The 72,089-nt window shown below is 35.0% G+C and overlaps 1 protein-coding gene across 1 annotated transcript; it reads right to left on the reverse strand.

The window, feature by feature from the left end:
* Positions 1 to 31,368: 31,368 nt before the first annotated feature.
* On the reverse strand, positions 31,369 to 37,525 carry LOC138712052 (uncharacterized). Its single transcript, XM_069843443.1, has 3 exons — positions 37,131 to 37,525; positions 36,867 to 37,046; positions 31,369 to 32,006 (listed from the first exon to the last, which is right to left on the reverse strand). Exons 1-3 carry the CDS (start codon positions 37,284 to 37,286, stop codon positions 31,497 to 31,499), a joined length of 846 nt encoding a protein of 281 aa, XP_069699544.1. The 5' UTR covers positions 37,287 to 37,525; the 3' UTR covers positions 31,369 to 31,496.
* Positions 37,526 to 72,089: the final 34,564 nt, after the last annotated feature.

Raw genomic sequence — 72,089 nt, forward strand, 5'->3', positions numbered from 1 at the left:
TTTGACATTTCATCGGTTAACAAATCTTTGTGATAACGATTACCTAGCCCATGTTTCATTTCATTCTGCAAAGCTTTATATCTAGAGAAACTAGTGTTATTGCCAACGTGCTCATTGGATTTTGCGGTGGAATTGTTATCCGCTGGATTCAAGGTTCGAGGTTCAGAGCCGTTCAAGGACGTTCGGTTTTGAAGAGCGATAGAATCGTAAGCACCACTTTCTCCGGGGAGGAATTAAAGCTGGGAGGTCCATGTCATAGATCTGTCATAGGCTGAAGAACTACATGTCTCTGATAGAGGGCTCCAGACAAATTTTCTTGACAATTTCTAGATCAATTAGAATTTGAAGACAGACCAATACGCCTTACAATTTGCGTAAGCGCTTATGGTTTGTCTCATTTTTTACTCCTAATTCATACTATTTCAAAGTATACATTTAATTTTAGGTTTATTTAAAACCACTTAAACTTAAAGGTCATAACACAACTATCGATGCTGTGTTTTGAATGATAAATAGTTGATGCATTGGATTACTGCCTAAACATAAGCAATTGTTCACATATTACATAACCTGCCGTGTGAAAATTTGTTCACCCATTCACCTAACCAACCAGCTAATACCTGTAAAATCCTACCTCAACACCTGTTCATTCATTCAATTGACAACCTAAATACCTTTTCATCCATTCAGGCAACATTTTAAATAGCTGTCCATCCTTTCAAACAACCATGTAAACATCTGCCCATCCATTCAAATAACCATATAAACGTCTAAGCGGTCCACTTGCTCTATTGCCTCATTTAGAATTCGCAAATTTACCTTCTTTATTTTTCTTCCTATGACCATGGTCTTTGTCTTGTTTCCATTTATCTTCATCTAATACTGCTCATAGCTGTCATTTAGTTCCAGTAGCATATCCCTTATTATCGTCTCCTCTTCTGCTAACAACGCCATATCATCAGCAAATCTTATGCATTTTATTCTTCTTCCTCCTACTATCACTCCTCCCATGTTCTGAAAACAATTCTTTACTAAATCCTCCAAGTATATTTTGAAAAGATTAGGTGATAAAGGACAGCCTTGACGTACTTCTTTCCCAATTTCACTTCTTCTGACATTTCTTTTCCTATCCTGACTGATTCGTTGTTTCATATAAAGATTACTGTACAGTCTTCCCTCTTTCCAATCCACAACAATTTTCTTTAGGATCCGCATCAGTTTATTCCAATCCACTCTGTCAAAAGACTTTTCCAAGTCCATAAATACTACATACACTTCTTTATAACATAGTCATAAACTATATTAATTATATAAAGACTGTTCATTTAATTTAAGACAAATTAAAAATAATGTAAGGTCGTGTGTTCTATTTAACACAGCAAATTGATGTTATAAGTTTTTACTTCGTTCTTTTTTTGCTTTTAAATGGGTTATTTTATAATATGTTTATCAACATTTAATATTATTTAGCGTCTGAGTGAGATGAAGGTGATAATGCCAGCGAAATGAGTGTAGGATCTAGCGCCGAAAGTTACCCGGCATTTGCTCTTAAAGTGTTGAGAGAAATCTCCGCAAAAAACTTCAACTAGGATTTGAATCCGGATCCTCTCGTTTCACGGTCAAATATGCTAACCGTTACTCCACAGCGGTGGTCTTCTTTCTATGTGATTATAAGTAGAAAGAGATAGGTCAATGTTGCAGTTGTTGTTCCTTGTAACACGGAATTATTTTATTGCGATTTAAAGTTTCAATGCTGGGCAGATTATTACGAATCAACCTGTGGACACACTTCATTGTGTCGCCTATATTCAGAAGTTCTCGAACCTTTCTACTTTATTGCATTGAAATGGGTTTTAATTTGCATCAAACACTCCATCATCAAATGTTTGTAACTAATCTACGTTCATATGCATAAAAGAGAACAGATCTCTTTCAAATGAGAAGTAGTACAACTCCGTTCTCGTATGCGAATAATTATTTTTATGAAATGTTGAACATGTAACTGTTGATATTGAGCAAACATCAATTCGTTTTCATTAATTTAATTATAAAATTCCGGGTACTAGCACTCGTAGTTATCAGTTGCAAGTGAACAATTATATTGAATTTCAATCAGCAACACAGGAAAAACATTATTTTCATTCGGTTAGATATAGTACAGATCTCGGATTATATATCTTCCGGTTAGTGACCGTTAAATTTCAAGTGGCTTTTCTTACAAAGTAAGTGTCAGCGTATTGAAAAGCATTACAACTTTCCTCCCATGTCCTTGCGTCCCCACTGCAATGTGATGTTGCGCAAAGGAAGAGATAAAATACGAGATCTGTACAATAATTCCCAGGAATTATCTAACTCTGAATATGTAGCATAACGGTACTCGAAGTGAAGTATACATAAGAATTAATTGCATAGTCTAAGGCATCATGCGTTAGACTAATGTGACGGACTAGCATTGATTTATTTTTAGTTGGTTATTTAACGACGCTATATCAACTACTAGGTTATTTAGCGTAGATGAGATTGGTGATAGTGAGATGGTATTTGGCGAGATGAGACCGAGGATTCGCCACAAATTATCTGGCATTCACCTTACGGTTGGGGGAAACCTCGGAAAAAACCCAACCAGGTAATCAGCCCAAGCGGGGATCGAACCCGCGCCCGAGCGCAACTTCAGACCGGCAGGCGAGCGCCTTAACCGACTGAGCCACGCAGGTGACTACTAGTATTGATTCGAGTCTTCATGGTGAATAAAATTTTCTGTGTAGTTTCTGCCACTGTATAGGATAGATTCCTATCCTGCATCGTGATGAATTTGGGAGTAAGTAGCAAACTCCAATTCCACGAGCCAGCTGTAACGACTGAGGGATCATAGTACTGAACATACGTGACCCCAGTACTGGTTGGGTGGTCATTCACCTTTGTTGAGGACTGTGAAGTCTAAGGTCAGCAGTCGGGCAGTAGAACTTAGCCGTCCATGAACAACCATAGAACGGCTATTATCAAATATCTGTAAATTGTTATGTAAATACTTCTACATATAAAAGTTTCACACGAGAAATCCTGATGACGGAATCGGTAATGGAATCAGAAAACGAAACATTTAAGTAAATGTATTTAAACTTATAATAACTCAGAAAAACAAAAGGCTTATGTTATTGAAACCTACATCTAAAATGATAACAAAATGAAGGGGTTTTAAAATGGTATATCTATTTCTTTACTTACTTACTTACAAATGGCTTTTAAGGAACCCGAAGGTTCATTGCCGCCCTCACATACGCTCGCCAGCGGCCCCTATCCTGTGCAAGATTAATCCAGTCTCTATCATCATATCCCACCTCCCTCAAATCCATTTTAATATTATCCTCCCATCTACGTCTCGGCCCCCCTAAAGGTCTTTTTTCCTCCGGTCTCCCAACTAACACTCTATATGCATTTCTGGATTCGCCCATACGTGCTACATGCCCTGCCCATCTCAAACGTCTGGATTTAATGTTCCTAATTATGTCAGGTGAAGAATACAATGCGTGCAGTTCTGTGTTATGTGGTGGTAATCTATTTCTTTACATTCACAATACTGTATTATTATTATTATTATTATTATTATTATTATTATTATTATTACTATTATTATTATTATTATTATTATTATTATTATTATTATTATTATTACTAGGGGCGGATGTTGATGAAAAAACATTTTTATTTTCCACATTAGGACGATTCTTATTGAAATAGAAATCCTTTCTATGTTAATATCAACGTAAGAAAGTAATTTCTTATATTGCACTTTTTGCATTTCTTGACGTTTTTGAACTAATAGGTCATTTTTATACATTTTCGGCATTTTTTTGGCCATGTTTAATACTTTAGAATGCATTTTACTTTCTTCTTTACCGATAGATCTGTTAAATCATTTTCTAACCAAATAGATTAGTAGTAATTACCTACTGAATAAATGAATAACAGTTTGAGTTTTACAGTTTGTAACAGACTCTAGCACATCTGTGGAGTAACGGTCAGCGCGTCTGGCCGCGAAACCAGGTGGCCCAGGTTCGAATCTCGGTCAGGGCAAGTTACCTGGTTGAGTTTTTCCGGGGTTTTCCCTCAACCCAATACGAGCAAATGCTGGGCAACTTGCGGTGCTGGACCCCGGACTCATTTCACCGGCATTATCACCTTCATTTCATTCAGACGCTAAATAACCTAGATGTTGATACAGCGTCGTAAAATAACCCAATAAAAAAACAGACTCTAAGTCCATCGCTTATTCCACTGAAGGCTTCACTTCACATAACGGAAGTGATATAAAATTTTTAACAGTAGCTTAGTTTAAGTGAGGACTGTGCCCGCTACTGTTTTTGTCGGTACGAGGGAGTCTTTAGAATTTATGTTTGGAAGGGAGGAAACTTTCACCATGTCCTGGACAGCACGTTGTATCCTCAATATAGTTCGGAAGGGATGTCTACTGTAGTAGATAGCATTTTAACACAAAGATTGCAAGAATGCACGCTGCGCCCACAATTTGTTTTGTCTTTCACAGCCCCTCATCTGGAAGATCTGGTAGCAAAAGTGAAGCGCGAAAAGAGGAGACGGAGAATGAAGGCAATACCATGGGCCACCCCTGATTGAAACACATTGTAAATCCTTATTAAAATCTACAGTTTTCCATTAAAACCTTAATTTTGTTGTATGTTCTTTTCCTTTATCTTAGCTAAATTCCAGGAAAATGCCTCCTCTCTCAGAGATTTGCAGGCAGTCATTGAAACAAGGTGACTAATTTTTTAGGAGTTGTGGTGCGAATATGGTGAATAATATTTAAATGTCATTTTATTTCAATTTTGTGTCATTTTTCAATTAGTTTAAGGGCATTTAATGATCATTTTATGTAGATTTTTAGGTCATCAACATCCGCCTCTTAATTATTACAAATGTTTTATGTAGTACAGAAAATGTATACATATATGAAATCAAAATTTGGAGGAAGTATTGGTAGGAATCCACCTGTATATAGCAACAATTTCGCGCGACTGTCCACAAGTAGGTAATACACAGGAGCTCTTGTTGACTGCACTTATACAATAAGGGAGCTCTAAATTTATTTTCATATCTGTACAATATGTTAACGTCTGGATAAGGAGGAGTAGTTTCTATAATACTGAACACAGGTCTACATATATACATACTACTGTACCTATGAAATATGTAAAAATGTTCAAATTTCCTAAATGTGGTTTTTTGAACTAAAACCAATGTTTTGAAAATTATAAGCACTTTATTACATACAATAAAAACGTGCGTCAATACTTTACAAACTAAATTTATAATATTTTTATGGTAAAAATTATCTACTTCAGAGCTATTTCAAGTACAATTAATTAAAATTAAAGTGATATTTTCTCTTGAGAAGGGTAAGTTATAATTAGAAGTCAAATTTTATTTTAGGGTACGTACCAAGAATTTCCCTGCCGGACAATCCTTAAAGAAGAAATACGAGTACTTATATGTAGGTCTACTTCCCTACGAGCAATATTCACTTACTTCAAAACTGATATATTTATCTGAAACTGTTTAAAAATTTAAATACGGTATATACAATCGATTAAGACATTTATCGCCAGATATCAGGTCACTACTGTAAAACATTCTTTTCCACGACAAAAAAACTTTCACTTTTACTTATACTGGAGATTCAAGGATAACTGTATACGGGTTAACATCAATATAATTTAATTTTTGCTCGTACATGTACACAGCAGTAATTTATCCCTGAGAGTATTTTATTCTAAATAATATACATTATTCCACTGTTCACCATAAATTTAAGAAAAGTAATTTCCATTCGTTATTTATAATGTGAAGAATTTTAACGAACTAAACATGTAATGGTCTTTGAGCGGGTTTTGAAGCAAAGAACCTTTCGAGTATCTCGGGGTGCTATGCGTAGACATTTCGCTATCCCGCGATACGAGCGTGCTAAACTAGTCCCGGCTATCGAGTGATTACTTGTACAGGATTCATATTATATCATATCATATCGCTAACACTGGTTTATGAATACGAAAAACGTTAGTTCGCTGATCATCCACCGGAAGCCCGCGCTAAGAATGTCTATGAATATGGCCCTAGGGTTGTAACTACTGTACATAGAGGAGGACTATAGTTCCAGTTTAATACAGCTGTAATTATAGTGATGGGAATTTAATAGCATGTAAATATTAGCTCATGAATCAATCCATTAGTTTCTCCGTTAATTTCATTACTATAGAAAGGATAATAACAAAATGCATTATTACTTAACAAATAAACAACTAATATAATTATAACTCGATAAATTAATAAACTATAATCTAGTATTACGTTATAAAATTGGTTTCTACAAATTTTAGTACAAGGGCACGTGTCTTGTGGTAAAGTTCTGAATAGTTTGCCGTTAATTTCTTTGTCGGAGAGCCTTTAATATGAGTACAAACAAAGATATTTATTTGGCAATGTTTCCTCTTTTCTTGTTTACGAAACTTCTAGGGTTATCTCCAATTTCACTCAAAATCAAATCAAGAAACTGTCAGTAGGAACTTTCATTAATGGGTCTAGCATATTCATTCCTATTAATCGTGATATATTTTACATGCTTGCTGATATTTTACTTCTCTGGTTTCTACGTTATTCACTACACAATCTTACCAATTGCCATATTAATCCATAAAATCGAAATTTACGCAGTTGGCTTTGAAACCGCGTCACTGATTTTTATGGCTTGCTTCAATCACCGAAAAATAATTTCGGCTGTTGAGAGTATCCATCACGTAGATCGACAACTATTGTCTCTTGGTGTTCAACCATCATTTAAATTACCAATCTGTCAGTTCCATACAGAATTATTTTCAGCTAATCTCCTGATATTACTATCTGTTTTATCACATTGCATTGTTTGGACTATAACCGGTGAAAATTATATAACATATATGGGATCTATAACTTTTATCTTTCCAGAAATTTTATCGTGTTGGACAAGACTACAATTTGTCTACTTCCTAACCGTATATCGACAACGATATAATACCCTAAATTCCCAACTATGTGCTTTAAAATTAAGTAACACCACCCGATGCTGTTCGAGATTTTCTGCATCGTTCACACATTCGATAAAGGTATCCCTTTCATCCATACGACAGCATACAAATATACCGCATAGATCATTTAGTGTCAAGGTTTCTTCTTCCATTCGAAACAGCTTTTCTTGCCATGTGGAAGGTGGTTCTCTAAAACATTCGAGGTCGTTCCAAACTCGAGAAGTATCATCTGAGATTCTCCGTAACAGAGTACTGGAGTTTACAGAATTACAGAGATTGAAATCACTTATCTGTCTCTATGATTACTTGTGTGACTCAGCGGAAAGTCTCAATAATTGTTTCTCATTTCAAAATCTAGTCAGCACAGCGGTTTCTCTCGTCAAACTTACAGTGAATTTGTACACTATTATATATTTGATGCTGGCAGTTTCTAATTGGAACTATTTCCAATTGCTCCATTTCTCTAACGCAACATACTGGTTTCTGATAATCATAACGCAGATGACAATATTGGTAACCGCATGTGAATGTACAGCTCAGGAGGTAAGTGACTTTAATTTTCCATATTTTGTACAGATTATTTACTTCAGAAGTCGTCATCTCAGTGCACTATGGTGCAGGCACAGTTTGCTCAGTTCTATCCCTGAAGCCTAGGTTTTTGTGAACCGACGCATGCGAGTTGCGAGGCCTATCTCGCACAAATCCGGAATATAAGTACGAGAGATAGTGAGTGGTTTCTATAAGTGTGAGGTACGCAGGCCTCGCATCTCGCAGTTGTAGAAACCACTCACTATCTTTCGTGTTGTCCGGATTTGTGCCAGGCGGGCCTCGCACATCGCAACTCGCATGCGTCGATTCAGAAAAACCAAGGCTTTAGATATCAACTATGCAACAGGAGTTGGGGGAAAGGAATCAGGTGATGGCAGTGGCGTCTGTTCACTTGTTCAACCCTTTTAATCAGTCTCTAATAATTATAATCAAAATAAAGACGGAAGAAGCATGTACTTGATTTATTGTAAGAGGAACTGTGTAATAAGTAAATCACTTTTCAGTTTAAGACAAGAAACAAGTTGTATTTTTCCAGTTATGTATTGTAACGGTTTTGAAAGTAAATATATTTTTTTCCATATTAAAATAATTGAGAACTTACAGAACTATAATGCATTTTCACTGTTACAAAATATTAAACAAATCGAATCCATTAGTAATATTTAAATCATGCCATTCCTACTACTTTGTTCAAGTGTCGTCAATAAAATAAAATAAATTATCCATTTTTATCTGACACTATATATCACAAAACCAATTATTTGTTATTATATTATGTATAACGTATGAAACATATTGTCGTTTCTGTTACAAGACTGAAGTAGGCCTAGATTATTTTATTACAATGCAAATAACAAATGATAAAAATTATTTTCGCTGATCATTAGCATTGGTTTTCCTGGATTTTTAATTCGTTTTTCCCTCACTAACTGGGCAATATTAGATGCCAATGCTCGTGTAGAACACAATCGAAGAAGACATTGTAAATTATGTCAGAAAGTTGGCTTCTGTGATGGGTTGGCTCGACACACTGCACACTACTCTCAGCCAGCGTGTCGGCGCTCCGAACTAGTATGCAGGCCAGTTGACGGTCTTACTTGATACAAATATAAATTGTTTCAATAAATGCAATGTACATAACAGAACGGGACTCTAAAAGAACAATTTAAAAGAATTTAATCTGTGAAGAAGTCCTACGTAAATAAATATTCACCATCATACCTATTATTATTATTATTATTATTATTATTATTATTATTATTATAACTTTCTGCAAATAGTCTGTAGATAAGCTTCGGGGTTTCTACCGCGTTGTCTTGGTGTTGGTGGTTGACGTTTCGACCGCTGTGTTGTGGTCATCTTCAGAGCAGTTGGATAAAGAAAGAAGCCCCGAAGCTTATCTACAGACCATGTACACCAGCCGCGGAAGCCTACGCGAACATCTTTTTAAATAGTTTTATTCTAAATAACTGTTTAGCATCAGTAGGCCTACACCTGATAAACGATGATATATTGTATTCTATCCAACATAATGTTTACGTTTTTCCATTAAACGGAGGTGTATTTATTTTTACTTGCTGGGCCTGTATTACGTATTACAACAGCTCCATTTGTCTAACATAGTATGTGTTGGTGGCTGACGTTTCGACCGCTGTGTTGTGGTCATCTTCAGAGCAGTTGGATAAAGAAAGAAGCCCCGAAGCTTATCTACAGGCCATGTACACGAGCCGCGGAAACCTACGCGAACATATTTGTAAATAGTTTTGTTCTAAATAACTGTTTAGTATCAGTACACCTGATAAACGATAATACATTATATTCTATCCAACATAATGTTTACGTTTTTCCATTAAGCGGAGGTGTATTTATTTTTCCTTGCTGGGCCTGTATTACGTATTACAACAGCTCCATTTGTCTAACTAGTATGTGTATGAGGGCAGAGGAATACCTCACCAGTTCCTTTGTAATCACTTCCGTCCTGTGTACACATAACTTAACAGATAATGTGCTTTAACTGCTAAGTCTAGTGATAATTTATGAAAAGTAGACAACGATACGGCGGAAACCATTTGTTATAGGACTTAAAATGAGATATTGAAATAGAACCATTTGAAATTGTCGTAGGTTATCGGCTATCGGTTTGCCGGGCAATGGTTTCAAAGTCAAATATAAATGATCGTGAATCATTTTCTTAAAAAATAATTTTATTATTATTATTATTATTAATATTATTATTATTATTATTGTTGTTGTTATTATTATTATTATTATTATTATTATTACTACTACTATTATTATTATAGCGGATACTTAACTTTTCGTAATTCAACTATACGAAGCCAGTTGTGTAGACCAATTTACCGACATAGTCGTAGCCCAGAGTGCGCAATAGGAGGCTGGTCTACGCTATGAGATGAGATGATGATGTAGATTTGTTAGGATGCTACAGAGAAACTGGAGCTCCCGGAGAAAACCGCTGTGTTACTTGGACCAAGGGGTATGCCCGACATAAGTTATAAATCGGTAATAAACCGGGGATTGAATCCGGGTCCACAGGATTATAAGTCCAGCGTTCTAGCCACTAGAACACCGTGGCGGTATACTTACGTACTTCAGGGGGCACTTGGCAACATACAATATGTTAAATAACTTTAAATTTTGTGACAGTGTGGGAAAATTTATGGCAAAAGTTCGACAGTTGAGGGTGGAACTGGCCGAGGGGGAGGGAGCCGAGAAAATAAGGGAAAGAGTTATTAATTAGTGTTGGAATGATGAAGTAATTAGTGAATAATGTTATTTTTGTATTTATTGTGTCTTTTTTCTCTATTTGTATTTTATCGCGTGTGTATGTTTTTTTTTTATGTATTACCTTTATATTTATTAGTTGGGTAATTTTGTGCAGTCTCGATAAGGAATTGAATTGTATATATATATATATATATATATATATATATATATATATATATATATATATATATGTTTCATTGTGTTTTTTTTTTCTCTCTCTCTCTCTTTTCATATCTTACATTTATTTTATTTTTATTATTTTTGTGAAATTTGGTTTGAAGTTAGATTAGTTGTAATTGTGATAATTAATGGTAACGGTAGTAATAATAATAATAACTGTTGTTTTACTATTTTATTATTAGTAGTATTATTTTTGTTTTCTTTGAAGATTCAAACTGTGCATAGTTACAGCACGAATGGCCGTACGGGCTCGTGCGAAGGATCTTGTGTACATGAGTTTGTATAATTTATCATGCATCAATAAATGCACTTATCTGTCTGTCTGCCTGCCTGCCTGCCTGCCTGCCTGCCTGCCTGCCTGCCTGCCTGCCTGCCTGCCTGCCTGCCTACCTGCCTGCCTACCTACCTACCTACCTACCTACCTACCTACCTACCTACCTACCTACCTACCTACCTACCTACCTACCTACCTACCTATCTATCTATCTATCTATCTATCTATCTATCTATCTATCTATCTATCTATCTATCTATCTATCTATCTATCTATCTATCTATCTATCTATCTATCTATCTATCTATCTATCTATCTATCTATCTATCTATCTATCTATCTACCTACCTACCTATCTATCTACTTACTTACTGTCTTTTAAGGAACCCGGGGGTTCATTGCCGCCTTCACATAAGCCCGCCATTGGTCCCTATCCTGAGCAAGATTAATCCAGTCTCTACCATCATATCCCACCTCCCTCAAATCATTTTAATATTATCTTCCCATCTACGTCTCGGCCTCTCAAAAGGTCTTTTTCCCTCCGGCCTCCCAACTAAAGCTCTATATGCATTTCTGGATTCGCCCATATGTGCTACATGCCCTGCCCTTCTCAAACGTCTGGATTTAATGTTCCTAATTATGTCAGGTGAAGAATACGATGCGTGCAGCTCTGCGTTGTATAACTTTCTCCATTCTCCTGTAACTTCATCCCGCTTAGCCCCAAATATTTTCCTAAGAACCTTATTCTCAAACACCCTTAATCTCTGTTTCTCTCTCAAAGTGAGAGTCCAAGTTTCACAATCATACAGAACAACAGGTAATATAACTGTTTTATAAATTCTAACTTTCACATTTTTTGACAGCAGAGTAGATGACAAAAGCTTCTCAACCGAATAATAACACGCATTTCCCACATTGATTCTGCGTTTAATTTCCTCCCGAGTGTCATTTATATTTGTTACTGTTGCTCCAAGATATTTGAATTTTTCCACTTCTTCGAAGGATAAATCTCCAATTTTTATAGTTCCATTTCGTACAATATTCTGGTCACTAGACATAATCATATACTTTGTCTTTCCGGGATTTACTTCTAACCCTCTCTCTTTACTTGCCTCAAGTAGAATTTCCGCGTTTTCCCTAATCGTTTGTGGATTTTCTGCTAGCATATTCACGTCATCCGCATAGACAAGAAGCTGATTTAACCCGTTTAATTCCAAACCCTGTCTGTTATCCTGAACTTTCCTTATGGCATATTCTAGAGCGAAGTTAAAAAGTAGAGGTGACAATGCGTCTCCCTGCTTTAGCCCGCAGTGAATTGGAAAAGCATCAGATAGAAACTGGCCTATGCGGACTCTGCTGTAAGTTTCACTAAGACATATTTTAATTAAGCGAACTAGTTTCTTGGTTATACCAAATTCAATAAGAATATTATATACCGGTATTATTATTATTATTATTATTATTATTATTATTATTATTATTATTATTATTATTAGGCTATTCATATTGCAATGTTAGCAATGGGCGATTCATAATTTCTAGCCCGGTTCTTAAGACGTATTAACACAAGATAATTCGTTTTGGGTCAGAGAAGACTTGGATGTATGTTCTGAGCGACGTAGAATGAACGCAAACATATATTGATGAACCGACATCTCGAAACCTCAGCGAAGCCGAACATGTTCCTTTGCTTTCCTTGGCTCTCGTTTTCCTTTTTACATAGAGAAAATAATTCTTATGTACTCATATATTCACGTTCAGTCTTCTTCGATCGATCTGCTCTTTGTAAAGTCCTAGTAATTTGATGGAAAATTGATTCTTCGTATCTAATCTTATATTTTTTGCTGTATTACATTTTAATTTACTCATTATCACTTCAATTCACACCAGAGAGACTCAACAAAAACAAAGCGAACTTATTTTAAGTTGAAATAAACAATTATGTTAATTGTCCATTAATAATATAGGAGAATGAATATTTAAACTCTCTCAGTACCCGTACGATAGGCATACTATTCTAGAGAATGGAAGTTGCTCCAACATAGAATTTTTTCGTTGTATTTGTAACACTATTTTTTGTCTCAAAATTAAAATTGTAGAAGTTTATGAACATGAGTTCAGACAAGGATATATTTTGTGCAGTGTATCATCTCCTTTGCTTCACTAGAGTTCTAGGTTTATCTCCTATTTCTTTCGCAAGAAATTCCAGTAATATTTCGTATGAATTTACAATTTCTTCAATACTTCCCCTATTGCTGGTGATTTCAATCCAAACAACGTGCTATCTAACATCTATATATTCTTATACTTTAGAAAAGTATATGAACATACCAAATTTAACAATAATAATTTTCCGAGCTCAGAAATTTGAAGAAACAATTGAAATGTTCTCACTGATTTTCATGGCCTGTTTCAACCGCAGGAAAATAATACGCGTTATCAAAAATATATATTATGTGGACAAGAAACTATTGTCCCTGGGTGTTGAATTATCCTACAAATTGCCCATTTTACTATTTAAAATACAATTTTTTACCACTAATTTTCTACTTCTTCTTGTACCTTTCACGACTTTACATATTTCATGGATGACAAATCATGCAGACTACATCGATATTATTAGCGTCATGACTTACTTATTGCCAGTTTTCCTGTCTTGTTGGATGCAACTTCTATTCGTAGATTTCTTGGTCATTCACTGGCAGAGATACAAGATTATAAACTCACAATTACGGTATATAAAAACAAATGGTGTCACTCGAAGTTCTTCAAGACATTCTTCATTGTTCGGATCTTCAGTTGAAGAATCTGTGAGAACTAAAATGTCTACTATTGATGGTTGTGAAAATTCATGTTGTGAAAAAGAGAGTCCTTTATTTAAAAGCAGATCTTTGCACGATACTAAGCCAAACATTTTAAAAAATACATGTTCTCTAGACGTATCAGACGTATCTTGTGAAACATTCGAAAGAAAATGTTCTCACAGGCTTTCAGTTTTGCAAAAATTAAAGATATTTATTCATCTACACGCCTATCTATGTGATTCAGTTGAACTTCTGAATACTTCATACTCTTTACAAAATCTCCTTTATTTCGGTATGTGCTTCATAGATTTGACAGTGAACTTATACGCTGCTATAGTTGTTTTATTAACAGTTTCCAATAATTGGAGTTATTCCAAGACAGAAAATATCTTTTACTCGCTGTATATCCCATTGTTAAATGTTACCCAAATAATAATAGTGGTTGCCGCGTGCGAAGTCACGGTTCAGGAGGTAAGTCCTTCACACTTTCTAGGTTGTACACTGAATGTGTTGTTGTTTAGTTAACTGTCTATTTAATGTAATTGTATTATTAATTAATTTAAGGAGAATTGTACCTGAATGCGTGGAAGTATCATCATAAAATTTATTTATTCTAACACTTAAACTGCAAATGTGTAATAGGTGGCACCCACAAATTGGTTTAATTTTCACAGCATTATAAAACGGTCATTTACAAATATAATAGACACCAAATTGGGTGTTGCAGGTTATCGTTTTTCTTTATTCCATATTACATGCTGTCTGAAAAAAAATACTCTGAAATTTTGTGTAGATCTTCGAAATTTAAATAAAGTAAAAGCAGGCTGTTACAATGATATTGCTGTAAAATGTGAAGTAATTTTACAGAAATTGTGAATTTTAATTAGATGATTATTTTTGAGAGTCAAATAGAAAACAGTATTTTCAACGTAATTAATCACATAAATTGTAATACAACAGTCTATTTTAAAGATTGTCTTACTGTATTAGGAAATAGCAGTAAAATCTCAAATTATTTATTTTTGAGATGAGTGCACTCATATTGAAATAGCCTATTCAAGATTTAAAATGCATTTTAACATATTAAATAATGGTGGGTGAAGAAAAATCTTTTTACTTAAAACTTGCGTAACACCCTTTGAAATATTCCTAACTGATTTATTACAACGATTTAAAAATTACATGAAATTATGGTTGCAAATAATTGTTCATCTGCATTTTATATACTAGGAATTTATAACGACATTTTCAAGCGTTTAAGTATGAATTCCCTTAAGCATAATAAGCATACGTTAGAATAATGATTTTTAAGGAGCACTTAATTAAGTTAATACACCTGATATATTCAAGACTTCAATAAAATTACTGTATATACTAGTGTTGTGGGATTTAATTGATATCAATTTCTGTTGTAAGATTAATCGATCAAAAATAGTTTATCGAATAATCGAGTCGATTAAAATTAATCGGTTGTAGTTGATATTAATTATTATTTTGTTAATACAAACTCATACTAAAATTTCGACAATATTTCTCTCTTGGAATTTGCTTACTTAAAAGCACAATAATACTGTTATTTTCTAACTGTAAACCAGTTAGCGTAGAGAAAATCTTTGCAAAATCACTTGAGAAAGAGATGGAGTTATGACAGTGACCTAGTCTACCTGTATTGAAAGTTGAAACACAATGCGAAACCCTTATTAAATTTGTGGTTTTCCAAGAAAACTTTCACCTTGTTGTATATGAAATACATACTTTTCTGGGATTCGTCCCGCTCATCCCTTATAAAATAGCCATATATGCACTGTGCAAGTGAGAGCGTAATTATCCTCTCTTTCTAAAATTTGGTAATTTGATTACAATAGGGGCCAGTCTTCTGTTTCGACCGCTGTACTTTTGCAGGAGTTGCAGTTTCTGTATTGAGTTTGTATATGAAGGTTGTGTGTTTAGTTTGATGAAGAAAAAATCAGTTTTCTGTGGTTTGTGAAAAATGTAAACTCCATTATGTATTATGAGAATTTGAGAGGTAAGCTCGGTGAAACGTTTGGATTTAAATTGAACGATCGTGGAGAAGTGCTTGACAGAAAAAAAGTTTTTCGTGTTTATTGATGCAGAAAACATTGTTACTGAACGTTGAACGGCACTTAATTCGGAGCACGTGAATGCACTCACATGTTTAAAATCATAGATGAAGCAGTATTAACTAGGTGAGCCTTCATACGTTTTGTTATTTATGTTTGTCTCAAAAATTCCCGGAGAAATTGACACAATGAATTATAAACCTCATAATAAATATGTTAGTAATAATTAATATAATTGTTTTGTAATATAATGATACAATATATACAGATATATGCTTATTACAGAACACAAGTTAAATTTAACAATAATTATGTATTACAGCATATTAAAACATTTTTTCAACTCGATCAAAACTCGATTAATCTATCGATTAATCGATTAAATTCAAATAGTTAATCGATTAAATATGTTCATCGATCAACAGCAGTAGTATATATATATATATATATATATATATATATATATTTTTGTTGTCTTGGTTTGTCTAATTTGTAGTCGTAATATAATCGATGTAAAACAGAGCTAGGAATTTGAAATAATCGAAGAATTCTACTAATGGAGTTACAAAACGAAAAATAATAATTTGCATTATATTATTATAGTAGTAGTGATTCTTCTAATGTTCGAAATCTCTAAACTCAATACATACATTATAGTTCTCTCTCCAATTTGATTTAAAAATGACTGCTTTTCCCTTTCCCCTTTATTGACACAAACACACACACAGGCTATTAAAGAAGAATGTTCTCACTTCATATATTAATATGAAAGGCAATTGTATAAACAGGCGGATGAATTCTGTGCACTATTTGCAGAGAAACTCTGAAAACCTTATTTCAGAGAACATCCAAAGTTGTTTTAGAGATGTCGTTTGCTTCCTCACTGCTGACAGTGATGTTTCCTACACTGTAGTTCGTATTTTGTTTATATTAAGTACCACTGAATCAAAACTAATAAAATCGGCGTGGGTGAGGCAATAGGTAGAGTGCTAGTCTTCTGTGCCCGAGGTTGCTGCGAGTTCGATCCAGGCTCAGGGCGACGACATTTAAGTGTGCTTACATACGACAGGCTTATGTTAACAAATTTATTTGCATGAAATGATTTTGTGCGTAGGTGCAAAGTTCTGTATTTTTACATCTCATTTATTGTCTCTCTCAGACGTACTAACCGTTGCTCCAGAGCGGTGAACAACTTTTGCGTTACTGTCAAGATGTTGCTCCGCAAATTAGATAACGATATTTCCATATTTGGGAAGCAGTCAGTATCAGCGAGTCACACATCATCATAATCATCAATACCATAGCCCGGGTTAAATTCACGGTGCGGCGTGCTGTACTTGTACAAGATCCCTCCTCCGTACAAGGAAAAAGAACGCAAAAGTTGTAGTAAATATTCGTCTGTAAAGTAATATCCAAGCAATACATTATACATTCCTCTAATTCAGGTTCTGGCTGATATGTATATCTATTATCAGGCAGTACATCTCACTTGACGATATGTGTCAGAAGAAGAACTAGTCGACTGACTAGTATAATATGTAGCTAGTCGACGATGTGTGCAATAGAGGGGAAAAGGAACTGGCCATACTACTCCATTATATCCTGGCCTAGTTGACTCATAAGTGTTGTCTTTTTTGGTATCACTTGTCAGGTTCAGACCTGTCTTCGGACAGTTGACTAAACAACACCACTACACAAAATTTCATTACCAGAATTTTAACTTCTTAAAATGTTCATGAGATCCGTAAAAGATATATCCTTTTTCTAGTGGTTTATTGAACGACATTTTATCAATTACTAGGTTATTTAGCGTAAATATAATTGGCGTTTGCGAGAAGACATTTGGTAAGGTAAGGCCGACGATTCGCCATAGGTTATCTGTCATTCCCTTTTGGTTGTGGAAAATCTAGGAGAAAAAAAAACAAGCCAAGTAATCATTATAATGAGGAATCGAACCCAAGCCCGAGTAAAATTCCGGATCAGCAGTCACACGCGCTTCTGTCTAAACTAAACACTTGGAACTAATTAATTATGTTGATGGAAAATTTAATATGATGGACATGTGGCTATTGGAATATGTATCAACCAGAAGACACATTTCTCCATTAATTGTATTATGATATGAAGGATAATAAGGGCGATACTCTCTTATAATTGAATATATATTCTAACTATAAATCAATAAAGGAAGATATAGTATTCAATTTCTTTAATTCATGAAGTCTCTAGTGTGCAGTTAAAGAGCAAGTGTCTATTGTAAAGTTACCAAATAATTTTATATAAGTTGTTTCATCGCACAAAAGTTAACATGACTACATGTGAGGATATATATTCAGCAATGTACCCTCTTCTTCGGTTCACCAAAATTCTAGGTTTGTCTCCAATTTCATTGAAAATGGATTCAAGCAACTGTCATTACGAAACTTCCTTAATGGGTGTAATATATTCATTCTTGTATTTAATTATATATTTTACGTGTTTCCTGGTATTTATCTTCTCTGGTTTCTCCGAAATTCATCATACACTATTGCCAATTGCCATATTTGTTCACAGAATTCAACTAATCGTAAATGGAGTTCAAACCGCTTCATTGGTTGCCACAGCCTGTTTCGATCACAATAAAATTATTTCGTCTCTCGAAAGCATTCATTATGTAGACAAACAATTGTTTTCTCTTGGTGTTCAGGTATCATTCAAACTACCTATATATATGTTTAATATAGAATTATTCGCTGTTAGTCTACTTCTATTATCATGTGTTGCCTTACATTTCTCTGCTTCCATAATATATGGTGAGAAATACGAATACATGGGATGTATTGCTGCAGTATGTTTTCTGTATCCAGAAATTCTATCATGTTGGACAAAACTACAATTTGTTAACTTTCTAACAATATACTGGCAAAGGTATAATATTATCAACTCACAATTACGTAATTTGAAATTAAATGACCTCACTCGATGTAGTTCAAGCTACCCTGAATTTCCTGAACCATCGGCCTCTAAGCCCTCTTCACACACACATCCTATAAGCATGCCTCCTATGTTATTTAGTAGCAGAGTTGGCCCTTCTATTGAAAACTCATTTTCTCGCCACTTGAAATCACGTTCTCAACGAAGTTCAAGGTCACACAAAGTCCATAAATTGCCTTCTAGTATTGTTCACAATAGAAGATTACAGCGTTCAGAGTTTGAACGATTATTAATATTTATAGATTTGCATGACCTTTTGTGCGACTCGGCGGAAGTTCTTAACTCTTATTTTTCTTTCCAAAATTTAATTAATGCAGCGGCCTGTGTCGTCACATTAACAGTGAATTTGTATTTTATTGTGCACTTACTGGTGACAATTTCTAATTGGAACTGCTTTCTATTGAAACATTTCTATAACGCCTTGTTCTGGTCTTTCATCTACACCGCACAGATAATTCTTTCCGTCTACGCATGTGAAATCACGACTCAGGAGGTAAGTGGTTTCGGCTAGATGTGTTTAAATATTCTAATGCTTTACTTTACAGGGACAAAATGCAAATGAATAAATAGTAGAAACTGCACTGTATAATAGTACATTATGCAACGAGTCTATAATGGTAGTAATTAAGACGCGAGCATGTTTGTTTATGAAACGAGCGCAAGCGAGTTTCATATTTTCATACGAGCGTCTTAATTACCATTATTGGCAAGTTTCATACGACGTTTTATGCTCGACCATATTTCTAATTTGAAATTATTCATAAGTATTCATGTTATGGTTGTCTAAGTGAAGAGCGGAACTGACCTTCTAAATTGTGAGATGTGTGCAGACGCGAAAGTATTGATTTTTTCCGAGGAACGAACGTCATTGACCTTGATATAATCTAGAGAATAACATGAACATTAATCTTGATATAACCTGGAAATTGATTTAGAATTGAAAAACGAGATGACAAATTGAATATATTTAAATATTATTTTCAATTAACCCTACTTATTATAGTAATAGAACAATAACCTTCTGCGACAGTATTGGATTTCCAGCCTCCGTGATGTTTCGCTAGTTGTCTTTCGATTGCATATCCGAGAATAATCGATACTTGCGCTTTTATATTGCTACAATGGTGATTTCTGATTGGCTGAACAACTGAAATTTAATGAATAGGTGTACTTTAATGAGGTGCATTAAAGGGCTGCTACCAGGTGTATAATTACTACATTTCGGCATGGTCGAGCATAAAATAAATATCTTGATCGAGAGAACGGTTTAAAGACTTTCATTCATTTAGAAATAGACCTACTCGAATGTGAAGAAAATGTGAATTTCAAAAGCGCTACAGAAGTGAATGGTGCAATAACATAAAAAATGTCGTCCATAACTTAGGGTATGATCAGTTAGAGCAGGTGTCTTCAGCACAGAGCACGTTGGGGCTAGCCTCTCTTAGCGTACGTACAAGACGGAGCCTGGTTGGTAGCCTGACCGATTACCTAGTCGGAAGGAATGCCCGAACGTTAAGCAATGGAGACGTGCAAGACGAGGCCTGGTAGGTAGCAGTCTACCTACCAGGCCTCGTCTTGCACGTCTCCATTGCTTAACGTTCGGGCATTCCTTCCGACTAGGTAATCAGTCAGGCTACAAACTACCGACCAGGCTCCGTCTTGTACGTACCCTTACCAGCTGAAAACGCAGTGTACTATAGTGCTCTCGTAGCTGCTAGCGGGTATGCTCTCTATCTCTCCCTGTTGCACGACCGTGCACACTGGACGGCACCGCGTACCCGTTGCACATTTCAGCGAGTGCTGACGACCACTGAGTTGGAGGAATTTCCAAGCACTGAGACGTTACGAATACTAAAATACAGTGCATTTCTTACGTCATTCCACGTAGTTTCCCAAAACTGGCTCCTGACAAGCGATAATGTTAGAGCCGAGACTATACTATGCAATCGTTCGGAGGAAGGATAAACTCCAATCATACAGTACACACTCAAGGACGTGTATTAAATGAAGTACATGACTGTAGGCCTATGTACTCTAGGAACTGAAATCATAGTTAACGTGGTTCTCGGGTGAAGCTATTCTGCAGGATATCTCGTGCGATACAGCACGCGAATATTTATTATTTTGATATATTTGTGGGTCAGTCTTCGCCAATCAAGGAATTCTTGGCTTTCATCAGTCGATGTTCGTTTTTTGTAACACATACTTGTATTCTTCTTGTGATTAATGGATTTTCGTCTAACTACCGAATAGTATATTTTCTTGTGTTCCAAGTTCATAAAGTAGGAAGCTGCAGGAAGAGTTAGTGAAACGTTTCTTGAGCAATTCCCCAGAGTGCGAGTTCCAAAGCTTTCCGGGATTTATAAACCAGTGAATAAATTCAAATTCGCAGCTTCATTGTTGAAGAAAATGCCGAAAAAATTCTACAGTGTTAATACGTGAAACGCTTCAGTATACTTTGTGACTGTCACTAGCAGTCTCCTAGAGAAATACTTAAGAAAACTTTGTACAGTACACCAACATTTTTTATTATTTTGGTCGGAAAGGAACCAAAACGTAAAATTCAGATCTTACAAAGCGAGTGATTGCAAAATTATAAACCCTGGAGTTCTAGCTGACAGTCTCGCTTATTTCATTTCGTTTCTTCAATCAGTGGGAAGTGGTTTCTTAAATTATTAATTAATGTTTTCTGATAAACGTTTCGAGCACCTGCTGTAATGTGGTAAGTAATATTACTTCTTTTAATTGAATTTATTAATAACTGTGTTGTTCTTTTACTCTGTTCGTGCGCATTGTACAGTCGAGGCTTATTTTTTTCTCTGTGCAATTTCATGGTGTTTTCTCGGCTCTTACTCTATGGCTATCCCAGAGCGCGCATGTACAAACTAAGTGGGCAACCATAAAAGTCGCGATGCACCTACTAATTATAACTGTCTTTATGGTACGTGATAATTTTTACGAACTTAAATTATGTTTAATCTTAAAAGATTTTATTATTGTTGTTGTAAATAGGCTATACAAAACTTCTATCATTCCCTGAATGACTGAAAGAGAGTTATCTCGTGCTCAGAGCAAGATTCAATTAATGATAAAATTACACAAATAAATTGCAAAAAATAGCATCTTAAAAAGTGTATATTCGCTAATAATGAAGTGGTTAGGACTTTTTTTAAATTTTAGTTTATGTTAAGTTTGAGTTAAAGAAAATACAGTACTTCTTTATTATTTCTTTACAAATTCTAGAGCCATTATTACTACTATGATTGAAAGAAAGTGCTATATGTCCAGGTATAAGCAACGATATTATCTAGTATTAAGTCACTACGCATAAAGAGGCCTTTATATCCACCTCATTCCACTGAACATTATGATGGTAGAGATATCTACAGTCAAAAATAAGCCTACTATTATACTCCTTCAAGAATAAAGACATGCAACTTGTTATGGGTTGAGATAATCTGTAGTTTTCAACTGCCATACATAGGGAATAATGAAATATCTTGGATATATGTTCAGATACGAAAATAAAATGTGAAACTCCTTTATTGTGTGTTTCGCTTACAACAGACTGTGCATGCATAGTTCTTCAAAGCGATAGTACACACGGCATTATTTTGTCAGCAATTGAAATGTATAATTTTTCTTCGATTCTTGTAGCAATCCGAAAGGTATTTCAAATTATGTGATGAAAAGTGGTAACATATTAAGAGTAGATGGATATTTATAAACATTGTAGTAAAATAGAAGAGAGTAAATTAAATGAATTAAATCTGACTTACATTACAAATTTAAAAAAAGAAGTCGACATCATGATCCAAACACGGAGCCTCGTTCTTAGCGATCAAGCATGATGTCATGGAACTTTTTTTAGTAAGTTATTTTACGACGCTTTATCAACATCTTAGATTATTTAGCGTCTGAATGAGATGAAGGTGATAATGCCGGTGAAATGAGTCCGGGGTCCAGCACCGATAGTTACCCAGCATTTGTTCGTAAGGGATTGAGAGGAAACCCCGGAAAAAATCTGAACCAGGCAACTTGCCCTGACCGGGAATCGAAACCGGGCCACCTGGTTTCGCGGCCAGACGAGCTAACCGTTATTCCACAGGCGTGGACGCCATTGAGCTATCACAATGCTTGGAGAGTAATGTCATGGTCACGATTATCTTACCGTGTTCGTTTACTAAAAGAACTTTAGTCATTGGCTTGGTTGAGTAATTAGGCGATTTTGTTACTAATAGGTTGATGGACGAAGTCCTCCTGTGTTCTTTTTATATTTTTGTTTTTTTTTTTTACTATGATTAACCTTTTTTCATTAGGAATACAAAATGGAACTTCAGATACATATTTTTTATACTGTTCTTTTTGCGGGATCAAGCCAAATACAATCCCACGGGACATGGGAAATAATTTATTCCACATAAAGAAAAAACTAATTGAAATGTCCGTCGCAATTATCCATAAAACAATTTTATGTTAAGACAAAAAAATTCGCCGTAGATGTTGACCGAACTCTTGACCTCCTGTACGTCGCTCAGATGACGCAAACGACTGAGATATTTTGACGAGAGACAAACTCTGTCATCTGCGTGGCGTGGCGTGTCTATCTCCTGACGACGTCCGGTTCCAGTATTACACAGATAGGGAACGTAATAGTGTGAAAAAATGTTATGTTTTATTTAACGACGCTAGCAACTGCAGAGGTTATATCAGCGTCGCCGGATGTGTCGGAATTTTATCCCGCAGGAGTTATTTAGATGCCAGTAAATCTACTGACATGAGTCTGTCGTATTTAAGCACACTTAAATGTAATAGTGTGAATCTCGCGCTATAAGCATAATCAAGAGTAGGTACACAATGTAGAATGTGTAGGTACGCAATATGGGGAAACTGGAGAACCCCGAGAAAAACCCAACTGCGACCTTGTCCGTCAACAAGTGTGATTTTTCAACTAAAAATCCCAGGCCTGACCGGGATTTTAATCCGGGCAGCCTGCGTGACAGGCAGAAGGTCTGACTACTCGGCCACCGCAGGGGTTTCCAATGGATATTACAGTAGACGTGAATCAGTGAAGGCAATAGGAAATAAAACACGAAGGTTTAGTTGGTCTCTGATCCATTGGCTCAGGGATCCCAGTCCACAGTCCACCGGCGTTGAAAGAGGTCGCTGAGACGTTCCGCAATCAAGTTGCCCAGACTCTGAATACAAATCCACTCTACCCTACCATGGCTTGTGACGTATGCCACAATTGGTGCCCAGTTCTGCATCCCTGCATTGTCTACACGCCAATGTAAAGTATAACCAATGCGCGCAAGTAGAAAATCGGTAGAATGTAACCAACTGCTGAGCTGATGTCAGTGCAGTGCCGAGCAGTACGGTGGACTACGGTGGGTTTCGAAGCCCAGTGCGACGGGTTAGGAAGCGGCCGCGTCATGTAATGTTGGTCTTGGATGGGCTGGGCTGCTGACGCGTGCGGGATAACAGTGCTGAGCGGTGAGTTATCATGCAGTATTCTGAAATGTACGTAGGTAGGCTATAACTGACAATGCGTGACCGATTTACACGACCCAATTCAATCACCGCAAAACAATTGATTAAAATACTCATAATCAACTATTAATGAAACGTATGTCTATATAAAATTGAAAAAAAAAAAAAAAAACAAATATTAATATGCCATAAAACAAAAATAAAATGATTTTTTTTTTCACCACACCACGTACGTAATCATAAGTTTTGTGGAAATACCCTACCATTCCTTTTATAAAGATAACATACAATTAAATTGCTTAATCATATTTTAATGTATGTAATAGCAATGTTGAAGCAAGGAATGGTCACTAAGTAGTTCTATGTCACTAACACCACATAAGTTAAGGCCGTGAGGCCTCCTCTTCCACACTACCAGAAGTGAAATATACGGAAATATAGAGGGGAAGAAAAATTTCTCGTTGATATACAAATTTTGTATTTGTTTCTATTATTTATATCATCTTCATTATCATCATCATAATCATCATCTATGGCGTTACAATTTCATCTCTGAATCTTGGCCTCCTCAAGAACTCTCCTCCACCGTTCCCTATTCAACGCAATCGCATTATTTATATCAATTATAACATATTCGGTTTTGAAGTTTATTGCTGTAAAGTTCGTATTTACCTATTATTATTATTATTATTATTATTATTATTATTATTATTATTAACAGCCATTTGAATTACCCGATATGACCTTGTGACTTAATAGGTACCGATACTAGCTGTTCACAAATGAACTACAAAATCGTATTATGGAAACAACAATAGGAACAAACTTTTTATGAAAAAACAAACTAGCTATAACATTTGTGGCACAGTTCTAAAGAATATAATTATCTAAAATGTTTTGTTACACTATTTTAATAGTAAAAGATAACTTTTAAAAATGTAACTGCCACGATTGTCTAATGGGTAGAGCACTGAACGTATAATCCTGCGAACCCGGGTTCGACCCCCCAGTGAACTCCCGACTTATAACTTGTGCTGGGAATGTTCGTGCTCCAGGTAACATACGCGTTTCCTTCGGGAGCTCTGGTTCGCTTATAGCATCCCAACAAATATCCACATCATCTCACATCATTGCGGATGTAACTCAGACAGCCTCCTAAGGCGCATGCTGAGCAATGACTCTGTCGGTAAATTGGTCTATACAACTGGTTTCATGTGGGTGAATGACGAAAGACAAGTACCCGCCGTTAGTTATTTATTTTAGTGTTTAAATCCAAGTGATATGTATAAACGACATTCGCAATAAGTTTACCATATCAAACAAACTTTATAGGAGAAAAAGTTTTGACAACCGTACGGAAAATAAAAAAAAGTTTTTGGAAATGCAATTTCTACAAAAAGAATCAACATTCAGGTCGTTTTAGTACTAATAATAGTGAAACTTTTATTTAGGGAGTGGAAAACAGGAGTGCAGAAATTAAAAAAAGAAAGAAAAAAACGTCTAGAAGGAGGAATATTCCCCGACTTCCCACCTTTCAATTCGAGCACTGTGTTATATTAATTTTTGTCCATTATTGAAATCCTTCGATGTTTTCAAAATAAAAATCGCATTCTATTCTCATTATTCCTTTTTAATATTATAATAACAACTACGGGTTCTTCAAAATGCTCAATGAGTAAAATAATACAATGGAGGGAGTTTAACTTATCTGCATGAATTGAATTTACTTTTACAAATTAGAAATCGTGCATACTCAAGTAGTGTCTTTATAACGAAATATGATGAGAAATCAATACGTCTTAAAACGTTATGTTGGAAAATTTACCTTTCAATATAAATCAAGTTCTTTGTTACAGTATTTTCATTACAATAAGTAGAATAATAACATAAGAGCAAAGGAAACACCAATGAATAATTTAAATGACAATATTTCTCTTTAAAAGGAACCGCTTCGGCCACAAAATTTTAGTACGAAATAGTGCTTTGTAGGCAGCTTTGTCGTAGAGTCGCAAAAATGAATACAAAAATTGATATTTATTCGGCAGTTCGTCCTCTGATTTGGTTTACTAGGCTCCTGGGTATAAATCCCATGTCAATCAAAAAACATTCAGGGAAAGTTCATTACGAATCATCAACAATTGCGTTTATTTATTCGATATTTGTGCTTTCCGTATATGTAACGTTATTATTGATATATATATTGTACACATTATATACAAGTTACTTCAAAACATTATCAGTTTCAGGATATGTGTTTGGTGTTCTACAATACGCATATGGGTTTGAAGTTACATCTCTGATTTTCTTGGCATCTTTCAATTATCGTAAAATCACATCTATTCTAAAAAATGTCGATTATGTTGACCGTCAGTTGTTGTCTTTGGGAACTAAAGTATCCTTTGAAACGACACTTCGCATCTTCAACATAGAATTATCTCTATGCTCTCTCTTTATAATACTGCCTATGCTTGTACAATGCTTAAAATCGATTGTAAAGAACAAAACCTATAACGGTCTTGTAGGTTCAATCATTTACTTATTTCCAGGTGTTCTCTTTTGTTGGACTAATTTACAATTCATCAATTTCCTAAGTATCCACTGGCAAAGATTCAATATCATAAACTCACAGTTACGTAAAGTAAATGACAAGCAACGACCAGCAGTAAGATATTCTGCGTTGTACAGACATTCCGCAAAAGATTTCAGACTCTCTGGTAAAGACTCTGGTGTATCTGCAAGTAGCAATAACTCCCATTCGTTTCAAAGGATATTTTTAAAAGAAACTGAGCAAAATTTAATCAAAATTACTAGTCCACAGAAAAATAAAGGAACATTTACCAGTACCTGTTACAGCAAAACGTCATCGAAGCTTTCAGATATTCATATACTGAAAGTATATCTTCATCTACACGACTGTCTTTGTGATTCCGCAGAACAACTCAACAAATTTTACTCATTACAAAACCTCGTATGTTCCGCAGTATTTTTCCTGGAGGTTACAATTAAATTGTACGGCTTTGTAGCCTTGTTATTGGCATTTCACAACTGGAACAGTTACATTTTCGCATCTATGTTTCACACGTTGTACTCATCAATTATAAATATAACTCAAATGATAATATTGGTCACCGCATGCGAGAACACAACAGAAGAGGTAAGAGTCTGTAATTCAGAAATATTTATTGCATTCTTTGCTTAGGAGAAGTAATTTAATCTTTTTTAAGTATTAGTTAGAATAGTAATTGTGTTTTTCATATTTTATTGTTGTTTACTACATTACTTTGTATCGTAATCATCATCATCTTAAACACATTTTATAAGTAATATTATTGTAGATTGCAAATCTATTGGAAAATTACAAAACAGAGCAGCATTGTATTAATTCCTGTAAATTTTTCACTGTATTGTATCTCTACTTTCAACCACACAGGAGATCTATTTTTGTAAAAGATATTGGTGTACTTTGAGTATAAAATTTTATCTACTGCAATCTCACTAGAGGTTTTGATTTATGTAAACAAAATGAAAACTCGAGTACGATTTAATTGATTATTACACGATTAGAAGAAACTATATAAAGATTAGAAGAAATAAAGTACTGTAATACAATAAAATATTAATTAGCTTGCTAAAATACTAAACTGTCTTGAAAATGTATTATTATACCATCTCATCATTACAAATATTTCGTTAGATGGCAGTAGTGTGTCATGATGAGCTTTTCTCTTGTTACCATTTGCGTCAACTATGCAATCTTCATTGAACTCTATGGACCAGTACTAGTCAAAAAGACTTTCTGGATTCAATTTCATTTTTTAAACAGTTGCATTCCAGTTTAGTTGTAAAAAAAAATAAATAAATACATTAATTAATAAATAAAATAATAAAAAGTACAATTATTGAAAGTACAATGTTGACAAACAAAGACACAAATGCTAGGGAAGTGATAAAGCAAACAAATGCTGGAGAGGTTATAAATGTTGTAGGATAAGCAGCCATGTTTGGTTGAAACACGTCGTTCCGTACAGTTTTATTGGTCAAAAATAATATGACGTAGTAAAAGTGCAATAGTCTCGAAAAATATATTTTATTTCACATTTGTCCAGAAGTCGAAACTGTGAAACATAAAGGATATTGCTGGAGCAGAAGAAATGTTGGTACAATAATAACAGTATTGCAAATGTATATAAATGCAGATGTATACTGTATATGCAGATTTATTTCAAGTTATTTTATATTATATTTTGAACCTGTAGAATATATTCCCAAACCTCGGCTAATGAAAATGAAAAAAGGTGAAATGGAGGAGAAAATTAAAAAGTATGTGATTGTGGGTCATTAGAATGGGATTTGGTGCTGAGACCTTTTTGAACTCTAAAGCCTTGGTTTTTATGAACCGACGCATGCGACGTGCGAGGTGCGAGGTCTGCCTCGCACTAATCCGGACTACAGGAGAGATAGTGAGTGGTTTCTATAACCGTGAGATGCGAGATCTGCGCACCTCGCAACTATAGAAACCACTCACTATCTCTCGTGTAGTCCGGATTTGTGCGACACGGGCTTCGCTCTTCGCATCTCGCATGTGTCGGTTCAGAAAAACAAAGGCTTAACCCTGTTCGCTACTTGTCTCACTCCGATTTTCGTCGTTTGTTTTGAATATACTGTACATAAGAGAATTTTTAAGTGAAAAGCCTAAAATGGACATAACCTAAGAGACACCACAGTCTTGTATATACAGTCACGAAGATTAAGTTATGAGGGTGCTAGGAACAATAGACTGTGCCGGTACTATTTTGCATTGTCTGTAATGAGGCGATATTAGCGATCCTAGTGGTTAGCAACTATCTATGGATGCATATTTAGGCCTACTACGTATTGAGCTTCGCGACTGTATATACTACACTGTAAAGACACGGTAACGAAGGAATGTCGTAAGCACGACTCAAAGGAATTGCCGAAGACGGTAGAGAGCTGAATAGAGCGAATAGTAGGAACAGATCGTCGCGTCGCTATCCTCTCTAGACAAGGGATTCGAGCCCTCACACTGAGCGAATGACGCTCGAGTAAAGGTGCGTACACACATAGCGAACGAACAACGAACGAATGATGAAGCGAAACTTCGTTGTTCGTTCGCAGTTTGGAGCAACGTACAAATCATCAGCAAATGATCAGAAAACATTCACGTTCGTTGATTATCCGGAATAATGGCGGACGAAGATATAATCATAGCAAGTGCAGCCGTTGTTGTTATAGGCAGTTTAACGAAAAGAAAGTTAAAAAAGAAAAGGCGATGGTGGCAGACGCCACTCTACGAAAGTCGTAAACAATATAGAGGCACTGACTTGCTTCATGATTTGCGTGGAATAGAATCGGGACAGTTTCACAACTTCTGTCGGATTTCAGCAACTGACTTCGAAATATTACTATGCAAAATAGGGCCGAAAATTTCGAAGAAAGATACAAGCTGGCGAGAAGCAATACCAATACAGGAAAGGCTGGCATTGACACTTAGATATCTCGCTACAGGAGATTCATACACAAGCTTAATGTATTTGTTCAAAGTGTCTAAACAGCTGATTACCAGGATCGTTCCGGAAGTATGCACAACTATAATTGAGGAACTGGAAGATTTTATTAAGGTAAGACTGTAAGACAGGGGAAAGTTTCAATATACGGATACCTCACTGACAACAATTATCTTAAAATACTAAAAAGAGAGAATTGTCTGTGTTTGTCGAATGCGCATCATGCTTACGAAAAGGCACTTTTCAGTGCCAATAATTTATTTTCTGTGCACAAGGTTGGAACTTTGGAGTAAGAGGGAAAGGAAGGTATCCGTGTTCTGAAATTTAACCCAAGACAGTATAAGTAATAATAATGAAAATGTTGCTTATGCAATCGCGTGTTTTATTTTATAACTTCGCATTATTTTTCAAATTTGTGTTTACAAAACTGCCGATTGAATGATAATGATTTTTGCAAGAGAAGTAATGCATCTAAATTGTAGAGGATCCTTTAAACCAGTGGTCGTCAGCACTTGCTGAAATGTCCAATGGGTATGCGGTTCCGTCCTGTGTGCACCATCGTGCAACAGGGAGAGATAGCATACCCGCTAGCAGCTACGAGAGCACTATAGTGCACTGTGTTTTCTGCAGGTAAGAGAGGCTAGCCCCAGCGTGCTCTGTGCTGACGACCCCTGCTTTAAACTGAGTGAATTGTTTAAAGCAATTGAAGAGCACAGGGAAAAACGAGAGAAGTCCATGTAATAGCTCAGGTAGTGTAGATTATAGTAGTTTAACTGCACAGAATAACAACCTCATTAGCCAAAGACATTGGAAGAATGATAACCCAAAGAAAGTAGACTGCAGGCCTAATGTGTCTTGAAACTTTTAATTTGCTTTCCTGTAAAAATAGTAAAACGTGACGTATCAAGGTTTTTCTCCTCTACTCTTCAATTGAATAAGCCAAAAAGGGAAACATGTAAGTAAGAACAAAGGAAAGATGAATATTAATTACACAAATCAACACATCTGATATATTTCAAAGAAAGATATACATTACAAAACATTACAATATTAAAACCATGTTGTAAATGAATTTGGACAATTGTAACTAACCATTATTATGCCTGAGCAGCAACTCTGAGTGTGAAGATGTCTGTTCTGTGACGTGTCTCTGACCACATCTTCAAAAGCATTTTTATTGTTATTTAGCAATTAAAAAGTGAAACGAAATATATTTTAACAGGATAAAATTGTAGCATGCCCCTGCCATTTATTATTTTATTGCAAAAGATAATCATTGAATTGTTTCTTTAATGCTCCAAATATTATTTACATCAGTCCCTAATGGATAATATCAGTTCTGTGACACTTACTACAAGCAATAAAACTGTCTGTCTTTTGTCGATTCTGTGACAGCAGTCCTTTTTGTGGGATTTATTACAGTTCTTATTTCGTTATTTCTTTCTCAACAGATACAACCAATTGACTTAATATTGAAAGAGTTATGTCATATAAACTTAGTATAGGACTGAAATAAAAGAATGTAGGATTTTTCATGTTGTTAAGGAAGGTTAATCATGAATCACAGAACTGACATTATGATACAAAATGTACAATAAAATAATATCATCTTTCAAATAATCGCGTGGCCAGTTATGTAATATCAATCTACACATTAACAATAATATAAAAAAATAATAATTAAATAAATACATAATGTAAATTATCTGGGAAACATAGGCCTATCTCATTTTCTCTGATTTTACTAATTTTAGCCTTAATCATTCCTGAGATTTTATTACATAAATTACATTCCCAGATTCAGTTTCTACAGGGTTGTCAATGTATTCCGGCAGAATATGGGCGTTGGAGCTAACTTGTTCCTGTGTACTTAGCTCAAACTGTCCCATATCTGCTTGGAACAGAATGTTACCAATCATGTGTTCCACAATGCATCGCGTTCTTTCGCTGTATGAGCGATGTTTTGTGGCAACAAAGTCTCCAAAGATGGTGCTCGTATCTTTAGCTTGTTGCTTAGCTACCGTTGCTTGTAAAATGGCATAGGCCTCTGATATTCTTGTGTCCTCTTTCGATTTCCTTTTCCTCAACCCCCCAGATGTAAGAGGACTTGCAGTGGAACACACTGGAGTTGAGAATGATGTCAATCCCTCAGATGTAGTACAAGGCACTTGAGTTGAGGCTGAATCCAGGTCATCAAAAAAATCTCGTGACGTTTCATCAGGCACATTGTTATTCTGGCCTTCATCCTCGTTCTCGTGACCTAAAACCTCCTAAGAAAAAATTATTATATATCATTACGAGTTCCCAAATTTAAAAACGCAACTACAATTTTTTCCCCTTAGAAATGCCTTTAATAACTCCTAAACATAAAAATAATTTCGGAATATATAGTTTATATTGCTTTTTTTTGTTAAATGCTAGGTTAGGGTAACTTGTTGACTAGTTTCAGCCTGTGGGTTATCGTAACTTAGTATTTGAACACGTGAAAGCAATATAAACTATATATTCCGAAGTGATATAGTGTTAAAAGTTGTGTAATCAAGCTGTATAAAAATAATAGTAGTTAGAATTTCAAAAAAGTCATGTCTTTATGGATGTCTTTCTCTTCCTCAGATGCCGTCTAGTCCTGAAGAATGGCGTGAAGTATCAAAACGCTACAATGAAGACTGGAATTTTCCACAGTGTTTGGGAGCATTAGATGGTAAACACTGCATTCTACAATCACCGATTAATAGTGGCACCGAGTTTTTCAACTATAAAGGGACATTTAGTATAGTTTTGTTGGGAATTGTGGATGCTAACTATTCCTTTATTTATGCTGATGTTGGATGCCAAGGAAGAATTTCAGACAGTGGGGTCTTAAGGAATACTTCATTCTACAGGAAACTGCAGAACAATGAACTTGGAATTCCATCTGATGACTTTCTCCCAGGCAGAATGGAGAAAGTCCCATATGTATTCATAGGAGATGATGCATTCCCTCTACAGAACAATTTGTTGAAGCCTTTCCCAGGTGTACAAGAAAATGGCAGCAAAGAGCGAATATTTAATTACAGGTTATCAAGAGCACGTCGTGTAGTGGAGAATGCATTTGGAATTCTTTCTGCTGTATTTAGGGTTCTTCGCAAGCCAATGTTACTTCAGCCAGAAAAAGCATGCACTGTAGTACGGTGTTGCTTGTATTTGCATAATTTTATGCGTAGAAGTGATTCTTCTAGGAATCTCTACACTCCTAATGGAGCATTGGATGCTGAAGTTGCAGGAAATGTTACTGAAGGAAACTGGAGGAATGATACTGCACTTACACCATTCCTGCCCTTTAGGAGGGTCCCAAGGAAGTCGGCAGTAAGCAGTCAGTCGATCAGAGATGAGTATGCTACTTATTTCACGACAGAATTGGGAGAAGTACCATGGCAGCGAAAGTATTCCTAAGAGAATGTCAAAGTGTTTGTTATACAAATATACTGTTTGATGCTTTGTTAACTCAAAATGTTACTGCTGTAAGCTGTACCTAACCCCTTAAAAGTGCCCATATTTGCCTGATTTCCCATATACAGTGCATTCAATTTCCAAATAACCCACATTGAGAATTATATAACGTAGGTAAAACTATCTGTGTATCTTGTTTATAGTAGTAATAGATATGTGGTTAATGAGAAAGACAGGCTACAGCGCGACCTCACATTCTTAGTTGTAAAAAGGCCAACATTGAACAAGTTTATATATAAATGTACGTTTAACATGAGTTTAATATAGCAATTCCTTTGTTTTTTAAAACTTTGAACATGTACTTTTATTAGGCGATTGTCACGGTGGCCATGACTAGACCATGATAACCATGTGACTTGATTTGTGCCGAAGCCCGTCTTTCTCGTTAGCCACGTAATAGAGTTTGTTGTATTGCAATTTATGTCACTATGTTATTTTTAGTATGTGTTTTTTTTCAAGTTCCTTTTACTGAAATAAGTTTTTTTGGTATTATTATTGTTATTATTTATTGAATTACCTTCTGTATTCAACATATTTGCAAATGTATTACATTTCTATTTGTATTTATATTGTGTATGCCTATTCCAATAATGAAATAAATGGTATAACAGTTACCATAACAGATACATTCTGTAAGACCAAAAATTAATCATTACATATCGGTAGGTATTTTGTCATTAAAGCTACATCAAATCAGACACAATTTTCTTTTGCTTCATTGGTTTCTGTAAGATATATATAGTGATAAACACGTGGTTTTAGTTTGTAGCCACAAATACTTTGAACCAGTGTTGAGGTGGAATGAACAAAAGAACCGGGATGGTTTCTCCCTTTTTATTCATAGACATAAGTTATGAAAATATGCTGTGTGATGTACAGTTTAGACCTACAAACATATTACAGTAGTTTATGTAGCATGCTTTAAAATAGAGTCACATATGCATTACATACTAAGAAATGCTAAGAAGTAACAGGATGGTTTTAAGCCATTTCAAAAGGAACAGAGATGCCATCCTGTCACACCTTGCCCCACCTCAAGCCCTGCTTTGAACATAAAAGTAGCTTGATATTTTCCTATATATACTATTGCACAGCTGCAGCCTACTCCCACTTGTTACCAATTACCAACATACCGGTAACATGCAAGAAGTCCAGGAAGAATTACTTGGGAAATGGTCAGTTTCCCTAGTATTGCATCCTCAGGGGCCTGCTTCATAAAATTAATAAATCAGAATTATTGCCAAAATTCTCGTAATATCAGTAACCAATCTAATAATATCAGTAAAATGTTTCACAAAACAGCACAAGCAATAGAAATCACTCATTAGAATTATTTCATTGAGTGTATCTTTAACTAAATTCCATTTTGGTGAAAAATACATACAGTGTAGGGTTGATTTTGAGGACAAAACTGTGGAAACAACATTCCGACTGAAATAGTGTCAAGAGGGAGTGCATGTTTGTCTTCCAAGAAATTTTAGGCGAAGAATATATTATAATTCTACATAAACATATGAAACAATGAGAGATTTAGATAAAATTTTGAAACATATGTGCTTGGGAAAATAATTGGTAACATGTTGGAACATTCCACTGCAAGGATTGAAGCACTGTCCTGAAACCAACAGCTTCAAATTGCTGTAGATTTTGGCAGCAATACGTGTTTTTCCTCCTGAACAAAAATAAAATGGTTTTAGGCAATCTGTTTATCTGTAAGTTCACTGTCTCATCCACCTCTGTTTTCTTTGTTGGCATCCTTTGTTGCTAAATTATTGGCTTCATTTTGTTCACAAGCAGTATGTACTAATAAATTCCATTCAGAAAATACGTGCATGAAATCTAGCTTATGCCTATTAGAAACCTATAGATAAAAGTATCCAAACTAGTGATTTGTTTGAAATTGACTTCAGTCACTTTTATTTTCCTTACACTAATGGTCAACATTTTATTGGATAATGTGATCAGAATTTCTGAAGCTCAAAATGGGACATTTACATTTTCCAATAAAATGTGACTAATAGGCATCCCAACAAAAATGGTGGAGACATTGGGACGGAATGTCTAAAATAGGACTGTCGCATTCAAAATGGAATGTCTCATCACATTATAATAGATGTACTGTGTCAAACAACAGAAATGATTGATTGTCTGGTTCCATCCTTTGTATAACAACGTTGTTTCTTTGAATTTTGCAAAATAATTTTTGCATTTATACCCAAATTCTTAATATTGTAACTAACTTATGTACTGGTATGTATAGTATTCTTTATAGGCAACCTTTGTTCAGGAGAAGATTACTTACTTATTAATGGCTTTTAAGGAACCTGGAGGTTCATTGTCGCCCTCACATAAGCCTGCCATTGGTCCCTATCCTGTGCAAGATTAATCCAAGCTCTATCATCATATCCCACCTCCCCCACCTCAGATAAACTCCAGAACATGGATTGCACCCTTTCCCTCTTACTTCAAAATTCCAACCTTGTGCACACAAAATAAATTATTGGCACTAAAAAGTGCCTTTTCGTAAATATAATGATGCACATTCGACAAACGCAGACAAATCTGCTCTTTTTAGTATTTTAAGACATAATTTGGTAGGTGCAATCCGTGTTCTAAAATTTTCCCAAATACGATACGGTAATTCTTCAGAAAAACTACACCAAAGAAGACGTAACTTTCTTTTGCTTCATTGGTTTCTGTGAGATGTATAGGCCCTACAAACACGTAGTTTTGGTTTGCAGTCACAAATATACTTCAACATAAAAAAAATCGTTGATCCTTATCTCTACTGTTGCAGCCTCCCAATGTTGCTGATATAACACTCGAGAAGTAAGATCCTAATATTATTACACCTATAAAAGTAATTTTATTACTTCACTAACTTCTGTTTCAAAAACTTTTTGCACAACTCATACAATACATAAGCTTCATTAATAATATTAATCAATCTTCTTGTATCCAGCTGTTTGCTGACAACATAAATTCCATTATAGTCTATTAATAATATTAAGATTATAATATTATTGGTTAACAGCTGATTCTAAATGATGTTAAGTCGCGTCATGCGTGATAACAGTGATTAGGCCTATAGTGTTGTTTATTATTGTTTGTAAGCATTAAGAAACGATTTGAATGTATCACATCACATTATATTGTACATGTTTATTGTATTCAGGACCCTTGTGGTCACTCAAAATTCTTTGAGCTGATGTCTATAATTTAGAAATATATTATAGGAGGTATTTTTTATGATAATCCTCTCTGTTATCAAATAACAGAGATGTAGCAATGTGAAACATTTTCACGTGTGATTTTTTGCTTTCAAGTTAAAATAGGTTTTAATATACTGTAACTAAATTCTCCAGAAAAGCTACACCAAAAAAGAAAAAGTATATTTCCTTTTCCTTGACTGGCTCTATGAGATTTATATAGTGATAAACAGGTGGTTTTAATTAATGATAAGTAAGCTTAATACTTAAAACAATAGAAGTAAAGATCAACTCTTTTTATGTTGAAAGTATAGCCTATTTGTGACTGCAAACTAGAACCACGTGTTCTTTGGTGTAGTGTCTCTGGAGAATTAGCAAATAAATCTTACAAAAACTCGTTAATAAATAAATACGTTTACTGGTAATACTTACAAATGTGTCAATTGTTTTCCTGGGCGTGAATTTCTCCAAAAGGAAGGACATATATTTGTATGCGAACCAAGTCGACTCATATACTTCGTCACTCCCCATTCCAGATCTTTTCGTAGACTTCTGCCTTTCCCTCCGGAATGACGTAAGTAGGGATTCAATTTTCTTTTTGACTTCTTCTGCCTACAATAAACAACAAATATGTATCCACTGAGAATAAATGAACAAAAATAATTTTCAAATTTTGCACGTATTTGACTCGCCTACCTTGCAACTGAACATCTTCCCAATAGCTTCCCAAGCATCATGTTTTCTTAATTTATTATGGTAAAAAGGATGCTTGGGATTCCATAACGCTTCCTGTTCCCTATATACATTAATAAGATTAATAACGGCGTCTTCTGTCCACTCGAGCTTCGACATCCTGATAGGGAAATTAAACTAAGCGCCGCGTTCTGCTGCAAACTACAAACTGGTGGCAAATCGCGTCCACAACGAATACCAACTTCCTTTGATGTACCGACAAGCGACGGATCACTTCCGAAGGCAAACCGATCGTTTGGTTTGCCTTTGCTGCGACGTACACACGTTCCGATTGCAATCAGCGAATGCATTCCTTTGTCGTTCGTTCGTTGTTCGTTCGCTATGTGTGTACGCACCTTAACAAATGGCTTGTATTCGAAACCTCATTTTCCTGCTACAAGAGCCTATATAATTATGTAATATGATTTAAATGTTAATGAACAACGTTATCTTGAGTGACATAGGTGTTATTCGGCAGCCTATTTAACTAGTAGGCCTAATGCTTATGTCAATTACTATTAATATGTTTAAATTAACTTCCAATAGTTTTAGACTTCTATTCATTAAACCTGTAGTCATATTTTCAGGAGATATTGAATTTGTTTTCAAATCATGTTCATTCTTTCCCAAGTCTTGAAGTTTCTTCTTCTTAAAGAAATAAGCTTTTTAGAGTGTTCCGACTTCAAAAGAAATTTTGGTTTTCCCATCTAAAGATGGTAGTCCGTTAGTTCTGAAATCTGCTGGTTTATAGGTGGAAAGGGTTTCGGGAAATTACTTAAGATGTTCATCCCAATTATTTCTTTGGCTTTCTATTTTTATAATGTTTGGTATTCGAAGCTGATCTTTTATATCTGTGTTTTTTGTGGTCATAATAATGTAGTCAGCTAATGACCTCAATAATATCATCTCATATGCTACCTTTCTGTTATCGGAGAGGTCTGAAGTCCAATTTGCACATCCGTATATCAGTACAGGGACTGCCATTACTTTGTATTGTGTGCTTTGCATTATATTTTGAACTAATGTCCACATGAATATTCCACACATTCTCTGGTATTTGTTTATTTTAATATTCAAATGTTCTTTTCGGCAATACGATATGTGATAGGTTGTTGTTTAGTCAACTTTCCGAAGATACAGTAGGTCTGAACCTCATAAGTGACACCAATAAGGCATCACTCGAGACAGCTAAGCCAGGAGATAAGGAGTAGGATGGCCAGTTTCTTGCTCTCCCCATTGCATTCATTCCTAACTAGTTACATATTACACTAGTCAGACTTCAGAAATATACAAACAATTGCTCTTCTTCTGACACATATCGTCAAGTGAGATGTACTGCCTGGTAATAGATGTACATATCAGCCAGAACCTCAATCAGAGGTAATATGATAGCTAAGAAATTAAAATTGGTTAGCTGATCAATTATTTGGATAGTTCTCACCTGAGGTGATATTTTTCTTGCAATACCATTATTATTTCTTTCCTACATGTTTTATTAATTTTGATAAGCAGCTATCTGGAAGCCGTCTGCTGAGGAACAAAAAACAACCTCGTAATCATGAATAAAATTGTATTCAAAAGCCTATTGTTTAATTTAAATATTTTAATAAAATATTGTGCCAATAATTCCTTAAGACATCGTCAATGTACAGAGTATACAGTAGTGGCAAAAAAACCGGACCAACTCTTGTAGCTATTTCACAGCCTTGTTCACTCCAGAGCACGATAGACTGGTGATTCGTGGTTCGAATCTTGCCTGGGAAGAAACCTTTTTTGGTTCCTTATTCAAATTTATTCCAAATACTTTTCGATTGCTGGTAAAATTCATGCTCTGGGAATAATAAGTTAAGTAGTAAGATATCCAGGCAATCGAAAAGTATTGGGAATAAATTTGAATAAGGAACAAAAAAAAGTTTCCTTCCCAGGCAGGGTTCGAACCACGAAAGTCTTAGTTACCAGTATATCGTGCTCTGGAGTGAACAAGGCTCTGAAATCAGCTACAAGGATCGGTCCGGTTTTTTTTGCCACTACTGTACATCATGCACCTCCATTTTAAACACAAACATTTAAAGAAAAATTGTATGTAAATAGTACTGTGCATGGAAATAATTGTAAAACTCACAAAGTTTTCAGTTCAGTGTACTGAATATGGGCACCTCTTTTAGCACTAGGCAGTCTGTACTCAATTTAACGACATGTGACATGGAGCATACTTACTATGACTAAACAGGGACTTTCGGAGCCCCAAACTCCTTTGTGACTATTGACTTTTCCAAAAGGATGAAAGGTGGCCTCCTCTGAAAACATTATGAGCGATAAAAATTTTCGTCGTCAGCAATGCAAGTCAACATGTGGATTGCAAATCGAGAGCATCATACCAGAAGGGTGTATAAACAAATTTTGAGTTACTGAAATATTTTAATGGAACCTTTTATATTTGAAAATAATTTGAGAACTACAGTAGATATGAGAAAGAATCAAAGAAAGTACCTTATTACTTAGATAAGAACAGGAAAAATAATTCCACCTTTTTATAGCTATAATATAAATTTGTAATTTAGTTTATACGTTCTTCTGGCGTAATGCCGTCGAAATTATTTTCACTTTGGTCGGTCGTCAAGTTTGATTTCCTGCAAAATCTATACCTTGTAAACGCGGAAATGTAATCGTTGGTAAAGAATTTGTGTACCGTCGATCGTTTCACACCAAGTTCTCTCTCTACTTGTCTGATTGAATTGTTTGGACTTCTTTCAAATGATCTCCGCACATTTTCAACAGCCTCTTCCTGGATATCGAGTTTCCAGCATCCGTATCCTTTCAACACATTACCGTTGGCCAAAAACTTAATATACCAATAAATAGGATTTTGTCTTCACTCTAAATTTAAATGTATATTATTTGGTTCCACTGAAACGTTGTTTCAGATATTTTATCTCCGAGATTATCTATATTTCATATACAATAAAATGTTTATTCACTTCCACTTCATTTTAAGGGCATCAAAGTTTCACTATTAATAAACAATTCTGCATCTCTTTTTCTGTAAATATTTGATAGTTTGACAAATAAGACTACATTGTGTACTGACCAACAATTCATACCTTTTGTCGTCTTCAATTAATAAGAAACTATTTAGAGGTTATGCGAATGTAGAAAGATAATTCATACGCTGAAGTAGTTTCATAGATAATTTTTCTTCCGTTTACGATTTACTTCAACAATAGGTCCAGTTGTCACATATTTGTACATAACGTTAAATAAACTGTATGGAATTTGACAGAATTTTTGTCTAATTTTTAATTCTATCTTAATAATTTTGATGTTGCTAGTCACGAATATATACAATTCATTTTCCTGATATGTCAACATTTTATACAAAATTATACAGAGTGCCCGTGTCAAACACTACAGATGAATTATATAACTCCACAACCTACAAATTTATCCAAATGTAGTTCGCTTCAAAGGATAGGAGAACCCACCACGTTTTTATGCTCCAGTTTGAAGTCAGTCCTGTTACACAGTGGCGAAACGTCAAAGATGACCCAGAACGTCAATCAACACATCCAAACCTTCATTAATAGGTGCTTGAGAAGTATAATGGGAATAGTGTGGTCGAATATTATTTCCATCAAAGACCTCCTAGATGACGCAAACCAATTCCTCATTAAGGGTAAAATTAAGAAAAGGAAGTGGATTGGACACATCTTAAGATCACAATATACGGCAGTTTATTGAAGTTAGTTCTCACGTTTTGTCTAAATTTTATTTTTATCATTTTCCCCTTTTTAAATACGAAAATTTAAGCTGCGGAGGTAGTTGCAGTTGTTGCAGCTATAGTTTTCCCGGAACGTCCTTTATGTACATCGCTAACAGTACCATTGGCTTCGAATTTGTTCCGAATACGCGAAATTGTTAGACGTATAGGTGGTATTGTTTAAAACTCGTTCCGCCATTGTCGCCGTACCTCGGTAATGTTTTCAAACTCAAAATACCACTTCAAAATCGCCTTTCGTTGTTCGAACGACAACCTTGCATCCGCCATTTTTCTTTCACACTACATCTGCGCACTCATTGGTCAATGCCAATTAACAACATTAACTATACCTATATGTTCTATATACTAATAACTATATACTATTGCTCAGATATTTTGTATTCGTCAGATAATGGGGAAAAAATAGGAGTATAAGGGTACAGTGCATAGATTTCAAAAAGGCATATGACTCGGTTAAGAGAGTAGTTTTATGTGATATTCTTACTGAATTTGGTATTCCCAAGAAACTAGTTCGATTAATTAAAACGTGTCTTAGTGAAACGTACAGCAGAGTCCGTATAGGTCAGTTTCTGTCAGATGCGTTTCCAATTCACTGTGGGCTAAAGCAAGCAGATGCACTATCACCTTAACGTGTTTACTTTGCTCTAGAGTATGCCATTACGAAAGTCCAGGATAAAAGAGAGGGTTTGGAATTGAATGGGTGACATCAGCTGCTTGTTTATGCGGATGACGTGAATATGTTAGGAGAAAATCCACATACGATTAGGGAAAACACGCGAATTTTACTTGAAGCAAGCAAAGAGATAGGTTTGGAATTAAATCCAGAAAAGACAAAGTATATGATTCTGTCTCGTGAAAAGAGTATTGTACGAAATGGAAATATAAAAATTGGAAATTTATCTTTTGAAGAGGTGGAAAAAATCAAATATCTGGGAATAACAGTAACAAATGTAAATGATACTCGGGAGGAAACTGGACGCAGAATAAATATAGAAAATGCGTGTTATTATTCGGTTGAGAAGCTTTTATCATCCAGTCTGCTGTCAAAAAATCTGAAAGTTAGAATTTATAAAACAGTTATATTACCGGTTGTTCTTTATAGTTGTGAAACTTGGACTCTCACTTTGAGAGATAAATATAGGTTAAGGGAGTTTGAGAATAAGGTGCTTAGCAAAATATCTGGGGCTAAGAGGAATGAAGTTACAGGATAGTGGAGAAAGTTATGCAACGTAGAACTGCACGCATTGTATTCTTCACCTGACATAATTAGGAACAATAAATCCAGACGTTTGTGATGGGCAGGGCATGTAGCAAGTATGGGCGAATCCAGAAATGCATATAGAATGTTAGTTGGGAGACCGGAGGGAAAAAGACCTTTGGGAAGACCGAGACGTAGATGGGAAGATAATATTAAAATGGATTTGAGGGGGATGGGATATGATGATAGAGACTGGATTAGTCTTGCTCAGGATAGGGACCAATGGCAGGCTTACGTGAGGGCGGCAATGAACCTCCGGGTTCCTTAAAAGCCAGTAAGTAAGTAACTATAGCTATATTCGACTTCCTTCTACTATCATCCCTCCCATGTTCTGAAAACAGATCTTCACTAAACCTCCAAATAGATGTTGAATAGGATAGGTGATAAAAGGCATCCTTGTCGTACTCCTCTCCCTATTTCACTTCCTTCAGACATTTCTTCTCCTATCCTGACTTTGACTCGTTTCATATAAAATTACTGAACGTTCTCCTCTCGTTCCAATCCACACATATTTTCTTTACGATCCCCATTAGTTTTTTCCAATCTATTTTATCACAAAGACGGATAAATTTTTCATTTTCACTGAAGACATTTTAGTCATTCCTTGTATACTTTAGAGACTCATAAAAACCACTCACTCATAATCTGTTTTAATATAAATTCGTGCTGAGGTTTATGTTTTTTTTCTACTGTTACTTCCAACCTTTAAATTATCTAGACGCGTTTTACTTATTGTAAAAATGAGTGGTAGAAAATCCCGGGAGTCAGGTAGGCATGGGGACTAAAGTTTTGTTGTGGAGTTCAATATTTCATCATCATCATCATCATCCTTCACGAATTAGGCCTCTGTAGATCTGTTTCGGCCCCATTTAGCAGTCTTCTTAAAGGTCTTCCTGGTCGACGATGTCCTCTAGGTTTATATTGCATCATAATTTTTGGGATTCTTGAATTTTCCATTCTTCTTACATGATCTAGCCAATTGAATTTGTATCTGCTGATTTTTTCTTCTACTGACTCTACTTCTAATTGTTCTAAAATTTCTTCATTCCTTTTTCGGTCTAAAAGAGTATATCCTGCTGTCCTCCTCAAAACTTTCATTTCCGTTGCTTTGATTCTGTTCATGTCTTTTTTCTTTAATGACCAAATCTCGCTTCCGTATAAAAGGGTGGGTAATGCTAGTGTATTATATATTTTTATTCTTGTAGATTTTTGTACTAATTTAGCTTTTAATGCATTGTTTATTATTCCTAGAATTTGTGTAAATTTGGTAATTTTCTTGTTCACATCTTTTTCATTTTGATAAGATATTTCACAACCCAGATAACTGAAATTTTGCACTTGTTCGAGGCATTGGTTATTGTGTATTATCTTACTTCTGACTGGGTCTTGTCCTAAAAATGCCATTACTTTTGATTTTTGTGCTGAAATTTCCATCCCAAAATCTTTTAATATTTTATTTAATGTATACAATCCTCTTTGTAAATTATCCTCTGAATTGGAAATTATGACTTGATCATCGGCATAGAGTAAGGTATTTAATGTTAGAGCACTGGTTATTTTGATTCCTGATGTGTAGATTTGGTTCCATTTTAAAATAATTTCATTTATATAAATATTAAATAAAGTTGGTGATAGTGGACAACCTTGTCGAACTCCATTATTAACTAATTTTCTTTCGGATATACAGTTATTTATTTTGACACTTATTTTGCTGTCTGTGTAGATTTCTATTATATTTTGCAATAGCAAATTTGGAATATTTTTTTCTTGTAATATGTCGAATAAAAGGTCTCTTCGGACTTTATCAAAAGCTTTCACAAAATCAATAAAAGCTATATGGGTTTCTAAATTAAATTCTCTTCTTTTTTCTAACAATAGTTTCATACTAAATAATGGATCTACACATGATCTTCCTTTTCTAAAGCCATTTTGACACTCCAGAAGGAAAGTTTCAGCATGTTTTTTAATTTTTCATTTAAAATCCTACTAAATATCTTATAACATTTGTTGAGGAGACTAATCCCTCTATAGTTTTCAACATTCTGTTTATCTCCTGTTTTATATATCGGAATAATTACACTATTTTTCCATTCTTCCGGTAAAGTGGCAGTCAGATATATTCTGTTTAGAAATCTTAGTAATCTTTCTTGAAATAGATCTCCTGCATATTTATACATTTCTGAATTTAAGTTATCTTCTCCAGGTGATTTACTATTTTTCGTCTTCTTTAATGCTTCTTGTAGTTCTTCTTTGGTAATGCATTGTTCATCTGGGTTTTTTGTGTCCCAGAATTTTGAATCAAAAGTAGGATTGTTCCATAAGTTTTTGTAAAAGTCTAGGAATGTTTATCTTGGCGGATTCCTTTATGTCTCTGTTCATGTATTTTAAAATTTTATATGTATTGGGTTTCATTTTATAAATGTCAGTTTCTAAAAAAGATATAAACTCTTTCCATGATTGCCTGTGTCGTTTTCTAATTTGTCTGTTAGCTATCGCCCTTTTATGTCTATAATCTATTTCATCATTAACGGATTTTGTTTGAAGGTATTTTCTATAAGCTATATTTTTATTTTTTATGATCTCCTTAATTTCATCATCCCATGATCTTAATTTTTTCTTTTGTGTGAAAGCCTTATATTTTCCGATGCTCTCCGTGGCTGCCTGTGATATTTGAGTTTTAATACTTTCCCATTCTTTGTGAATGTCTTCATCTTCAGGTATTTCTAACATTTTTTGTTCAAGTCTTTTTTGATAAAGCCAGCGTACACTGTCGTCATGGATTAATCTAATTTTGTAACGCATTAATTCTTTTTTGGGGGAATTTATCTTTGTTAAATGTAGCCATCTTGGTGTATATCTCACTTTTGCTAATACAAGGTAATGATCTGATCCAATGTCACTTCCTCTGAAGACCTTGACATCTAAAAACAATTCGGATAATTTTCTATTTGCTATAAAATAATCTATGATAGATTTTGAGCCACGTGCTGACCATGTATACATATGAATATCTTTATGGTTGTAAAATGAATTCATGATTTTCATTTCATTGTATAATACAAAATCTCTTACTTTTTCTCCATTATTGTTTATGGTAGGTTTTCCAAATTTTCCTATGGTATTTTTTATTTCGATGTTGCCTATTCTACCGTTTAAATCTCCAGCTAATAATATGTAATTATTTTTATTTACTTTATTCAAAATTTCTTGCAACTGGGCATAAAACAATTCAGTTTCTTCAACTCTTCCTTCCTCTGGAGCATAAAGACTAAAGAAAGTTAGTTTGCCTCTTCCTATCTGGAGTTGTACTTCTAATATTCTTTCATTCCAATATGTATAATTGTTTATTTTGTTTTTTATTGATTTATGAATCCAAATCATTACTCCGGCCTGTGCTCTTGTCTTCTTATTAACACCATTATATATGATTATGTAGTTTTTTGTTTCAGTTGTGCCTTTTAGTTTCTTTTTTGTTTCTGTTATTGCTGCTATTTTAATCTGCTTCGTAAATGTGATGAACATCTAATCACTGCCAATGAAATGAAGTTTTTAAGAACAATCGCTGGCTGTATTAGACTAGACAAGAAGAAGAATTTGGATATTTTGAAAGAATTAAAGAATGATCCAATTTTAGAGAAAATTCAAAATTATAGACAGAAATGGAAATCTCATATACTCATGATACCTAAAACATGGATACCACGGCAAGAATTAAATTACATACCTTTAGGAACAAGATCATTGGGCCTTCCGGTGAAACGATGGAGTGAGACCGTAACAGGCCATTAGGCTTAATACGTGACAGGAAGTAGAAGATATTTACTTTTTGAAGACAGGACAGAGACTTAAATTTTTGTCCATTTCCCAAGAAATTCCTTCAATCTATTATTTTCCAACTTATGGACAGGAATATTTTTTTTCAAATCATTGTAGCCAACAATTGTGCATTGAATTTTTTCTGGTTGTCATCCCTTACTGGAAGTTGAAAAAGAGGCTTCTTTCATTTGTATTGTCTGGCAGCGTTGATTTGGTGGCTTGCGGAACTTTTATTTCTTTTTAGTTGGTTATTTAACGACGCTGTATCAACTACGAGGTTATTTAGAGTCGATGAGATTGGTGATAGGGAGATTGTATTTTGGCGAGATGCGGCCGAGATTAGCCATAAATTACCTGGCATTCACCTTACGGTTGGGGAAAACCTTGGAAAAAACCAACCGGTAATCAGCCCAAGCGGGGATCGAACCCGTGCCCGAGCGCAATTTCAGACCAGAAGGCAAGCGCCTTAACCGACTGAGTCACGCCGGTGACGTCTGTACTTTTATATTGTTGCATATGATAATATATTTTTTTTTCCACTTTAACATAAACAGAAAAATAATCCATGAACCTGAAATTCATATACTATGTAATGGAGGTTAGATATCAAAATCTCACAATAAAATATCAAAACCTCACTCAACTTTTCTCTTCGAAGCAAAACTGAGAAAAGATGACCTTGCTGTTAGTTGTAAAATTAAGGTCATTTCCATTATCTGATAACAATTTTTTGCGGAACAAAGTCTTATGCGATGCTTGCTTTGACATTGTTTTGGTCTAAATACTATTTTCATAGTTCTGTGCTTTAATGTAGAATTTGTACCAAACTCAAGTCTTTTATTCAAAGCACATAGCAGGCCTACTCGCAGTAACAAATGAAAATATGAAATGAAACAGAATCACAATGAACTACTACTTTAGTAACATCTGCAAGAGAACAATAATGTCACATTATACAAAATTAACCACCGACTATGGATAAATCTGATCTTAAAAAAAAAGGAATTTTGATGCCTTGGAAATTAGCTAAATATTAGCCACAATATTTACCAGGAATACTCCTTCAATCATATTATTTTTTCAGTTCCTTCTTCGACAATGGAATGAAGGACTGGACGATTTTGAACTTCGAAAATTTGAAAGATCGAAATAGGCATTTAGAGCAGTATTCATAGGCATTCTTAGCGCAGGCTTCCGATGGATGATCAGCGAACTAACATTTTTCGTATTCATAAACCAGTGTTAGCGATATGATGAGATCTGAATCCTGTACAAGTAACCAGTCGATAGCCGGGACTAGTTTATCACGCACGCAGAGCGGTCTAGCGAAATGTCTATGAATAGTACCCTTATAGATTTAAATTCCAGAAATACACTTATCAACAAAAAAGGAAATTTTAGACGCTCGAGAACTTCCGTGACAATCTTAAGGCTCTGTAATGGATATTTAATTAAAGAGCCTATAACATTGAATTAAGGAATAAGATTATGAAAAAGAGCAACGTCATAGTTCTAACCAGAGGTCTGCATAGGACGTTTTCGCTCGAGCGCCAAGTAGTTCAAAGCATAATCCGATAGGTAGCGTATATGCATGATGGGTAAAATTGTCATGAGCGATAAATCCTCGAACGGTATAAGCCGAGCGTTAGATATTCGTTCTTGTTACAGTGATGAACTGTGTAGTAACATTATAGATGTTTATCATTTCAAAACTTTGCAGTGTTTAACTAACCTCTCCATAGTACAACTACAAAACTTGCTTTAAAATGTAATATAAATGTTGTACGTAAATGTTTTTTTTTTTACACAGGAGTGATTTTGTTTTTGCCACATCTGATAGATGTTATTGGATGTAAATGTAATTATTATAAACGGAGAACACAATCACGATAATGGAAGAACTGTATCAAGTTTTCTAGTAGTAATAATAATAATAATAATAATAATAATAATAATAATAATAATAATAATCACTAATAATTAGTGTATCAATCTTTGCGTCTGTAACAGTTGTGCAGCATCATTATTCGTTTTATTATATTTTCTGTGACGTTATCTCTGTACTAATATTGTTATTAATCTACTGCTATATCAATAATATTTTGTAAAACGTTTCTACATTGTCGCAGTATATAGGCGGAACACTATGTATGGATCTATCATATTATATATGTGGTAAATCAAATATTGAATAATTATTAATTAGCAATAATAACTGTATATCGAAGTTTTTCATACTATTTTATTTATAACTTCATGTTCCTGTTTTGATACGTTCCATTGACTGTTGCATTGAACGTTTGTCATAAACGCAGAAAATAAAGCCTTATTTTTACAGTGTGGGCAAAACATATGTGTATCTTATCTGTCGCCTTCCATACAAGATAAGACATGTCGGTGAGATGACCTTGTATTGTGCTTCTATTTATTACGAGCGTATCACGACCGATCGTATCTCACTCGAGGGTGCGACACTCGACCGAGTTCAAGCGAGCGATTTAACTCCAATGCAGCACTCCGGTTCTAACAATAACATAATGTCAATTGAACTATAGGAACTTAACGTTATCATTTCAGAAATTATAAAAAATTATGAGAGATCCATTATATTATAATTTCTTTTGAGCAAACAATTGTAATGTAAATATATACACCAGATGTTTTCTCTACAAAAGAATGCCTAGTCTTCATTATGTTTGATAGAGGAGGAAAGATAACAACAGACATACTTCAGCCAAAAATTATCAATCAACTAAGTGCCGGTCAATAAAACAAGAAACTGCGCATTGTCTTTGAGAACAATATAAACGCTCCAAAGGATTTTACTTCATCATACGAAACATATCATCAGTGAGAATTCGAAATAATCTGCTGTGACTCGTAATGGTGTAAAGATGTCATCATGACTGTGCTCAGAGATATATATTCTGCTGTGTATCCTCTTTTTCTGTTTACGAGAATAATAGGATTAACTCCTGTTTCTATAAGAAAGCGTTCAGGGACATTTCATTATGAATCTTCTATTACAGCCCTACTTTATCCGTTAATTGTGCTATCCATATACATACCATGCTCTCTGATATTTTTGTGGGCTTGTTACGTTGGTGATTTCGCCGAAAAGCCGTCAGTCACAGAATATGTATTTCATATTCTACACTACGTAGATGAATTTGAAACAATATCCCTGATTTCCTTCAGCTACTTCAATCATCGCAAAATACTTTCCATTATGAAAATGATCAATTATGTAGATCAACAACTATTAACTGTGGGAATTGAAGTGTCTTATCAACTTCCAATCTGTTTGTTTAAAACAGAATTATTTTCATTTACTCTCCTTATACGCAGAACTTTACACTCTTTGTCTTTACTCTTTCGAATTCTGCACACCTCAACATCAAATTACCTTTCATCTCGTTTCTCTTATCTATACTCTAACCACGACGTAAATACCAGATCACTTATCTGTGGCACGCTAAATATACCTCTTCATAGAACATCTTGTTATTCCTCATCTTTTACAATATCCACCTCGCGTCAATGGAATTCCTTGTCACAAAGTATTAGGGGCTGCAAGACAACAAACACATTTAAGAACAGCTTAAAAGATAACCTTATTAGCATTTCACTCCAATCATACTGATTTAAAATATTACTGACTACACTGTTGCTTTTTTCTTTAGACATCATCCTGATTGTGCTGCATTTTCAAAATTGTCTCATAATAATCTCTTTCTATTATCTAATATCATTTGAAATATATTAACATTCTATGTATTTTAGTTTAATTCTGCTACACAGTTTATTTCAGTGTTTAATTAATAGTTCATAGTATTTTGTTGTTTAATTCGTAAATAACTCTTGTATACATGTAACTCTCATCTAAATGAAATTGTTGAATTCTTTGTAAGTTCATGCATATGTATATACACTTTTTGCTGGTTGAGTGGAAGAGAAGGCCTTACGGCCTTAACTCTGCCAGCTAAAATAAATCATTATTATTATTATTATTATTATTATTATTATTATTATATTATTTCCTCAAGTATTTGAATGTTCGTTATGGATAGTAAATGACGCAAACTACATCGCATTAATTGGCACAGTTAATTATATCTTTCCCGACATTGTTTCTTGTTGGATAAAGCTCCAAATTATTCATTTTTTAATTATCCATTGGCAAAGATATAAGATTATTCACTCACAGTTAAACCAAAGTTGTACAGAAACAAACGACTACCGAGATGCTTTTAAATATTCTGCACTGTTCGGACCATTAGTAAAACAATATTCTTTGCCCCAAAAAGCGTGTTGTTAAGGGATATAGTAGGATGGTTAACAACAGAATCTATATTTCAATGGAAGCAAAATTATTAAACGAACCTCAACAAAATCCTTCCAAGAATGCAAGACAACAGACTGCTCAAGTGGTATCTTCTGATACTATTGGGAGCAAAACATCTTCGAAGGTGTCTGAAATACACAGAATAAGATTATTCCTTCATTTACATGATTGCCTGTGTGATTCTTTAGAACTCCTCAACAGTTGTTATTCCTTACAAATGCTCTTTTGTTCCGCCGCGTGTTTTGTAGAGGTGACGGTTAATTTGTACGAGTTAGCAATTTTCTTGCTCAGTATTACCCAATGGAATATTTACGTTCTTTCAATTGTGCTTTTCACAATAAACGGCGTATTTATAAGTGCTATTCAAATTGTAACACTGGTCACCGCTTGTGAAATTACGGCAGATGAGGTAAGTGTTTTAACTTTGCATTATATATCGTACTTAAATATTGGCCTGTGTACTATATAAGGAAAGTAACTTCAAGCAAAAGTAAAATTTTATTAATTCAAGGTGCAATGAGGGGTTTGATTAACAAATAATAATAATAATAGTAATAATAATAATAATAATAACAATAATAATAATAATCATCATCATATTATTATTATTATTATTATTATTATTATTATTATTATTATTATTACTATTTCCATACTATTACTGTGATGATCATTATAATTATTTCACTATTTTAGTAGAATCGGACCTGCGTAGCCTATATACCACTCCCAGAAGATTGCATATTAAATGTATGCCTAATGGACGGTAGATGAGACCGAAACAAACATTTTCGGTGAACAACTTAGGACCGGCGTTGCGCCGTTAGCCCGCTGGATAGCATGCTGTTCTTTCAGCTAGTACTCCGGTTGGTCCTAGCTTAAGCCTTGGTTTTTCAGAATCGACGCATGCGAGGCCCGCCTCGCAAAAATCCGGACTACAGGAAAGGTAGTAAGTGGTTTCTCTGAGCGTATTCCGAATCTCAGCGCTGAGCAATCTGATGGCATCACGGTGGTCCAAATTTCAACGATGACGTCACTGATGCTCCACCGGTGTCGCACCGGTTCCATCAGCTTGCAGAGATGGTGGCATTCTCCATCAGTGAATCTGATTGGTTCTCGTTTAGGGAGGGAATTAGCAGACGAATAACATCATGCATTGTTGTGTAATGGCGGTGTGTTCCGCTTTGATTATGCTGTATTGTTTGTAATGAGCGCAAAGTAAAACAATATGTTAATGGCTTATGAGCGAACATGTCAACGAACCAGTTATTACTACCGGTTCAAGAAATAAATTGTTTATGCTCTCTTTTCTTTGAACGAGATGACAGTACGGAAATTTCGCAAAATCTTGCTAGCGTAACACAGACAACAACTTGTACAGCCGCCATGGTAGCCATCGAACCTTCCAGCAGTTTTGTTCCTATTTCGCTGCAGCGTGACTTCGTTGTTGTCCACCGGTCCGGTGAGATTCGGAATACGCTGTACAGCTGCTAGGCGCGCAGACCTCTCATCTCGTAGTTATAAAGACCACTCACTATCTCTCCTGTAGTCCGGATTTGTGCGAGGCGGGCCTCCCATCTCGCATGCGTCGTGTCGGTTCAAAAAACCAAGGCTTTACTGTACTCACAACCCGTCTCAACGGCGAAACCTACTTTCACCTTCAACAAATCCTCTCCCCTTTACTGGAGGAGGTTCCTTGGCGTTAAACACTGCCCGTGATTGTAGCATGATGGCCAACCAGCATATTTTACTTATACACTAATATTCATACATTCCTGGAAAATGTATTTCATCCATAGTTACACTTGTAGTGTAGAGGATCGCAGTTGAGGTTTTCCAGGGTTCTCTCGTTTTCCAGTATTAGACATTTACATAATTTTGTCAACCTTTCTCCATTTCGTTATTATTCCATATAATTACCCGAAAAGTGGCTGGCGATTTAAGGAGGGGGCTGGCTCTGTTCGCAGCGAATCTTAGTGTAGTCAGTCGGTGTGGGTTTGGGAATGCACCTAGCTTGAGGATTAGCCCATTAGACTTTGAAAGGTCGCATTGCTGGATCGTAGTGCTCCCCGTACGGACCTGCACATCATTCCATTTAATAATTAGAATCGTACAAAATAAACTCTTCATCCAAAATCTGTTATTCTATATTAAGCGTTTCATCCGATAAGATTGTTTCTAAACTGAGTAAAATCACTATTATAAAATATTTTGCCATATGGGTAGACTTTATTATTTGACACAGTTCACTAGAATAATTTCTCGATAACGTTTGTGTCTGTATTACATTTTTTTTAAATATATGTAGGCACGTTTTGGGAGATGTCGACACTCTTAAGAAAAGTAGCCATTGCGAGCACTGTTTCTAGTGAAAAAATCTGAACTACATGAGATCTATGTTAACTGTGTTTGTAATTTCTGTGTAAGTGAATCTGTTGGAGCCAACTTGTGTTTTACATTCACAGAAGGCAATAGCCAAAGTATTCGAAGTGAGTTGCAGTTTTTTTTTTTTTTTCGTTCGTGAAGTACAATATAAAATCCTCAGTTTATTGTACTTTGATTGGACATGCGTGAATTAATATATGCACAAATTATTGTATTTATATATATATATATGTATATATATAATGTTTTATTTAACGACGCTCGCAACTGCAGAGGTTATATCAGCGTCGCCGGATGTGCCGGAATTTTGTCCCGCAGGAGTTCTTTTTCATGCCAGTAAATCTACTGACATGAGCCTGTCGCATTTAAGCACACTTAAATGCCATCGACCTGGCCCGGGATCGAACCCGCAACCTTGGGCATAGAAGGCCAGCGCTATACCAACTCGCCAACCAGGTTGCTATATATATATATATATATATATATATATATATATATATATATATATATATATTACAAGTTAGTAAAGGCGCCAAAGTAATTACTAGGGCTATAAAAAGAAAACATCACTAGCTTTAACTAGGTACTCCTTTTTCATAGCCCTAGTAATTACTCTTAAAAATTGAAGAATTCAGAACCATAATGGGCCAACCGTCATTTACTAAAACCGTAGAAAACGAGGCTTAAAAATGAAGTTATTAGGCCTACCATAATTTAATGGAAACATATAGCAAGTAATACAAAGTATACACATTCAAACTAAATGATATGCCAATCTTAATTAAACTATGGTACTCACTTAATTTTAACCCATGCTTTCTCCGTTTTTAATAAATGGCGCTTGACCCACTATGGCTCTGAACCCTTCAATTGTCTTTGCTAAGAGTTTGCTGTTGTTTTTTGAATGAAGGTGTAACTCGGGGAGATTTCGAAACTATATTTTGGGAAGATCTCGATGTGTGTCGATTTCGCTTGTGGTCCTTCTTAGATGGCATGTGAGGTTGTCTCCATAAACATTTGTGTATTTTTGATCTTAGTAGAGTTCGCAATTCTTTCTAGCGCTTTTTAGTACTACTTTGCCCGTCTATCTGTTTTTCTCTCTGTGTGTCTGCCTGCATGTATGGAAGTACTCATATCTCATTCAACCAATCTTAATTAAATTTATATATTAACTTGAAACCATATCGAACAAATAGGAGAAGGTACAAATATCCATACAAACGTGGAAGACCAAGTGGACATACACCAATTTATGTGATATACATTTTCTGGTCAAACATTTCATTTAAACTGAGAAGTCATTACGCTCCTTTGGGAAATAGTATGAAAAATACTAGTGAAGTATTATTTGTATAAAGGATATGAGTAATACGATTACTCTGAGTAATATGACATGGAGTTGCTATTTCTTTCACCACTGAGTTTGGTTTGTCATCGCTTCAATAGTCTCTCAAACGTAATCATTGAGGTGGAGGTCTTTCTACTTTATTTTTCTAATGTTAATATAGCGTCGTTCAACAATCAACTAAAAATACTCTGAACTACACAGTTTGGATTTGTTAGTCGATTATTTTAACTACAATGCAGTAGATTATTTATATGTAGTGAATATGTTTACATTGGATATTAGAAATGTTGCATTTTTAAGAAAAACCATTTGTCACGAATGAATACACTCGATAGCCACCTTGTCACTACATACTTGATTATAAAATAACTACAAGGTGCAGAATAAGAAAACAACGGCAAACAAATTTCAATTATAAATGGTCAATAATAAAATTATACTAAGTACTTCAAACAATTATACAGAGTAGGACTACCGATCAATTCAGAAAGAAATACAATACATTCTGTCAGAAAAAGTTATAACAAGTAATAGAGCTGTGTCATACATGACGTTTCTAGTACAAAGTTTTCATTGTGGTAGTAAATTGTAAAAATGAGTAAAAAGAGAGATATTTTTTCGGCGCTGCATAATCTACTTTGGTTTACTAGACTCCTAGGTTTAGCTCCTATTTCAATCACTAAACACTTTAACAATTTTCATTACAAATCATCACTTGTACTGTTTCTTTATCCGATACTTGTGCTTTCCACATATATATCTTGCTTTTTAACTTTTATCTTATCCCACTACTTTAATATATATATCAAATAATCGCCTGTAGCTAGAATGTTGTTTGTTCTTCTATCATTTGTTAATGGGATTTCATTTATGTTACTGATTTTTTTAACCTGCTTTAATCTTCGCAAAATCATATCCATGCTGAAATCAATCAATTTTGTAGATCACCAAATACTGTCTCTAGGATTTGAAGTGAACTATAACCTGTCACTCATCTTGTTTAAAATAGAATTCTTTATATTTATATTTTTCATACTATTACCTATAGTTTTACAAAGCTTAGAATGGATACATCAAAGTGCAAGCAACATCGCAGTTGTGGGATCAGTGTGCTATATATTAGAAAACAGTGTTTCATATTGGGTGAGATTACAATTCATTGATTTTCTGAGTATCCATTGGCAAAGGTACAAGATCATAAACTTACTATTATGTAATAGCAAAATGAATAAAAATAATCAAGTTGCTTTCTTGGGATCACCATTTACGAAAATATTCAATATTAGAGGAAATTTTCCCAGAAGATACAGACCACAAATTGCACTAGTCAAATCTCCTGGCAACTCAGAAAGCAGGATATCACTTTTGAAGTCATCTAAGATCAACAGACTGAAAACACTTCTCCATTTACACGACTGTGCGTGCGATTCCGCAGAACTACTGAACACTGCACACTCTATACAAATCGTCATTTGTTCTGCAAAAATTTTCACAGAGGTGACCTTTGGTCTGTTCGGTTTAGTATTCTTGTTGTTGAAAGATGATTATAATTGGAACAGTAAGGACCTCTCAGATTTGATTTTCACAACATACTGGTCATTTATTAATACTATTCAGATAATAGTATTGGTGACAGCTTGTGATATCACGGCAAAAGAGGTAAGTGTACAAATTTTGGACACCTTGTTTTTTCTTTCCTTCTGATTTCAGAAAATTTATTGTAAATTGTTGTAGAATCTTGCTACTGTATAACAGACACGTAATTTTCAAATCCTTTGTTCTTCACAGTTTTATTTTGATAATTAATTTCGTATAGGTCAGTTTCTGTCAGATGTGTTTCCAATTCACTGTGGCTAAAGCAAGGAGATGCACTATCACTTTTACTTTTTAAATTTTCTCTAGAGTGTGCCATTAGGAAAGTCCAGGATAACAGAGATGGTTTGGAATCAAATGGGTTACATCAGCTGCTTGTCTATGCGGCTGATGTGATTATTTTAGGAGAAAATCCACAAACGATTAGGGAAAATACGGGAATTTTACTTGAAGCAAGTAAAGAGATAGATTTGGAAATAAATCTCGAAAAGGCAAAGAATATGATTATGTCTCGTGACAAGAATATTGTACGAAATGGACATTTAAAAATTGGAAATTTATCCTTTGAAGAGTTGGAAAAATTCAAATACCTGGGAGCAACAGTAACAAATATAAATGATACTCGGGAGGAAATTAAACAGAGAATAAATCTGGGAAATGCCTGTTATTTTTCGGTTGACAAGCTTTTATCTTCCAGTCTGCTGTAAAAAATCTGAGAGTTAGAATTTATAAAACAGTTATATTACCGGTTGTTATATATGGTTGTGAAACTTGGACTCTCACTTTGAGAGAGGAACAGATATTAAGGATGTTTGAGAATAAGGTTCTTAGGGAAATATTTGGGCCTAAGAGGGATGAAGTTACAGGAGAATGGAGAAAGTCCCACAACACAGAACTGCACGCATTGTATTCTTCACCTGACATAATTAGGAACATTAAATCCAGACGTTTGAGATGGGCAGGGCATGTAGCACGTATGGGCGAACCCAGAAATGCATATAGAGTGTTAGTTGGGAAACCAGAGGGAAAAAGACCTTTGGGGAGGCCGAGACGTAGAAGAGAAGATAATAATAAAATGGATTTGAGGGAGGTGGGATATGATAATAGAGATTCGATTAATCTTGCCCAGGATAGGGAGTAATAGCGGGCTTATGTGAGGGCGGCAATGAACCTCCGGGTTTCTTAAAAGTCAGTAAGTATTAATTTTGTATAGTTTGCTGTACTATAGAAGACCGAAGTGACCAACAAATTGTCTTTCTAATTGTGATGTCGATATTAAAATGGCAAAAAAAAAAAAATATTTTCGAAATAAATGCTGACTTTTTATGCAAGAAAATTACTTCTATGAAAATATATTCAAAATAAAATTAAATCACTAGAATTCAGTATTACAATTTTTTTAATTTAAAATTGTAATAATTACTTAAAAAACCGTTCATTCTCGCATATAATTTGAGGTAAAGGATAGGACGTCTGTATTCCTGGTGTAGGAGGCTAGTTTGAATAGACTGTGATTACGCTTGGTAATTCAGCAGCCTATAAGGTAAAATGACTTTGCCTGATATGAAATACATGGTGACGACACAGCCTATGTAACTGCTACATTCGTATACATAATAGTGATGCACACTTCACCCTCTCGCTGTAGTAAGTCGAAGCAGGAATGCAGTCATAGTGACTGGGTTAAAATTCAGTAATGTTATTAGTCGTATTATTCAAATGAATACATCCTTGTGGCTGATTGTAGATTCAATGCAGAAGCAAAATCCCGAGTAAAAGACTCTAAAGCGTGTCATGTTGCATGATATAGCCGAGGAGTCTCAATCATATATTTTCACTATTTACTAGTGCTGCGCTTGATCAGGTTTTCTCCGGAGCAGTTGTTTGCGCGCTTTTAAAGACTCCGATTACCTCCGATTGATACCGCGCAGGTTGTATATGTGCTATCGCGCAGACATACACTTTCCGCTGAGCATTCCTTTATTTGGATCATGTAGCTGTTCGAATCCGAGCATTTGTAATGAGTAGACTTCGTTGAATTGCCACACGCAGCATGCAATCAGGTTGCCGATGTACAGCAGTATAGAGGAGGTGAGCGACCTCCCGGTCTCGTAGTATAAGCAGTTCATGTTAAGAGTTGTGACCGGTCCAAATAGATAGAGCAGCTACAGTTAATGTATACCAATGTAAGCACTTGTTTTTGCATTACTGTGGTTGGAATAGTCAAAGCTTAACATTTGTTCAGTGCAGACAAGAATTCAATAAAACATACTACAATGAGAGTGTTGCCCCTGGAATACCCTTACCCCCGCAGCCAGTCTTGACCCGTTGGGGAACGTAGTTGGATGCTGTTAATTATTATGCAGAACAATACGGCAAAATAATGGAGATAATTGATGCATTGGATAGCACAGACGGTTCCGCAGCTATAAAATCATTGCCTTCTGGATAGCTATTGGAAGATATTCTGTTCATTGATTCTGATTTTAAAATCGTGTCCAAAAGCATCACCCTGTTAGAATCGTCTAAACTACAACTCTCAGAAGCCCTTAATATAGTGGATAAATTATCACAAACCGTTATCCAAAATAACAATTCACTAATTTCAGAAAAAGTTGAATGTAAGTTGAGAAAAAATTATTGCTAAAAATTGTGCCTATTCACAACTTCGTATTATAAATGATGTACTATCAGATCACGACAAGACGTCTGAAGTTGGTGTACTAAAAAGTAGTGATTTCCCGTTCATCAAATATGCACCTATTACATCGTGTGATGTCGAATGTACATTTTCCCCAATATGAAAACTGTTTAAGTGACCATAGGAGGAGGTTCACTTTGCAGTCGCTCAAAATGTACGTAACTCTTTACTGCCATGCACATATTCAAGGATGATGTAAGTATATTACATTAAATGTTAAGAGTTAATACATCTCACTACAAAATAATTGTGTATTTACATGTTTAGACATTTCTTACTTCAATGATCATACATTATATTTCTTGAATGCAGAATACAGGTTTTATTGTAACCGCAGTATACTACTCAGTGTTTACATCAGAGGCAAACTCCATTCGTCGCACGCCCCCTTCTCATACAGTCTATATCGCGTGCGCAGTATACCTTACGATTCTTGTGGCAATTCCACGAAGTCTAGTAATGAGTGTGTATTTTTTGTTTATTCTCTCATTTTTACACTCTTTTTCTACATTTGAAATTCATGGTATTTGTAGAAGAGCTTGTTAGTTTTATGTTATTGATCAAATTAATACCATTAAATTCAATTATTGCGAAATCTTTAGCAAAAATAATGTTTTTCGGTAGCTAATGTAAATAATTATAGTTCTCCTAAAACATTCGTTTATTCACAAATAGTTACTGCCAATTACTCTAATCGATTTAGTTTAACGTAAAATATATTAAATGAAATTTCAGAATGGAACCGAAGAAACGTGCGGTATTAATGTGTTAAGGTTCACAGTTTAAAGAAAATTTATTCAAATTCTTCGTCACCTTTAACTCTGGAAAACACTTTTACATTAAAATTCATGAACATGTTCAATTAGAACAAACTATAATATTAATAAATATACTTTAACATAATAATAATAATAATAATAATAATAATAATCGGCTTAGGATCCGAGAGAACTTATGAAGTAAAGTTAACAGTGCAACGGAGTATAGATGGAGTGAGGCGGCGCGGTGAGTTTTGTTTACCTGTGCGTTAGATTACAATCCGGTTCGTGATCAGAGGTACAGTATTCTTCCGTCTCTCCCTACGAAACGAACTCAGGCCATCACAGTGCATTTTCAATTCATACTGAACAGTTTTTTCGAGCTAGTTGCAAATATGTACTATATGGTTGTTCATTGCAACGATAATGACTTCAATGTCGCCGAGGGACCCGAAAACTTGTAAGGGTATGTGTCCTACTTCATTTTGCACCGTCAGTGGATTGTACTATTAACAGTAGAATATAACGCAGCACATTGACGTCGTTGTTTACATTCACAGTATGTCTGTCTACTATGTTCAAGGAACTCTATAGTCAAGCTGTGCGTACTTTGGTTGCTAAAGTGTCCCGCATCCTAAGCCTGATGATAATAATAACAGTAACTTTCGAGGAATATGACTTTTGTTGACGTCATACAAAATTTTGTCCGATATTCTTTTGAGAAGATTAATTCCAAAAATGAACGAAATTATTGGGGGATCATCAAAATGGTTTCAGATGTAATAGATTATTGATCAGATGTTTTGTATTCGACAGATATTGGATAAAATAGGGGTATAAGGGCAGAGTACATTCGTTATTCATAGATTTAAAAAAGGCATATGACTCGGTTAGGAGAGACGTTTTATGTAATATTTGTGTTGAATTTAGTATTCCCAAGAAACTAGTTCCATTAATTACAATGTCTTTCAGTGAAACTTACAGCAGAGTCCGCATAGGCCAGTTTCTGTCTCATGGTGTTTCAATTCACTGTGGACTAAAGCAAAGAGATGCACTATGTATCACTTTTACTTGTTATCTTTGCTGTAGAATATGTCATAAAGAAAGTACAGAATAACAGAGAGAGTTTGGAATTGAACGGCTGCTTGTTTACGCGGATGAAGTGAACATGTTAGGAAAAACTCCACAAACTATTAGGGAAAACACAAAATTCGTTTTTTTTTAACAAGTAAAGATATAGGTTTAGAAGTAAATCCGGAAAAGACGAAGTATATGATTACGTCTCGTGACCAGAATACTGTACGAAATGGAAATATAAAACTTGAAGATGTATCCTTCGAAGAGGTGGAGAAATTGAAATAACTTGGAGCAACAATAATAAATATATCCATTCATGGAATTACTGGTTCAAGAATTCTCTCTCTCCTACGCCGAAAAAATGTAGGCCTCGGTAGAGTAGTTGGTATAGCGCTGGTTTTCTATGCGGGTTCGATCCCGGCCCAGGTCGATGGCATTTAAGTGTGTTTAAATGCGACAGGCTCATGTCAGTAGAATTACTGACATGTAAAAGAACTCCTGCGGGACAAAATTCCGGCACCCCGACCACGCTGATATAACCTTTGCAGTTTCGAGCGTCGTTAAATAAACAATAATTTAATTTTTACATCAAAACGAGGTGGTGCTCCAAATTTCAAATATAAATCGACAAAACGAGGACTTTTTTCAAGACATGACAATGGATAAACAATTGACGCAGGAACGTGGTTGCCAATCCACCACCTATTTGTTTGTTCAAGTTATGACATCCGTATGTGTACAAGTATACAACCTAAGAACGAATATTGGGGAAAGCGACTTTTGACCCAACTTGTATATACGTATATATACGCCTATATATATATCACACTTCATCACATTTACTTTATTTTTGTATTTAGAGGATTATATAAAAAAACTCACAAGTTACTGAATTTGTTTACAAAGTTCAGCTGCTGAACTATCGCTACTGATTTTCCTAGCTTGCTTCAATCATCGAATAATAATATGCGTTATACACTACATCGACTCTATAGATCAGCATTTGTTGTCTCTAAATGTTGAAGTACCCTTTAAGCTACCAATCTACATCTTCATAATAGAATTATGTACTGTCAGTATTCTTGTGTTGTTACCTATTGGAATACAGTGCGTAATTTGGATCGTCACTGATGCAAACTACGTGGCAGTTGTAGGTTCTATTATATACATATTGCCAAATGTGATTTCATTTTGGACACAGCTACAATTTACTGACTTATTAAGCATTCACTGGCAACGATATCACATCATAAACTCACAATTATGTTGCATAAAAACAAATGACGTCAACCGTTGTAATTTCAGACATTCTACTTTGTTTGGAAGTGTGGCTCAAGGAAGTTCTTCTTCCACAGAACATTTTATAAATGATTCTAATTAACCGTTTAAAAACAAAGCCTCCTACTGGAAACATATTATTCTACGAGAAAGAACTAGACTCCTCCATTTAATATAACTCATTACTAACCTTCATCCGTATGCCAAGTGACGTGACGATTTGTCGCTGAGTTGGGACGGAAAGTCCGCTGTCTGGTTATAAGTGTTGTCATTCTGACAAGTGTTAACAAAGATTAGAAATACCCTTTATTTTCAGGATTTTTTTCACTTTTATAATAAAGATATTGTTACTGAACTATAAAATCGTCTTTTCGTATAGCCGATGTAACAATTCAGTGGAGACAACGTAGCAATATTAGTGACATTTGTTCGAATGTTCAGTGATTAAATATTGGAAAACCTGTATATTTTAATATGAAGTATATAATCCGTTGATGTGAACAGATCGGGTAGCAGAGGGAATGTACTGACAGTGGTTTTTAGTTTAATGTTCAAGCATTATATTCATATCAAGCCAAAAACCAATTTATGTGGTATACATTTTGTGGTCAAACATTTCATTTAAACTGAGAAGCCATTACGCTCCTTTGGGGAATAGTATCAAAATACTAGTAAAGTATTATTTGTACCTATAAAGGATATCAGTAATACCGATTAGCCTGAGAAATATGAGATGGCGTTGCTATTTTTGTCACCACAGGCTTTGGCTTATAATCGCTTCAATAGTATCTCAAAAGTATTCACTTAGGTAGAATTCTTTATATTTTATTTGTCTATTGTCAATATAGCGTCGTTCAATAACCAACTAAAAATCCTCTGAGATACACTTGGATCCCTTGGTCCATTATTTTAACTACAATGCTGTAGATCATTTGCATGTAGTGAATATGTTTACATTAGTTATTAGAAACGTTGCATCTTTAAGAAAAACCATTTGTCACGAGTATATACAGTCGATACCCACCCTGTCACTACATAATTGATTATAAAATAACTACAAGGTGCAGAAAAATAACACAACAGCAAACAAACTTCAATTTTAAATGGTCAATAATTATACTAAGTACTTCAACAATTATAGAGAGTATCAATCAATACAGAAATAAATAGAATAATTTCGTCAAGGAATGTTGTAACAGCTAATAGACCTGTGTCATACATTAAGCTTCTAGTACAAAGTTTTCATCGTGGTATTAAATAGACAAATTTTTTCGAAATTGTGAAAATGAGTAAAAAGGAAGACATTTTTTCAGCGTTGCACCGTCTAGTTTGGTTTACTAGACTCCTAGGTTTAGCTCCTATCTCAATCACTAAACACTCAAACAATTTTTATTACAAATCATCACTTGTAGTGTTTCTTTATCCGATGCTTGTACTTTGTACATATATATCTTGTTTTTTAACATTTATCTTATCCCCCTATTTTAATATATACATCAAAGAATCGGCTGTTGCTGGAATATTGTTCCTACTTCTATCCCTTGTTATTGGGATTGGATTTATATTACTGATTTTTTTATCTTGCTATAATCTTCCCAAAATCATATCCATTCTGAAATCAATCAATTTTGTAGATCATCAAATACTGTCTCTGGGAATTGAAGTGAACTATAACCTGTCATTCATCATGTTTAAAGTTGAATTCTTTACATTTATACTTTTCATACTATTGCCTATAGTTTTACAATGCTTAGCATGGATAATACAAAGTACAGACTACAGCGCAGGTGTGGGATCAGTCTGCTATATATTAGGAAACAGTGTTTCATATTGGGTAAAGTTACAATTCATTGATTTTCTGAGTATCCATTGGCAGAGGTACAAGATCATAAACTCACTATTAAGTGAGAGCATAATGAATGAAAACAACAAAGTTGCTTTCTTGGGATCATCATTTACGAACGTATTATTCAATATTACGGGAAATTTTCCTAGAAGATCTAAATCACAAAGTGCACTAGTCAAATCTCCTGGCAACTCAGAAAGCAGGATGCCATTTTGGAAGTCATCTGAGATCAACAGATTGAAAACACTTCTCCATTTACACGACTGTGTGTGCGATTCCGCAGAACTACTGAACACTGCATTCTCTCTGCAGATCGTCATTTGTTCATCAATAATTTTCACAGAGGTGACATTTGGTCTGTTCGGTTTAGTATTCCTATTGCTGAAAGATTATAATAATTGGAACGGCAAGAACCTCTCAGATTTGATTTACACAACATACTGGTCATTTATTAATACTATTCAGTTAGTAATATTGGTGATGGCTTGTGATATTACAGCAAAAGAGGTAAGTGCACAAGTCTCGGACACCTTGATTTTTCTTTCCTTTCGATTTCAGATAATGAAGTGTAAACTGTTAAATAATCTTATTAAGTGTAACAGTATGAGTTATTTTAAATACTTTGTTCTTCATTGCTGTATTATAATAATTTTCTGTAGTTGATGATACTATAGAAGGCCGAACTTCTCAACAAAATGTCGTTCTACTTATGATTTCAAGATTGAAATCGCAAAAAATTACTTTTGAAAACAAATGTTACCGCTTTCTGTAGGACAATTACTTCTATTCAAAATGAAATTAAATAAATATAAATGAATACCACATAATTTTTGTGAGCATTGAAACTGTAGACATTACTTAATAATCGTTCATTTTGCATGTAAGCTAAGGCAAAAAATGAGAAGCGTGCATTACTGGTGCAGGAGGCTAGCTTCAATAGGCTAAGTAATTCAGCTACATATAAGGTAGCATGAATTTTCCTGATTCAAAGCACATAATATGTAACGGCTAGAAAACGGAGTTTTAACACCAAAACTTTGCCTAGAAGCGGCTACAGGTTTAAGGAACATTGGATATAGGATGGCGTTAGTAACTGTCTTCACATATGTACATTCAGGTTCGTACGCAACATGAAAGACGTCGCTTGAAAAGAACTTTACTCATTCTAAGTAAAGTGGATGCAGCTTTTGTATTGTTTACTGCATTCCAATAGGTTATACCGACATAGCATGCCTGTTTTCTGTTTAAAAATTAAATATTTCGTGAGAACCATTCGTTATTAATGGAGAAAAATTCACTCCGGAGCCGAATCGAAACCGGGACCCCCAGTTCTACGCACTGGGTGCTCTAACCACTGAGCTATCCCGACGTTCAACTCACCGCACCGGATCAAATCTTTCTCCTTTGGTTCTTTTCCCTTAGTAGCCATATTCCATGTTCGACTAATCTTACGCGGAGTAGCTTACCGCGTGAGACAAATAAAGCTCTCCCTCTACAGGAGGAGGTCTTTACCCTCAACGGGCATTTCATTTCATAGGCTATGTTAAGTCAACAGTCATCACACAAGGAGCGCAATCATAGTTTTGACTTGGTGGCCAGAAATCTTACGACAGATGCACTGTTAAGCGAAGAATCTGTGTAAAGATTAATTTTTTGGTCGAACATGATGTAAGGCCACTAAAGGCAAAGAACCAAAGGAGAAAAATTCTATCCGGTGTGGTGGGTTAAACGTCAACGTAGCTCAGTGGTAAGAGCACCCAGTACGTAGAGATGGGGGTCCCGGTTTTGATCCTCGACGACGGAGCCAATTTTTTTCTATTAATAACAAATGGAAAACATCACAGATAATTCTGTAGGATCAAAAATTAATCTCTACATAGATTATTCGCCTAACAGTGCATATACTGTCGGAGTCCCCGTCACCAAATCACTCAATTGAGTGCGCTCCTTGAGTGATTACTGTTGACTTAATAAGCCTACCATGTCGCATATGGACTAAGGCCACTAAGAGAAAAGAACCAAAGGAGAAAGATTCGATCTAGTATGGTGGGTTGAACTTCAGCGTAGCTCAGAGGTTAGAGCACACAGTGTGTAGAACTGATGGTTCCATGTTCGCTCCTCGGCGCCGGAGCGAATTTTTCTCTATTAATAACAAATGAAAACTGTCACAGTTAATTCTGTATAACCAACAATTAATATTTACATAGATTTCATGAAGAGTTCAGTTGTGATCTAGTGAAGATACTGTATTAAAATGCCGGCAGCACAATCTGTAACTTTTCCTATGCTTATAAAAGTTTTAGGAGGTGATTATTTCTCAGTCATGGAGGAAAATATAATGTTATGATACAAAATGTGTAATTTAGACATAAAAATTAATAAGCGTCGTGGTTTAGAAAATTATAGTGACTATAAAAGACACATCGAACACACGAAACTGTTTAGTGATTTGATTTCGTATCATTCCACTTTTTATTATGATTTGTGTTTGTTCATAATATATGCGAATATTCCGTTCCATAAATCTGAGAATTTCCATTTTAAACACTTCATTGAAAAGTATACGTCTAGGAAATTGTCGACTTCATCAACCATACGTATGGAATATTTACCTCGTGTTATAGATTATATCGTGCTGGATGCTAGGCTAGTCAGGCGGTTAAGTGCAGCACCTTCAACAAAACCCGGAGAGACGTAAATAAAAAAATTATGGTTTATTTGAGGACGCTCGCAACTGCAGAGGTTATATCAGCGTGGCCGGTGTGCCGGAATTTTGTCCCGAAGAAGTTCTTTTACATGTCAGTAAATGTACTGACATGAGCCTGTCGCATTTGAACAAACTTAATTGTCATCGACCTGGGCCGGGATCGAACCCGCAACCTCGAGCACAGAAGGCCAGCGCTATACCGAGTACGTTACCGAGGCCGACCGAAGATACGTATGAATGTGATGAATTGTAGGATCCTTTGTGAGTAATTAATAACCCAGAATGTTGTTCACCTTGAGGCAGGGTATGACAGCGATTCTGGAATAAGATGAGCTGGGAAGTAATCTGCTCAGGAGACTAGCAGAAGCAATAGTTGCTTCCCGTTTCACAAGTGACTCACAAAACTGCAATCTAGGCCACCAGGGGCCAAGTTTTGCTCTATAAGCTCAAAAGGATGAGAGGGAGATCGAGGAAGAGCTGGGCTACTTATTTTTATGCTATATTCAATAATATTCCAAACGTCTCTATTCGATAGCTCTTCGCAGAGTAAACAATGACCCTATTAACTTAATTAAGAAATATACAATAACCAAAGTGTTACAATTGAATCATAAATTCATAAATTAACAATTACACTAATTAATAATCCATTAAGCAATTTAATTCCATTAGTACAAAGTACCCCGCACTCAAGGAATGACGTATCTGGTGTGAATACCTTCTTATCAAGTTCTGACATTCACTATTACTCTATCGTTATTTGTTTCCCAATAGAATTGCAGACATGAATAAGGCCAACAATATTTTCTCAGCAGTGTATCCTCTGATATCGTTTACAAGACTTGTAGGTTTATTTCCTGTGTCAATCAAAAAACATTCCGGTAATCATCACTACGAATCTTCAATTATTTCTCTAATTTACCCATTATTCATTCTTTCCATATATATATCGTGCTTCCTGACATCCAGTTTATCTTCGGATTTTGAGGATTACATAAAAAATTCACCAGTCAGTGAATTCGTTTTCAAAGTTCAGCTGTATATAGATGCTGCTGAACTATCGCTACTGATTTTCCTAGCTTGCTTCAATCATCGAAAAATAATATCCGTTATACACTACATCGACTCTATAGATCAGCATTTGTTGTCTCTAAATGTTGAAGTACCCTTTAAGCTACCAATCTACATCTTCATAATAGAATTATGTACTGTCAGTATTCTTGTGTTGTTACCTATTGGAATACAGTGCGTAATTTGGATCGTCACTGATGCAAACTACGTGGCAGTTGTAGGTTCTATTATATACATATTGCCAAATGTGATTTCATTTTGGACACAGCTACAATTTACTGACTTATTAAGCATTCACTGGCAACGATATCACATCATAAACTCACAATTATTATATTGCATAAAAACAAATGACGTCAACGGTGGTGCTTTCAGACATTCTGCATTGTTTGGGAGTGTGGCTCAAGAAAGTTCTTCATCCACAGAACATTTTATAAATGACTCTAATAAACCGTTTAAAAGCAGAATCGGACCTCCTACTGAAAACAGATTATTCTACGAAAAAGAACTAGACTCCCATATATGTGTAACTAATAATGACATTCCTTGTGAGAGATTTTCACAAGTCCACAGCTTGAAAATATTCGTACGTCTGCATGATTATCTTTGCGATTCCGCAGAAATTCTCAACTCTTCTTTCTCTTTCCAAGTCTTACTTTGTTCACTTGTGTGTTTCGTCGATTTGACAGTCAGTTTGTATGCTGTTATATACTTGTTGTTGACAGTTTCCGATTGGAGGTACTTCCAAGTGTTGAATTTGTGTTATTCAGTGTATTGGTCCTTGTTGCACACCGTTCCCATTATAATATTGGTTTCCATGTGTGAATTCACGGCGGACGAGGTAAGTCTCCGAAACTTTGAATACAATGTTTTATATAATTTCATTGTACTGTCCTCATTGTATTAATGAGAAGAAATTTTGATTGCGTTTTTTTTAAATTTCATTTTAATGAGAAGTGGGGAAAATTTTTTCATTATATCTTGAAACCGGCCAGAGTTTTTAATAAGAGTATGTTTCCTTTTACTTGTTTATGTTTTATAAATTAGTTTGTCAGTCTTGAACATTGTAATTGGGCTTTGTCTGTTACGTTCAATAACAAATAAATAACAAAAAAGATCTATAAACAAATGTAGTTCTACATACTAAATATATAATTTCCTAGACTCATTATTTTATCGCAAATCTCAATAATTTATTGGTTCAAACTTGCACTTACATCTGGTTTTAGTGCATGTTTAAACCAATCGTGATAACCATTAAGACATTAAACCTTATTTTATCTGCTCCTTTTCACAATTTAATTGTAATTATTTAGGTCTTATTTTAATAATAACTTATTATTCCAATTAGGTGGTCAGATGTCGACATACTGTAAGTCATGAACCTGAATTAGCTGACTCGATACATTCTATATGTAGGTTGTCTTTATTTCTTACAATATTTCCTTGTCAGCAGAAACGTTTGCGTAACTTCAATGAAGACTACCGCATACCTGCTTAAAAGCAAACTTGACAAATTGCTTACATAATCAACCTCAATTTAGTTTCATTATTGTGTCGCATGTACTCATTTCAATTCATTACTATTACAATGCCTACTAAATTTATTATAAATGCATTATTATTGAAATTAAGACATATTAGTAAAGCAATTTATAAAGTCAAAATTATCTTCTGAACCATTTACTAAATAATATAGCTATCTGAAAACATTAATAACTGCCTTAATTCTCTATTTTCAATTTTTATTATTTTAAAACCTTGACGTAATACTATCTTATTTTCAAAACCTGTCTGCTTATCTAATTTAATTAATAATAAGTGTTTCTAATTTTAGGAAAATTTAGTCTTTGCTGATGCCTATCTCTTAGTAGGTAGTTTCGTTCAGTATCTATAGTTTTGATTGAATCTACTTTATTTCTGATAGAGTTTCTATTTGTCAATTTACCTCTTAATAACTGTTCGTCACCTTCTCCTACTCCATCGGTCGGTATCGCACAGCTCCTCCATATTGTAGCACTTCCTCTCGCGCACCCCGGACTACCAACGGCATGTGGCATTCTTATAAATTGCTCTTCACTTGCGCTGACTTTGCCGGTTGATCCACAATCGCTTCTCCTTGTTGAGTTTTCACCTGCGCGCCTCAGCCTACCCTCACTGGTCGTTCTCTCAGTCTGTGCCTCAGCTCCCCAAACAGCATCTTCACTGGTTCCAGCATCTTCTTCCGTACTAGGTTTTCCTTCTTCACTCTTCTTTCTTCTAAAGGGATCTGTGAAAACAGTGTTCTCTAGTTTACTTAGGTATGCTCTAATATCATTCACTCCCGTAAGCTCATCAATTCTTCTATTTGTTATTTCTGATTTATTCTGCCCACTTGATGAGTTACTATTCTTATTAGTCCTCTCTACGCTTCTAGACTTCCTGTTTCGTGATGCACTTCTTCTGTTTACGTGTGGTGTAGATGATGCTCTATTTCCACAAGTCTCTATTTCCTTATTTCTGTTCTTGTTACCGCAACAGAATAAATCCTCAATGTTTTGATTATTTAAGGACTCTACGTTAACTATGTTTCCGTTTATCTTCATTTTATCTTTAACTAAAGTTGCCCTAAATCCTTTCCCTCGAGCTTCTTTTAATATTGGAATTAACTTCTTTCGTTTCTCTCTAATTTCTTTTGCAAAGTCATTTTGTATGAATATATTTGTGCCTTTGAGTTGATGCGTATTGGCAATGATGTGTTCTTTGATAAAGTAACACAATAATTGGTCTTTTATTTCCCTTACCTACTCTATACGCGTTATTTATCGCACTTATGTCCAAGTTTAGACTGAAATACTTAGTTAATAATTCTAACACCACGTAACCAGTATCAATTCCTTTTTCATGATTGCACTCTTCAACACCATAAATTACAATGTTATTAATTCTACTATCATCTTCCCATTTTTTAACTATCGATTTTAACACCACCTGCTCTTGGATAACCTCCTTTAACTTCTTTTCCACTTCAGTGTACCTGTTTACTAATGTATCTATATCACTTGCTACTTTGTTTAGTAGAACACTTGCCTTTAGTCTGTCTTCTCTCGTTTCTTTCATATAGTCTATCCATTCTCTTTGAAACACTTCATCACTGAAGACTCTTCCTTCTGTATCTCCAGGACCAGGGTTTAACTCCACATTTCCAATAATCAGTAGAACTGATAAAACAGCCGCGGCCACAAATGTGTTGATTCTATCCGACACTATAGCATATTCACCTTTTGAACATCTGCAACACTGCCCTGCATTGAAGCACCCGATTCGCGCCCTGTAAGAATTTAGGTCGTCGCCCATACCTTCTTCACACGCTAACCTACTTGCATATGCTGCTTAATACACAACCGTTCTCTATGACTGCACTTTGTGAACTGATAACAAATAAATAAATAAATAAATAAATAAATAAATAAATAAATAAATGAATAAATATTGTACTACATCATGCACCAATAACGTTATGTGCTAGTGAAGGAATGTCTTGAAATATAAAATCATTTCAAGTGACATTCGCATATGTTCAAGTTTCCTAAATTACGAATGCACGTTATTATTCACTGCAAAGATCATGACGAAAACGAACATCACGGCTCAAGCATGTGTTTACTAGTATAACTTCAGAATGTCGGGAGTTCAGTGTGTCAGTGTTTAGGTATGTTTAGTTATGAGATTCGAACACGGAGTAATGACCTCAGTGAAAGTTGTAGGTTGAAGAAGAAGTATGTGCTTTGTGAAGAAATGGGGTAAATAATGAATCAACTGGATGTGAAACAGCAAGTCCATTATAACAATCAAGGCTCTTATCGAATAATTCACTGTAATATTTTGAAAATTATAAGATATATATTAATCACATTTATTCCAGTAATTCAGATATCCAAAGTTTCAAATCATTTCAAACCTAGAAGATTGGTAGCTGATCTTTCAGTAACAATTGCTGTGAATTAAACAGAGTATTTGTCGTAACGAACCGGTATTCTGCAACTTCGTACGACAGGAATTAGATTCTTCTGGTAATGACGAAGCTTTATCATAAAACGTTCTAACTTAAAGGTAATATGTAAATTAACTTCATAAAAACGTGCTTAGAAATTATTGTATACCATGATTCAAAATCCACTTCAAAGCTCACTTCCAAATAAATTAGATATATATTTCCTACTGGTAATAACTAAAGCAATAGAATCAAAATTATCAACGCGAGTAATGTCAGCAGACAATTTGATACTTGGTCAGGAGAAGATTTGTAACATAAACAGCAAATTCTACAAAGGCGAAAGATTCCTATAAAAATCCATAAAGCTATAAGTACTCCTGTAATAGATGAAATATTAGGATAAAAAACTGTAAGGAAAATTATCATCTCAATACACAGCAAACAGAGGAGTCCAACAAGACTACATCCTGTCATATTTTATTTAATGTTGTCAATCAAATAATAGAATAATGAAATATATTGACCGTAGCATCAATAAATGACAAGAAACACCGGATAGGGATTCCTTATTTCAAATTGAAACCTTTCCCTATTCCACCATCCCTGAAAGTTTGTTAACCACTACGGTAACATTCTGTAATTTCTCACATTTCTGCTTCGTCTGGCTAGCACGGGCATTAGCATCAGCAACAAAGTCAATTATATTCAGATTGAGGTAAACAAACATGCTCCACTCCAACCAGCCTCTAAGCCAGAAACACACACATCTATACCACCCTGCTTGGAAGATCCAAATATCGCACATGATGCCCTTAGTGTAGATCGCGACATACTTCTTTGGAGACATCTTACAGCCAATATGCTAGGTTTCTAAATGCAGACAAGTCATCCTGTCTGTAGTTTTCCGTAGTTTTCCTAAGGGACCTAGGAGGACTCAAAGTGGACGAGAGTTGAGAACTCTTTTCTGGAAGTCTTCTCTCATCCCT

Source organism: Periplaneta americana, chromosome 13, assembly GCF_040183065.1.
Source record: "Periplaneta americana isolate PAMFEO1 chromosome 13, P.americana_PAMFEO1_priV1, whole genome shotgun sequence".
Classification (NCBI taxonomy): domain Eukaryota; kingdom Metazoa; phylum Arthropoda; class Insecta; order Blattodea; family Blattidae; genus Periplaneta; species Periplaneta americana.

What these genes read in the sequence shown, in the direction of transcription:
- LOC138712052 (XM_069843443.1), bottom strand. Translation starts at nt 37,286, where the DNA reads ATGTCGAAGCTCGAGTGGACAGAAGACGCCGTTATTAATCTTATTAAT. An exon ending in GGAAGATGTTCAGTTGCAAG is followed by an intron (nt 37,047 to 37,130) that starts GTAGGCGAGTCA and finishes TGTTTATTGTAG; the next exon opens with GCAGAAGAAGTCAAAAAGAA. An exon ending in GGAAAACAATTGACACATTT is followed by an intron (nt 32,007 to 36,866) that starts GTAAGTATTACC and finishes ATTTTTTCTTAG; the next exon opens with GAGGTTTTAGGTCACGAGAA.